General features: G+C 38.5%; 1 protein-coding gene across 1 annotated transcript; it reads right to left on the minus strand.

The window, feature by feature from the left end:
• Window positions 1-12,334: 12,334 nt before the first annotated feature.
• LOC133249641 (sulfotransferase 1E1) lies at window positions 12,335-36,206 on the minus strand. Its single transcript, XM_061420372.1, has 8 exons — window positions 36,063-36,206; window positions 32,225-32,386; window positions 28,257-28,382; window positions 27,355-27,452; window positions 23,481-23,607; window positions 21,328-21,422; window positions 16,622-16,802; window positions 12,335-13,169 (listed from the first exon to the last, which is right to left on the minus strand). The coding sequence occupies exons 2-8, from the start codon at window positions 32,370-32,372 to the stop codon at window positions 13,057-13,059; spliced, it is 888 nt and encodes a 295-aa protein (XP_061276356.1). The 5' UTR covers window positions 32,373-32,386; window positions 36,063-36,206; the 3' UTR covers window positions 12,335-13,056.
• Between the last annotated feature and the right edge of the window lie 35,883 nt (window positions 36,207-72,089).

Raw genomic sequence — 72,089 nt, forward strand, 5'->3', positions numbered from 1 at the left:
ACAGATGTTCTAAAGTTAAATAATATGTTATATTTTATATCTTTTTTATATTTTCTTTTATATATACAGTAATTAACTGTATATAGTCAGGAAGTGCCATTTGCCATTAGCCACTTTTTTATTTTCAGGGACTCTTAACATAAGAATTTTATGGTAAAGAGTTAACAATACTCTTCATCTGGGATCCCTGGGGCCTAATAAAATCCAGGAAACAGCTTTCCAGTGCCATAGCAATGAAGGAATTAATGAGTTCATCATCTCAGCTCTTGAAAGCATAAACAACTCCACATTATAAGGTCTTGCTGGCCAGCCTAAACAAAATATATATTAGAAATAAGATAACAAGCATGAACTTTCACTAAAAATATAACTGCATATAGGTGCATTTGTATATGTGTGTTTTTTTTAAAAGCTTTATTTTGTTTTGTTCTTTAATGACTTGGTTTTCCTTTCACCCTCATGCTGTGTGATTTTACCTGAAGTTTTAAATAGGGAATTGAGAAACAGACAATATCCTGCATTTTCAAGGCCAAAGTGATCCAAGTTTGGCTGAATGAGACCCAGAGAAAATTTAGCTGGGCAATGGCAGGTCACTCATTGCCAAACCTTTCCCAAAGAATAAGTTTCTCTTCTCTCAGAAAGATTAATGTTATCTTTTTCCTCTCTAAAATCTCTCAGGATGTAGTGATATTACATGAATTGAGATGAGATATGTACTCTATAAAGCTTAATAAAGAAGTCCTTAAATTCTTCAAAGAAGTTGATGACTACCTGTTTTAACTCACTTAAGTATCTTAGATTGTAGCATTTTTAGATTCTTCCTGGCTACCAGTCCTTCGTTGCCTGGCTATGGGTCCATGAGAGTATTGAAACAGAGCAGGACCCTATGGTCCTTGTTCCTCCACGTCCTCTATCTGCCTTTTGTCTGTGGAAGACTTTAGCCAAAGAACAAGTTTAATCAGAGAAGTGAGAAAATGTAGAAACTACATTAAATGTAGAAACTGAGGAAAATAATCCAATCAGACTAAATAATAATAGTTTAGACATTAAGCATAGCCAAGAAATTTTAATTACTCCTCAATAACTATAGATAATATTCTGAACCATATCCTGTAAGCTGTTTTGCAGACACAGAAGCCCCCATCACATGGAGGAAGATGATTATATAATGACCAAACTGAAACCATGACATAAGCTGATCCACTTAACATAATTCTGAGAACTTGCTTCATAGAAATGGGAACAAACTCTGAAACTAAAGGTTAACTATACTTAAAATAACCAAGATGAAGCTGATCAGACTGCTACATTAATTATCAAGATGACTGTAAGAGCTGACTGTGTTGTTCTGTTCCCTCCTCCATCTGTACAAACCTGAAGTGAAGTCGCTCAGTTGTGTCTGACTCTTTGTGACCCCATGGACTGTAGCCTACCAGGCTCCTCTGTCCATAGGATTTTCCAGGCAAGAGTACACTGGAATGGGTTGCCATTTAAACTCCCCTTTAAAACCTCCTGCCCCCTGAGTAGCAACCAGGAGTTGATTCTCAGACAGAGGTCCACCTTCTCCCCCTGTTGCTGGCCTCCAGACTAAAGCAACATTTTCTGCCCTACACTTGTCTCTGGAGTATTGCCTTTAAAGAAACAAGAAGTAGTCCCCTGGTTTGGTAACAGTATTCTGAACAATTTTAAAGGCTTTTGAAAACTACTTTCTATCACCTTTTGAAATCACTTTCAAAGTCTCTTTCATGACTATTTGCATCATGTTTCAGACCACAGAGGAAGTTGCTTTAGATGCCATGAATAAAGTTATGAATTTGCTAACATTCCAAGAAGAACAAAGAATCAAATTGATATTGAAGAATATTCTCTTAATGTTCTGGGCCATCATGAAATACTAAGTGAGTCATATGACCCAAAATGAACTGGCTTTTTTTTTCAATCACGTGAAAACTTCCTTAGTATATCTGGAAATCTAGATAACATATGACAGTATACAGCTTCAACAATATTAACCTCATTTTAAGTTGGGTATGTGATAATATTAAAGTCCATTATAGTTTTGTGCACATTGATAGCTAATAAATCTATATGTCATTAAAAATAACACAATTTTGAAACATTTTCAGAACATTGGCCTATAAATTTAAAATATATAAACTTTCCTGTATCTGAGAGAAATGCTTAAATTAGAGAAACAGTAATAGTGAAACATTTATCCATTGGGAGGAAAAAAAAAAAAAACTATTGACTGGTCACAGGCATTAACCTAAATAGATGAACCTGACTTAATAGAATTTTATTTAATTTAAAATATATTAAACAGAAATACAGATCACTGAAACAGTATAGAAAGCTCAGAGATAAACCTAGACACCTATGGTCACCTAATCTATGACTAAGGAGGCAAGAATATACAATGGAGAAAAGACAGATACTTCAATAAGTGGTGCTGAAAAAACTGGAAGGCTCTATGTAAACAAATGAATTAGAACATGCTCTAACACCAAACACAAAAATAAACTCAAAATGGATTAAATACTGGACCCTATAAAACTCAATAAGAGAATATAGGAAGAACATTCTTCAACATAAATTGCTGCAGGATTTTTTTTTGACCCATCTCTTAAAATAAAGAAAATAAAAATAAACAAATAGGACCTAATTAAACTTAAAAGTTTTTGCACAGACAAGGGAACCATAAGGAGAGAAAAGAGACAACCATCAATATTAGGGAAAACCTTTGCAAATGAAGCAGCTGACATGGGATTAATCTCTAAAGTATAGAAATAGCTTAATCAGTGTAATATCAGAAAAACAAACAACCCGATAAAAAAATGGGTATTCTCCAAAGAAGACACTCAGAAGGCCAAGAATCACATGGAAATATGCTGAGCATCATTAACTGTTAGAAAAATGCAAATCAAAACTACAATGAGGTATCACCTCAAGCCAGTCAGAACGGCCATCACCAAAAAAATTTGCAAACAATAAATGCTGGAGAGGATGTAGAGAAAAAAAGGAACCCTCTGACACTGTTGCTGGGAATGTACATTGATACAGACATTATGGAGAACTTAATGGAGGTTTTTGAAAAAAACTAAAGTTAAAACTATGACATAGTGATCCTACTACTGTGTGTATACTCTGAGAAAATTATCATTCAAAAAGACACATCCACCCCAATGTTCACTGCAGCACTATTTATGAAAGACAGGACTTGGGAGCAACCTAAAACTTCATCAATAGATGACTGAATAAAGAATATGTTGCACATATATACAAGGTAATATTTGTTGTTGTTGTTGTTGTTCAGTCACCCAGTAGCGTCTGACAGTTGGCAACCCCATGGACTGCAGCATGCCAGGCCTCTCTGTTCTTCATTATCTTCTGGAGTTTGCCCAAGTTCATGTTCATTGCATCAGTGATTCCATACAGCCATCTCATCCTCTGATGTCCTCTTCTTCTTCTGCCCTCAATCTTTCCCAACATCAGGGACTTTAGCCTATGAGTCATGTGTTATTATCAGATGACCAACATACTGGAGCTTCAGCTTCAGTGAATATTCAGGGTTGATCTCCCTTAAGATTGACTGATTTGATCTCCTTGCAGTTCAGGGGACTTTTAGGAGTCTTCTCCAGCAGCACAGTATGAAGGCATCAATTCTTTAGCATTCTGCCTTCTTTAAGGTCCAACTTTCACAACTGTACATGACCACTGGAAACACCATAGTCTTGACTATACAGACCTTTGTCAGCAGAGTAATGTCTCTGCTTTTCAACATGCTGTCTAGGTTTGTCATCATTTTCTTGCCAAGAAGCAATCGTCTTCTGATTTCATGGCTGCAGTCACCATATGCAGTGACTTTGGAAATCAAGAAGAGGAAATCTTACTGCTTTCACCTTTCCCCTTCTATTTGCCATGCAGTAATAGGACCAGATGCCTAAATCCTAGTTTTTAAAATAGTCTTAGTCAGCTCTTTCATTCTCCTCCTTCACCTTCATCAAGATGCTCTTTAGTTCCTCTTTGCTTTCTGCCTTTAGAATGGTATCATCTGCATATGTGCAGTTGTTGATGTTTCTCCTGCCTATCTTGATTCCAGCTTGTAATTTCCAGCCTGGCATTTCTCATGATGTGCTCAGCATATAGGTTAAACAAACAGGGTGACAGCAGACAGCTCTGTCATATTCCTTTCTTGAGCTTGAACCAATCAGCTGTTCCCTACATGGCTCTTACTGTTGCTTCTTGACCTGCATACAGGTTTCTCAGGAGACAGGTAAGATACTCTGGTATTCCCATCTGTCTAAGAGCTTTCCACAGTTTGTCATGATCCACACATTTAAAGGCTTTAGTATAATCAATGAAACATAGATAGATGTTTTTTTTCTGAAATTCCTTTGCTTTCTGTATAATCCAGTGAATGTTGGCAATTTGATCTCTAGTTCCTCTTTCTTTTCTAAACCCAGCTTGGACATCTGGGAGTTCTTGGTTTGCACAATGTTGAAGCTTAGCATAAAAGATTTTAAGCATGACCTTACTAGCATGGGAGATGAGTGCAACTGTCAGTGGTTAAAATATTCTTTAGTACTACCCTTCTTGGGGATTGGGAGGACAATTTCCAGTCCTGTGGCCACTGCTGGGTCTTTCAGACTTACTGACATAATGAATGTAAAACGTTGATGGCATCCTCCTTTAGAAATGTGAATAGTGCTGCTGGAATTTCATTGCATCCATTGGCTATTAACAGCAGTGTTTCTTAAGGCCCACTTGACTTAGCACTCCAGAATGGCTGGCTCTGGGTGACTACCACACCATTATAGTAATCTGGTTCTTTAAGATCTTTTTTACACAGTTCTTCTATGTATTTTTTCCATCTCTTCTTGGTCTCTTCAGTGTCTACTAGGTCTCTACCATTCGTATCCTTTACTGTACCCATCTTAGGTCCATTTAGTCAAAGCAATGGTTTTTTCTATAGTCGTGTATGGATGTGAGAGTCAAACTATAAAGAAAGCTGAGCACTGAAAAATTGATGCCTTATTTTCACAGCATAATTTCTTTTCTTATTGTCACATGAGACATCTGCTTAACCAATCCAAGAATTGTTTTTTTAATTGAAGTGTATTTGATTCACAATATTGTGTTAGTTACAGGTGTACAGGAAAGTAATTCAATTAAATACACATATTTTTCCAGATTTTTCCATTTTAGATTATTACAAGATATTGAATATAGTTCCCTGTGCTGTAGAGTAAATCCTTGTCACTTATCTAATTTATGTTTTGTAGCTTTTATCTATTAGCCTTATCTTGAAATTGCACTCTTTCTCAGGTGGGACTTGAAACCAGCCAAAATTTATATTGGCACTTGAACTCATGATCCCTGAATTAGAAGAGGACTCATACTCATTGTCTTTTAATTGAAACTACTCACATAGTGTCAGAACTTGCTGAAACTCAGGTTCTTTTGTTTCACCACAGTGGGGGGGGGGGCGGCAAACAGCAAGAAGCAAAGTGGCAGGCAAAGAGTGAATTTATTAGCATCCAGGACACTTGTGAGACAAACTAGCCAGCAGATGAGAAAGCTCTGCCCCTAGGTCTGAGAGTATGCTATTTTTATAAACAAATGAGGAGAGGAGACCATCTCCTTTCTTACTTTTATACAGACACCCAGGCTTACATCATTAACTTCTCATTTGACCCTATATTAAATGAGACTGTCATGGCATTATTTATAATGTATATTAGCAGAAGGGTGGTAATATATACTGAAATATGATAATTCATCTCAAGTTTCAGTGTAATGTCCCCTTTCACCTATATTCCTATCTTATCTACAATCAGAAATGCTATTCTTCAAGGACTATTAATTCCCTGACTTCATGTAACAAGATTCAGACTCTTGTCTATTTTTTTGTGTTTTAACTAACAGGATTTGTGGTTTGAGTGTTTCTGGTGCTTGATTGCACCTGGTCTTCCTTCAAGGTAGACTATATTGCTGCTAGTTTGAAAGTGAAAGTGTTAGTCACTCAGTCATGTCTGACTCTGAGATTCCATGGATGATAGCCTTCCAGTCTCCTCTGTCCATGGGATTCTCCACACTAGAATACTGGAGTGGGTTGCCATTTCCTTCTCCAGAGGATCTTCTTGACCCAGGAAGATCGAACCCACCTCTCCTGCTTTGGCAGGCAAATTTTTTTACCATCTGAGCCATTAGGAAGCCTGTTGCCAGGTTATGGATTCTTTTCTTGAGTGATCATTAGCTACACAACAGTCTTGCCAATGCCCTTAAAATGCCCTTTGTCTTTAATCCACCGGTGGGATTTCTAAACTGACTAATTATCCTACTCTATTCCTATTAATTGGAGAAGGCAATTGCACCCCACTCCAGTACTCTTGCCTGGAATATCCCATGGATGGAGGAGCCTGGTAGGCTGCAGTCCATGGGGTCGCTAAGAGTCGGATACGACTGAGCGACTTCACTTTCCCTTTTCACTTTCATGCATTGGAGAAGGAAATGGCAACCCACTCCAGTATTCTTGCCTGGAGAATCCCAGGGACAGGGGAGCCTGGTGGGCTGCCTTCTATGGGGTCACACAGAGTCGGACATGACTGAAGTGACTTAGCAGCATTCCTATTAATAGGCTTCTCTTGTGGGTCAGATGGTAAAGAATTTCTATTAATACTCTTAATTTATCCTTCCTCCCTTTCCCTGTCTCCTTTGGTATAGATTACACTCCATTTAAAGTTATTACAAAACAATGGCTATATTTTCCAGAACTGTGCAATGTGTAATGAGAACAAACTAGTGGTTAAGTCAGGATAGGGAGAAGGGGAAGGGCAAGAGAGAATTGTGGGTTTAGGATACAAACTTCTAGTATGAAATAGACAAGCAAGAAGAATGATTTATAACATGCTTCCCTTGTGACTCAGCTGGTAAAGAATCAGCCTGCAGTGCAGGAGACCTGGATTCGATCCCTGGATTGGGAAGATCCCCTGGAAAAGGGAAAGGCTACCCACTCCAGTATTCTGGCCTGGAGAATTCCATGGACTGTATAGTCCATGTTGTCACAAAGAGTCGGACACAACTGAATCACTTTCACTTTCACTTTTTTTTTTTTTTTCAGATAAATATATTTTCACCATGGCCCAAGAGTCACAAATGATTCTGACATTTTGGGCTAAACAGTGAGAGACTCAGAGGCCTTAATGCAAGTGCTGTGTGATAAATGCAGCATTTTCTTATTAAGAAAATGAATGAGCACGTTTCAGGGATGGCAAGGGGTTATGAATAAAACTAGATAGTTCTTGAACTCTTGATAATTCAGTTATTCCTGTCAAATATCAAATAGATGCCAATAGTTCTGATTACAAATGACTATAAAGAGGTGAAAGTGAAGTCACTCAGTCATGTCTGACTCTTTGCAACCCCATGGATTAAAGCTTACCAGGCTCCTCCATCCATGAGATTCTCAGGCAAGAATACTGGAGTGGGTTGCCATTTCCTTCTCCAGGGGATCTTCCCAACCCAGGGATTGAACCTGGGTCTCTCGAATTGCAGGCAGATGCTTTACCATCTGAGCCAGAAGGGAAGTTCCCACCAGGGAAGCTCAGCTACAAAAAGGTAGCTGATATTAATCTTGGTAAATATTAATTGACCTTCACTTTGTCAACAAAGGCCCATCTAGTCAAAGCTATGGTTTTTCCAGTAGTCATATACGGATGTGAGAGTTGGACTATAAAGAAAGCTGAGCGCCTAGGAATTGATGCTTTTGAACTGTGGTGTTGGAGAAGACTCTTGAGAGTCCCTTGGACTGCAGGAGATCCAACCGGTCCATCCTACAGGAATATCAGTCCTGAATATTCATTGGAAGAACTGATGCTGAAGTTGAAACTCCAATATTTTGGCCACCTAATGCGAAGAGCTGACTCATTTGAAAAAACCCTGATGGTGGGAAAGATTGAAGGCAGGAGGAGAAGGGGACGACAGATAATGAGATGGTTGGATGGCATCACTGACTCAATGGACACGAGTTTGAGTAACTCTGGGAGTTGGTGATGGACAGGGAGGCCTGGCGTGCTGCAGTCCATGGGGTCACAAAGAATCAGACACAATGTAATGACTAAACTGAACTTGTCTATGAAAGGAATATATGCTTTCCTGCCCATTAAGTTTGGATTTGTATATGATATCTTTGGCCAATTAACTGTGAGTAGAAGTGATAACTTTATATTTTTGGGCTCCAAAATCATGGCAGATGGTGATTGCAGCCATGACATTAAAAGACGCTTACTCCTTGGAAAGAAAGTTATGACCAAACTAGACAGCATATTAAAAAGCAGAGACATTACTTTGTCAACAAAGATCCGTCTAGTCAAGGCTATGGTTTTTCCAGTGGTCATGTATGAATGCGAGAGTTGGACTGTGAAGAAAGCTGAGCGCCAAAGAATTGATGCTTTTGAACTGTGGTGTTGAAGAAGACTCTTGAGAGTCCCTTGGACTGCAAGGAGATACAACCAGTCCATTCTAAAGGAGATCACTCTTGGGTATTCTTTGGAAGGACTGATGCTAAAGCTGAAACTCCAGTACTTTGGCCACCTCATGCGAAGAGTTGACTCACTGGAAAAGACCCTGCTGCTGGGAGGGATTGGGGGCAGAAGGAGAAGGGGACGACAGAGGATGAGATGGCTGGATGGCATCACCAACTCGATGAACGTGAATTAGAGTGAACACTGGGAGTTGGTGATGGACAGGGAGGCCTGGCGTGCTGCGATTCATGGGGGTCACAAAGAGTCGGACACGACTGAGCGACTGAACTGAACTGAACTGAGAAGTTGTAACACACCAATGACACTGTAAGAGCCACTGTATTTTACAGTGGTGCTCTTATTCTTTATTGTGTCTAACTTGAGAATGAACATGTACCCCAAAGGGACAGATTTGTCAGCTTGGGTCTCAGAATAAAAAAAACAAATGTCAGAGTCTCAGCCTGTTTAAAACCTGGAGAAGTGTGGCAGTCCAAAAGTAACATGAACAAGGACTGCTGCTGCTGCTAAGTCGCTTCAGTCGTGTCCGACTCTGTGCGACCCCATAGAGGGCAGCCCACCAGGCTCCCCCATCCCTGGGATTCTCCAGGCAAGAACACTGGAGTGGATTGCCATTTCCTTCTCCAATGCATGAAAGTGAAAAGTGAAAGTGAAGTCAAAAGCTCAGTCGTATCCGACTCCTAGCAACCCCATGGACTGCAGCCCACCAGGCCCCTCCGTCCATGGGATTTTCCAGGCAAGAGTACTGAAGTGGGGTGCCATAGCCCTCCATTATTGTTAAGTAATGAAAGATTTCAAATTGCTTGGTTTGTTTAGTAAAGCTTGCTAATGTAATTGCTTCTTATAGACCTTTTCCTAAAATCGTTGCTAAGTTAAAGACCAGCTTGAAATTTTTCCTATGCATAGTTGTTCTAAAATATGTACAATAAATATTTCCCTTTATGGATAACTTTGGTCTTAATATTTAGAGATTTGGACAAAAGTACTTGATAATTCCCTGGTGGTTCAGTCAGTAAAGAATCTGCCTGCAATGCAGGATATCTGGCTTCAGTCCCTGGATCAGGAAGATCCCCTGGAGAAGAAAATGGTAACCCACTCCAGTATTCTTGCCTGGGAAATCCCATGGACAGAGGAGCCTGGTGGGCTACAGTCCATGGGGTCACAAGAATTGGACATGACTGAGCGAGTAAACCACCACTTGATAATTCAGTTGAAATTAACATTCAATGGTTTCACGAGTTGAAAGAAATGAAAAAAAATAACATTTTCATTAGTAAGAATAAGGGATTTATTTTTTAAACTCTTGCTAATAATAGAGATATACATATGTACTTAGGTAGATATTTATTCATTCATTTATCTAATATTCATGATTATATACTGTACACAAGTGTAAGTTCTATGGACTTTGTATTATTCTATGAATAAAACCAAGTCCCTGCCTTCATGGAGTTTGATTGTATTTGGATTGCAATTGTATTTGTATTGTCCAACTCCTTGCACCCCTTTGGACAAAGCCCACCAGGCTCCTCTTTCCATAGGATTTTTCAGGAAAGAATTCTGGAGAAGATTCTCATTCCCTTCTCCAGAGGATCTTTTCCTGACCCAGAGATCAAACCCCATCTCCTGTGGTTTCCTAATGGAAGGCAGATTCTTTATTTGCTGATCCTTTGGGGAAGCCCAGTGTTGAATTAAATAAGCAGTCATGAGTTCATATTGACATGAATGAATAAATGAGGGGGAAATTACTTTCTTATAATGTAGTGCCATTCAACAAGCTAAGAATGATAGAAATAGAAACTATTGACAGAATTTGCAATTAATTTAGTGGTGAAGGATTAAGGCTAAATGATCAGTGGATGCTAAATGCAAAAGAATGAATTATTAATACCACAAAGTGCTAATCAGTTGCAAAGGCAGAAAAGGTGATGTTATGTTAGAGAAACAGGGCAGACACCAATTTTAAAAAATGATCAAGTTTGATAGCAACAGTGTGGAAGAGGCTGGGCATTACATGCCTTCTGGCGTGATATGCTGAGAGATCCACAATTTTTCCGTATGTCCTGAGTGTTGAGATGGGCAAGATTGGGAGATATTAAAAGTCTATACTCTAAAACGGCAAAGGTCATGAAACACAGAAATATGCATAGCAACTGTTGAGACTGAAGGAAATCTCCAAGTCTGACAATAAAATGGAGCATTTTAACCCAGATTGGATCTAGGACAAGAAGGTAAGAACTAAAAACCCTGTGATGAAAAATTTTGGATGTATGTGAATGTACCATATAAATTGAATAAGAGCACTGTGTCATATTGATTTCCTATTTGGATAGTTGTGGTTATACAAGAAAGTGCCCTTATTTTTAAGAAATAGACACAGGCATATTGAAGGATGATTATGTCTACAACTTGATCTCAGATGGTTCAGAAAAAAAATAATGATAATTAATGAGTATGCAGTACTTTGGCCACCTCATGCAAAGAGTTGACTCATTAGAAAAGACTCTGATGCTGGGAGGGATTGGGGGCAAGAGGAGAAGGGGACGACAGAGGATGAGATGGCTGGATGGCATCACTTACTCGATGGACGTGAGTCTGAGTGAACTCCGGGAGTTGGTGCTGGACAGGGAGGCCTGGCGTGCTGCGATTCACGGGGTCGCAAAGAGTCGGACACGACTGAGCGACTGATCTGATCTGATCTGAATGAGTATGCATGTGTGTGTATGTATTAATGTGTGTTTTTGTTCAGTTGCTAAGTCATGTCCAACTCTTTGCAACCCATGGACTGCAGTATTCCAGGCTTCCCTGTCCTTTGACTACCTCCTGGAGTTGGCTCAAACTCATGTCCATTGAGTTAGTGATGCCAATCCAACCATTTCAACTCTGTCCTCCCCTTCTCCTCCTGCCCTCAAGCTTTCCCAGCATCAGGGGCATTTCCAGTGAGTCAGCTCTTCACATCAGGTATCCAAAGTATTGGAGCTTCAGCTTCAGCATCAGTCCTTCCAATGAATATTCAGGGCTTATTCCTATAGTATTTGATCTCCTTACAGTCCAAGGGACTCTCAAGAGTCTTCTCCAACACCACAGTTCAAAACCATCAATTCTTTGGCGCTCAGCCTTCTTTATGGTTTAACTCTAACATCTGTACATGACTACTGGAAAAAGCATAGCTTTGACTATCTGGACTTTTGTTGGCAAAGTGATGTCTCTCCTTTTTAATATGCTATCTAGGTTTATCATAGCTTTCCTTCCTAGGAGTAAGTTTCTTTTAATTTCATGGCTGAAGTCACCATCTGCAGTGATTTTGGAGCCCAAGAAAAGAAAATGTCACTGTTTCCACTTTTTCCCCTTTTATTTGCCATGATACACACATACCTGTGTGTAAGTATGCATTAACGATTGTTCCCTCCAGAAACTGAGATTCTAATTGCCACCCCAACCCAACAAATTCTTAAAAAGTTTCAAGATTCTTCAATTTTTGTATAATTTATATAAATGTTACACTAAATATGGCTTTGATTCCGAAAAATCAAAATTATTAAACAAGGGGTAGGAAACTCCTAGTCTTTTCTGCAAATAAGAAAACATATATCAATTGACTATGATGTTGTATTCTACTGGAGACCCATAGTGATTTTTTCATAATTTTGTGTGTCTTCTGATTCAGAGAAAGGACGCATTGACTGTTAAAATAAAAACACTATAGGAAAAAGATGATCAATACAATATAGAAAAATAGGAGACGTAAGTTAAAACAACATTGTTTAAATAAAAAACAATTTTTTTTTGCTTTTGCTTTTGTTTTATTTTACTGGTATATGTCACATTCATTAAAACTTTAGTTTACAGATCTTACTTTCATTACATTGTGTATAGGATAGAAGGAACCCTAAAGCATAACGATTTTAAATTAGCTAAAGATATTAAAATGTAAATTGTACTCATTGGAATTATTTATAGACATCTGGAAATCAGTTCTGAAAATGCTGAAAATTTACACTAAACTAAGGTAAATTCCAAGTTAAGTCATTTTGCATTAATGAAAGATAATATCAGCCAAGAAATAATACATCTAGTTATACACTCATGTTTATTCTTTTCAGTTCTATTTGTCAAGGTTTTCAAATTCCATGTACAGTTATTAATATGTATTTAAAGGTATATGTATATACCAAATATACTAATAAATGGGAAAAAAGTAGACACAAAGTTATATAATTTGGAATGTCTGGTTATTTTTACTGAGGCTCTAACAACTTGAACAATTTGTGTGTACCTACATCATTCTCATAGGTTATAGCTCTGTGTAATATTTATAATTAAAGAAGAAAGGAAAGAAAATATTAAAGAGATAATCACAGGAAAAAAATCTCTCTTACTCTTTCATACTAAGATCTCAATAATCATGTGAACCTGATCATGATTTTTTGTATAATTCATTATCTACTAGCTTAAAATGAAGAAGGTGAGGAAGGGTGAAAGAACAATTTAATCTCTGATGTTAAGAAAACCCTTCCTAGATCTTAGTTCGGAACTTCAGGGTAGACCCCTTCATTTGCTGCTCATAGTGCATGTCAAATTTCTCATTCAGGGCTACTGTAAAGTGATTCTTCCAGTCTCCTACATCTCCTATAAGAGAAAAGAAAAGAAAGCAGTGAACAATATGTCTTCCAGTCAGAATAGAGAAATTTTCTAATATCTATCACTTTCATTAACACCTAATCAAATTTTACTTTGCAACCCTTAATTATAAGTATATACCATAAATACTATATATTTAAGAATGCAAACAAGGATTTGTCCTGATTGTTTAAAAATAATAAAACAAATAAACATACAAAAAAAAAACCCAGCACATTTATTTCTCTGACCTTCCTTTCTTATGCTACTTAATTTTCTTCTCCAATTTCCTTTGAAATATTTGTGATCCATGTTTTACCTCTCCTGTGGTATTAAATATCATCTTCATGTTGAGAACATTAAAATCCAGAAATGTCTTCATACCCAAGTGCCTACCTGATGTGGTCACCTGTATTTCATAGAAACATCTCAAATTCACCCAGCTAAAAAATAAATTCATTTTCTTCCCCACCAGACTGTATTTTCTTTGAGTCATTTTCCATAACCTGGTTAATTGAATGCAGATATCCAATGCATAAGCTTGGCTGTTGTCTTTAGGCCAGAATATCTAATTCTTTATTTATATCCAGACTTTCTTCATAGCCATTGCCTCCTCCCCATTTTTACTGCCACCAACAGTTAGAGAAACTCCTCAATATTTACCACCTGTGCTGTTACAAAAGTCTAAAAGGTTCTTCTTTGCTTTTCATCACATCCAACTCTCCTCTGAAAGGAAGAAGTCTCTAGTACTTTAATCAGTAGTTCACTTGTCTTCTTAATCCAAGAAGCTCTAAACGTTCCCAGTGAAATAATCCAAAAAGCATAAGATAGAAAATGTGTCTTGAAAATCAGATTCTGTCAGAGGACTCAGTAGTATGAAACATTTTACAAGCATGAAAATTATTTTTAGTTTATTGTTTTATGTTTAAAATATATGAAGACATTCTGGGGAAAGAAACTGAGATAATATAAGTAACCTAAATTTAGTCTGCATGTTATTCTTTTTTCAGGGGTACCCTGTTTTAACCCAGTTGCAAGTTTGTTAATACAATTGTTTAAAAAATCCTTAACCCTATCATTGACAATTTGGTTCCAAGAGGAAGATCATTCTTTTATTTTATTTTATTATTTTTTTCTTCCAGGAGGAAGATATTCCAAGTAACACTGGATGTCCCAATACTTTGCATATCCTATCAGTTCAGTTCAGTTCAGTCACTCAGTCATGTCTGACTCTTTGAAATCCCATGAACTGCAGCACGCCAGGCCTCCCTGTCCACCTCCATCTCCTGGAGTTCACTCAAACTCATGTCCATCGAGTCGGTGATGCAATCCAGCCATCTCATCCTCTGTTGTCCCCTTCTCCTCCTGCCCCCAATCCCTCTCAGCATCAGAGTCTTTTCCAATGAGTCAACTCTTCGCATGAGGTGGCCAAAGTACTGGAGTTTCAGCCAAAGTACTGGAGTTTCAGCTTTTAGCATCGTTCCATCCAAAGAACACTCAGGACTGATCTCCTTTAGAATGGACTGGTTGGATTTCCTTGCAGTCCAAGGGACTCTCAAGAGTCTTCTCCAACACCACAGTTCAAAAGCATCAATTCTTCGGCGCTCAGCCTTCTTCACAGTCCAACTCTCACATCCATACATGACCACAGGAAAAACCATAGCCTTGACTAGATGGACCTTTGTTGGCAAAGTAATGTCTCTGCTTTTTAATATGCTGTCTAGGTTGGTCATAACTCCTTCCAAGGAGTAAGCGTCTTTTAATTTCATGGCTGGAATCACCATCTGCAGTGATTTTGGAGCCCAAAGAAATAAAGTCTGACACTGTTTCCCCATCTATTTGCCATGAAGTGATGGGACTGGATGCCATGATATTCGTTTTCTGAATATTGAGCTTTAAAGCCAACTTTTTCACTCTCCTCTTTCACTTTCATCAAGAGGCTTTTTAGTTCCTGTTCACTTTCTTCCATAAGGGTGGTGTCATCTGCATATCTGAGGTTATTGATATTTCTCCTGGCAATCTTCATTCCAGCTTGTGGTAGTTTGAGAATTCTTTGGCATTGCCTTCTTTGGGATTGGAATGAAAACTGACCTTGTCCAGTCCTGTGGCCACTGCTGTTTTCCAAATTCGCTGGCATATTGAATGCAGCACTTTCACAGCATCATATTTCAGGATTTGAAAGAGCTCCACTGGAATTCCATCACCTCCACTAGCTTTGTTCATAGTGATGCTTTCTAAGGCCCACTTGACTTCACATTCCAGGATGTCTGGCTCTAGGTCAGTGATCACACCATTGTGATTATCTTGGTCATGAAGCTCTTTTTTGTACAGTTCTGTGTATTCTTGCCACCTCTTCTTAATATCTTCTGCTTCTGTTAGGTCCATATCCTATATGCCTATGTATTTATGAACTGACTGTGTCTCATCAAGAACATGCCTCCTCTCAGTAGATGTCACCTCATTGTATTTTGATATTTTTACCAAGTTGAGCAGTATTTTCTGCTTAGTGCTTTGAAACTTTAGTGCTCTTTTAGCATCTTTGTAGAAGTATAATTAATACACAGAAAACTGTACATATTCAATGTGTACCATTTGATGTTTGGACATTTGACATTTAGTCTTGAAAAATGTCTGCCACTTAGCTAGGGAAGAGCTGACTAACTGTTCTAAGGTTGTTTCCTCATCTCAAAATGAGATAATAGAAGTTTTTTCCTAACTCTTGTATTAGAATTTTTAAAAAAATAGAATTTACAATTTGTATAACATAAGCGTGTAGCACCAAGGCATAAAGACTTAACAAATAATAGTTAGTAGGGTGTGGTATCGGAGAAGGTGATGGCACCCCACTCCAGTACTCTTGCCTGGAAAATCCCATGGACAGAGGAGCCTGGAAGGCTGCAGTCCATGGGGTCGGGAAGAGTCGGACATGACTGAGGGACTTCCCTTTCACTTTTCACTTTCATGCTTTGGAGAAGGGAATAGCAACCCACTCTAGTGTTCTTGCCTGGAAAATCCCAGGGACAGGGGAGCCTGGTGGGCTGCTGTCTATGGGGTCACACAGAGTCGGACACGACTGAAGTGACTTAGTAGTAGTAGTAGTAGTAGTAGGGTGTGGTATTAGTGCTAGTACTGAGGCTGGGGTGACTATTTGTGGTTCTTAATATAATTTGTTGTATGTACCAAATAATCAACATGTAATAGTAATTTATTAGTAGTAGTACTAGTATTTTATGTTTCTGCAAAACCAGTCAATTACAAATAGTAAATTTCTAATAGTAATTTCTTAGTAGTAGTATTAATATTTTATACTTCTGCAGAACTGATCACTCAAATATGGAAACAGCTCTGAAGAAAACAAGTGGGGTCCACAGGCATGAATAGACTTTAATAGATGTTTGCCTGTACCTGTTTAAACTTAGGCCTTCCTGTAGCAATGGAGGCAAATAACATGAGCATCTCACCTTTTCTCATGAAGGGAGATACTTTTTGGTTCATGACTTCATCCGGCAATGTTGTATAATTGGTAGATGGATTGTTCTTCATCTCCTGGAATGAAGTGTGTTTTATAATCTTGTCCACAAGCTCATCTGATGCCTTCCTTCCCAGAAATTCTAACAATTTCATCACCTCTTTCCTGATATTCTAAGAAGAAAAACATATTTTGTTTTTGGAAAAAAAGGACACAATAAGAAAACCATTCTTCCCCTCTCCTCCCCACACTGATATTGGAAAGTAGGTTTCTAATGAGCAGTTTACCTGTCAAACTTCAGCTTAAGTATCACCTTCTTTGGGATTATTTCCTTGACTATTCCAATTTAAGTTAGATAACTCTATTTTTGCTCCATAAATTCCATATAAATCTATTGTATCATATATGTATTCTCACGCATTTTTTATTTACTTGTTTCCATAAAAAAGATAGTATCTCTACATATATGGTAAATGTCTTTTACTCTTACTTGATGTATTGCAGAAACAAGAGAAAACATTTACTCTTTTGCTCCTCATTTATGCAAATACAGAAGAAACATAAACCTGGCCATTATTGATCAAAATAGGGAGTAAATGGATAGAGCCGATTTGGGAGGGTGAAAGGGATGGATTAACTAATAAATTTTGTTCGAATGCCTTTTAAATTTACTGTCTTCAATATTCTAGCTATAGAACACAAATTTAAGTAACATAATAGCAAACTACAAATCATGGTTGCTTCTCATTCAAATCTGTTCTGCATTAAATTCTATAAAGAAATAATTCTGCCTCTAAAATAATATCCATAATTTTATTTTAAATATGTCCTCATCAAAACAACTCTAGAATTACTGTGAAATGAATTTCAATAATTGCTCAAAGATGTGAACAAGACATGGATATCAATTGCTTTCTTGGTGCTAATAAAGAATGAGAGAAGAGGGCTTCCCTGGTGGCTCAGTGGTAAAGAATCCATCTGCGAAAGCAGGAGACAGGGGTTCAATCTCTGATCCAGAAGATCCCACTTGCCGTGGAGCAACTAAACCCATGTGGCACAGCTATCAAGTATGTGCCCTAGAGCCCGGGAAATGCACCTACTGAGCCTACATGCCCTAGAGCCTCAACAAGAGAAGCCACTGCTATGAGAAGCCTGGCCACCTCAATGTAGTGTAGCCCCTGGTCGCCACAACTAGAGAAAAGCCTGAGCAGCAGTGAAGACCCAGCACAGCCAAAAAATAAATAAATAAGTATATATATATATATATATATATATATATATATAAAATAATTTAGAGAAGATATTTGTTATCCCTTAATAAAAAGATCTAGTATTTTGTCTTTCATTTATAAATTATTTGATATGTGTACATATATACTTTAAAGAATAAATATGAATGCAGCACCCTTACCTACTACCCAATGCATGTAAGAAAACATTCACAATTGGCTAAGGTCTTCCATTTGCAAGTTCCCAACTTCATTTTTCACTCTCCATTCCAATTTTCACAAACAACAGCAACAAACAAACTTGCTGTCCTGAAACTGACCTACTCAATCCTGTGCCTTTACTCTGCAGATTTGAAACTCATGTATGTATCCCTAGACAAAATATAGCTTGATTTTACTCAACTGATAAGCACATTTGAAATATATTCCTTTTCACTACAATATAATATTTAATTGTAGAATAATAGTACATACAATGCATTTATTCCTGAGTACATGTGTATTGGGGTTGTTTTTATGGTCGTGTGGAATGCTGTTATGGAGGTTGCTGTGCATATAAACTAATATACACATCAGCCCTGGGATTTCTTTGGAAGGAATGATGCTAAAGCTGAAACTCCAGTATTTCGGTCACCTCATGTGAAGAGTTGACTCATTGGAAAAGACTCTGATGCTGGGAGGGATTGGGGGCAAGAGGAGAAGGGGACGACAGAGGATGAGATGGCTGGATGGCATCACTGACTTGATGGGCGTGAGTCTGGGTGAACTCCGGGAGTTGGTGATGGACAGGGAGGCCTGGCGTGCTGCGATTCATGGGGTCGCAAAGAGTCGGTTCATGGGGTCACAAAGGGGTCGCAAAGAGTTGGTTCATGGGGTTGCAAAGGAGTCGCAAAGAGTCAGTGTCTTTGCGACCCCATGAATCGCAGCACGCCAAGCCTCCCTGCCGGGAGCCGGCATATTGCATATTGAGTGCATATTGCATATTGCATATTGAGTGCAGCACTTTCCACAGCATCATCTTTCAGGATCTGGAATAGCTCAACTAGAATTCTATCACTGCCGGGAGCCAGCGTGAGGAACTTCGCCCATGGCAAAGGTCATGAGGAAGGAGGCTCGGCATACGCAAAGGCAGGATAGAGCCTCAGGAGTCCCCCTGGAAATTCTCAAGCATCTACCCCCAAAACCAGAGTCTGCCTACTTTCTGCTTTGTGCTTTCACCTACACCTCTGACTTTACCGGGGGCTGTCCCCCACTACCTCTCTCTGAAAAAGAGTTAGCTTACAGCTCCAGTTAATAATTCCTGGGTGTGACAGTGTTTCAACCTACAAACTCCTTTGGAAATCCTCTAGCCTGCCTGAATAGGTTTTTCCGGCCACATGTGATTGTTCAGAGCCTCCCAACTGTGAGAGGCGGGAGATGTTCTAAACTGTCTAAACACAGATTCCTTTGAGTAGTTAAAAGATTGATTAGAAATTGTATTGGTGAAGGGTTTTTCACTTATTGGGCCAATGTTTGCTGCTAAGTCTCCATACCCCTTACCTATTGTGTCCTTGGCAGTGTATTGATTGATATAATGGGTGTATAGAAATGTAAGTAGTAGCCTCAACGTTTGTAAACTTGGACCCTTGAGTTAATTCTTTTCTTGATTGAGCCCACCTCACCTTTGCCCTATAGGAATGCAGCTTTGTCCAATGCTTTTTGGAGGCTGGAGCTTGATTTTAGAATAATCACCTTTAGAGAAAAATAAGTTTCTTAAAATGTTAACAGGCCTCCTGGCCAGAAGATGATGTAAATCACCTGAACTTTTGCATATGATAAGTTTGAAAGCCTGGCTTCGATTAGGACCAGGAACTGCTGTCCTTGCATGACTCCACCCCTTCCCCCATTATCCTCTATGCATAACTTAAGGTATAAAAACTACTTTGGAAAATAAAGTGTGGGCCTTGTTCACCAAAACTTGGTCTCCCCATGTTGTTCTTTCTCTTACCTTCTGGCTGAATTATTCAGCCTCTTTTTTCACTGAATTTCCTCACTGAGCTATCCTCATTCTATTACTCTTTATATCTTTGATAAATATTTAAATAAATAGGTCGCCTATGCCATCTCTCCTTCGAATACCCTGGATCAGCTGGGGCTGCACCCCGGCACCTCCCTGTCCATCACCAACTCCCGGAGTTCACCCAGACTCACGTCCATCGAGTCAGTGATGCCATCCAGCCATCTCATCCTCTGTCGTCCCCTTCTCCTCCTGCCCCCAATCCCTCCCAGCATCAGAGTCTTTTCCAATGAGTCAACTCTTCTCATGAGGTGGCCAAAGTACTGGAGTTTCAGCTTTAGCATCATTCCTTCCAAAGAAATCCCAGGGCTGATCTCCTTCAGAATGGACTGGGTGGATCACCTGGGTTCAATCCCTGGGTTGTGTTGGGAAGATCCCTCGAAAGTGAGTATGGCAACCCACTCCAATATTCTTGCCTGGAGAATCCCCATGGAGAGAGGAGCCTGGCGGTCTACAGTCCATGGGGTTGCAATGAGTCAGATATGACTAAGCAACTAAGCACAGCCCAGTCAGACTACAGCTCATTGTTGTGACTCTGCTGGGTGTGAAATAACACCTCATAGACATTTTTATTTTGAATTACCCTGATTATTAATGAAGCTAGAAAAAAAAACTAGATTTTTAAGACATTGTGATGTCATCATACTTTTGTATTTTGCTATTCTGGGGTTCTGTTTACTCTCTTCTGGAAGTTTGACTTGATACATGTAAGATGTTATTACTCTATCCTACATATCCAGTACTCTTTCTAAAGTATTCTATTTATCTCACTGAGGTACATCCTGTGGACCTTCCTCAGCATCATCTACCACATTACTAATTCACTATGTAGCCATGCCTTATCTGTTATTTAAGCCATCTTTTTGCTTTTCAAATTTTAATTTTTAGAAGTTATTTTAGAAATTCTGGTTTGCTGCTCTTTTTTCCCCCAAATCTGCTTTGTCAATTTTAGTAACCTCTTGTTTCTTTGTAAGATTTTAAATTTCTTCTTTTATTTTTTTAAATATGTGAAGTATAGCTATTTTATGGTCTTTTTTTTTTTAATAATTCCATTATCTATGGATTTAGAAACCAGTTAACTCTTCTTGCCCATTGTGATTCCTTTTGTGCATCTGCATCTGTGTGTGTGTGTGTGTGTGTGTGTGTGTGTTGTGTGTGGCTGTTGCTTTGATTTAAGAACTCAAACTCTTTCCACTTTTATGTTTGGTAATTTTTTTGAAACTTGAGTTTAAATGTGTTCATTTACAGAAGGTTTTTATTCACTAGCTTCAATCTATAGTGGAGTATCTGGATTATTGTAACTTTTGGAGTTGGCTGCATTATTTATTTGAAGGCAAAATTTTGTATCTACATTATTATCAAATGCTAACATTTTGATAATTATAAAGTTGCCATATCTTTTGAGTTTCTCACCTCCTTCATGTCTTCATAGAAAAGAAATAGCACTTGCGGATTCTTGCTCTTTTCCCACCAAGATTTTGTATGTTCAAACCAGGAACCATAAGGAACTAAGATCAGAGATAAAAACAATGTGAGCTCAGGGCTGGTGCATTGGGATGACCCAGAGGGATGGTACAGGGAGGGAGGAGGGAGGGGGCTTCAGGATGGGGAACACATGTATACCTCCGGTGGATTCATGTTGATGTATGGCAAAACTAATACAATATTGTAAAGTAATTAACCCTCAATTAAAATAAATAAGTTTATATTAAAAAAAAACAATGTGAGGACATAGCATCAACTCTACACTCAGACTCAGCTTGAAAATGAGGCTTCAGAGAAAAAAAATATAAATAAATGATCATGGAATGAAAACCAGAGATCAGCTGCCCATCTGAGGCAAATTTCTCTGCAGGAAGTATGTTGAAAAATCTACATACAGAAATATAATCTCAACTTTCATTATTATGACATAGTTTATGACTCAGAGGAAAAGTGATGGAAGTCTTTCCATTTGATTTAGAACTTATGAGAGTATTTTTGAAAATGGTGTGTGTGTCTGTGTGTGTGTGTTGTTAATGAAAGGAGGTGAGTAGTAGAGCTATCAATATTTTTATGATTAGAATGCAGTCCAGATCTCAAATTTACCATTTAAAAAGTAGCTTTGGTAACTGAATAATTTATAATTATAATAATTATATAATTTCATTACACTGTTTCAGTTTAAACGGTAAGGGATGCTTTCTTAGGGATCCTTAGTTTCATTCTCACTTTAAAAAGTTAGAAGATTTTGGACGTGATATGATATGACCAAATATGGATTCCTCTTTTCTCTCCCTCATCTTTTCTCACATGTATCCAAGTGTTTCACCCAGTAAAAAGCTGACAAGTTAATATAATGATGTGTGAGTCAAGGTATTCTGCTTTGCATTAAGTTATTGGATATTTCTTTTGTTCTTTGACCCTACTGACAATTATTTATTTATTTATAGTTAACCTAAAATAATATCAAAGGTGTGAACATAGTGATTCAATATTTGAATACATTACACACCAAAAGTTAGTATAAAATAATGACTATATTCCCTGTATTGTTCATTACTTCCCTGTGATGTATTTATTTTATAGCTAGCAGTTTGGACTCTTAATCCCCTTCATCATTCTGCCCCTCCCCTATCCTTCTCCATTATGGTAACTGCTAATCTTTTCTCTGTATCTGTGGGTAGGTCTTCTGTTTTGTCCCATTTGTTTCTTTGCAGAAAAGTCATAAATGACTTTTATAGTGATCTTATTCATCTATTTTGCAGAGGTACAGCATTATCTTTATCTGTTTTACAATGCATGTTTTGATGATCTTGAGGCATGTAATTTATTTGTGCTTTAGCATAAAGTTTTCCAAAGGTAGCAACAAACATAAAGCACATATATCACACTTTTATTGAGTCAATATTAATTTTGGATGATATAAATGACATTATTATCCTTTTCCTTACACTTATTATTAAGGAGTCAGAATGGCCTTCTTTAGTTAATACTAGATACTAAACACTTTCTTTCTTGAACCTGAATACTCTGTTGCTTTAGTCTGGAGTTAAATAAAAAGACAAAATTTCCCAGAATTTTTGCTCAAGTTAACTCTTGTACTATTCTAAGAAATCTAGTTGAATTATTCAGACTGTACAGAGGGTAGAATGAGTAAGAATTTTGTAGATATTCAGACTTCTTTGTGAATTCTGGCCTCATTTAGTATCTGAAATTTTTCTTAAATATAAATGAACAAGTTCTGTCCTCTATCTTTTTCCTTCTTGTTCAATGAAGTTATAATAATGCACTGTGAAGTACTTCTGTAATAAAAAGACATGAGAGAGAATCGGACACACACATATACATCTATATACCTACTTGCAGGCACTGTACTCGAATGTCCAGATTCTGAATTTTGCCATTCTCATCTGGAAAAATTATGCTTGTTCTAAGTTCAAGGGCTTCTAGAACTTCTGTGTTTTAATCAAGGACCAGGAAGGATAACAGACCAGAACAGAAAGCAAAAATTATCCCTAAAGATGTCATTTGTCTTGTATCATTTACCTTGAAAGAATTCAGAAAAGGAAAGAAACTCTTCATACCTTCTCCATCCATGAATTTCTCCACAAAATCTTGAAAAGAGTCAGGATCTGGAATAGCAGTCACCATTAAAATGAAAAAATAATAAGAAACAACCACATCCTTGGCATTCCGGGAAAGATAGATGATCTAAGGAAGATGAAATTAGTTATTAAATCACCTGCTATTTTTCAAATATAGTCACATCAAGATTTAAAAAGAAAAAGTTTATGTTTTTAACTGTAAACATAACATATATTTGCTTTAGAAAATTTATGAAATATTAAAATTATAAAAAAGGAAATTCCTTCAATAAACTGAAATGACAACATCTTTTGTATTGCTGTTCAATGTTAGTTTTCACTTTTCATTTTTATGCCATTTTCACATGTTTAATTTGAGAGCCTCAAATTCCACTGATATAAATTGGGTGAGGCAGATTATTATCTCCAAATTATAAGTGAAGAAACTAAACTAAATATGAGTCAGAATACATGGTTGAGAATTAATCAATGAGACTAAGCGATTTGATAAATCATTCAGTCAAAAAGTCTTCTGGCCTTTATACTACACAACTATGCTGCATAACAATTTTAAAAAGGTCCTGCTATGTTCTTATAGTCTTGAAGAAAAGCTAATTTTTATGGGATGCTTAGACCCCTAATACTCCATGCTTCCTTGGTGGCTCAGTGGTAAAGAACCTGCCTGCCAATGCAGGAGTCAGGGGTTGGATCCTTGGGTCAGGAAGATCCCCTGGAGTAAGGAAATGGCAACCCACTCCAGGATGCTTGCCTGAGAAACCTCATGGACAGAGGAGCCTGGCAGGCTACAGTCCGTGGGGTCGCAGAAGAATCAGACATGAACCAGCGACTAAACAACAACTCTGCATTGCAGGAAAAGAGCTGCACCAGTAAATTCTCTCTATGGTCTTCCACTTCCTCCTTCAGGCACCTGAGCCACACCATGGTCTATGGCAGCTCTTGATTCTCCACTCTTTAGTGGATTTGATAAGGCTCACTAATCTGTCTTACTCAAGTTTCTACACTTTCAAACAATTTAAAGAAATCTGTTTGAATATTCTAAGAAGTATGGTTTTCATTTTTAAGGCCCCACTATAAAAAGCTCCAAATACTACAGAAAGTCAACTTTCTTTCTCAACAAAGCTATCATTGGCCGTATGAAACTTTTCCACATTTATTTAAAATTTCCCCTAGCCTTTTTGCTTATGAGCTGAATGGAATTCTTTGCCACTATATATATATATATATATATATCCACAAATTTGCTTTATCATTTTTATTCCTTTTTTTGTTCATATTGTTTCCTCTGTCTTGAATATTCTCTGCATCTCAAAATACAATCTATATTAAAGTTTTGCTCCAGGTCATCCACGAAGCTTTTTTTTTTCCTAATGTACTCTTTTTTTATTGAGTTATAGTTGATGTACAATATTATATAAGTTTTAAGTGTACAACATTGTGATTAATAATTTTTAAAGGTTACCTCCACTTATAGTTTTTATAAAATATTGACTATATTCCTTGTGTTGTACGATATATCCTTGTAGCTTATTTATTTTATACATAGTAGTTTTTACCTCTTAGTTCCCTATTCTTCAAGGTGGGGGAAGGCAGAATGTAAAAGCAACCCCTCTTTCCTTAAACTTCCAGTAGTTTATCTTCTCTGCATTTTGGAAGATTTGATTCTATACACTAACTTTTCACTGTGCATGCTCTTCCTGCCTTTGAGGAAAATCTAAGTCTTTCCCCTCAGCTCTCTCAAGTCAAAGTTTCTAGTTTGCCCACAGTTCACTTGGGATGTAATCTGTCTTAAAAATCCTACACTTGAAAAATCCCTGTAATAATTCATTCTTCTCCTAACTGAAGCCATTTTTAAACTTACGGTCACTCCCTTGCTTAACTGAAGATTTGAACATCAGACTCATAATATTACTCTCTATTCCAAAGCTTTTCATCATGCTGTGTAATTTTAGTGTTTGTATACATGATCCATCAGATTCTTTAGGTTCTTGGGGTCTTTGATCATTACCTCTATTTTACTTCAGTTAGCAACATTTGCAGCCAATTCTTGAAACTAGTCCAGTACCTTAAAGGTTCTGAAGACTTGTCCTTGAGCACCATTTCTTCCAAGACAGTTCTGTTTCTTTATCCTTTCTCTCTTATCAAGGATATATCTCTTCTGCAACAACTCCAAAGCCTCAAGTTTACTGACTTCAATTGCTTCTTGTAGCTTTTAGCTTGTTCCTTTTTTTCACTCTCTTTTTTTTTAACCACTTAAAGTTTTTAGTTCAAAACTCCAAACACACTTTTACCAATAGTTTCAATCCACCTGTCTTCTTGTCCACCAGTGAATCACCCTAGAAGTACTCAAGTTGTGATTCATCCAATGGTCTCCTACTCTTGATAATCCCTGAGATAATAAGCAGGCTTTTGAAGACTGTAGCTATTGTAAAGGTACAGTATCTTTTCATGTCCAAGTAAAGGGATAACACCAAGACTTCATTCCATTCTTCAAAGAAAAAAAGTAACTTGGCCAAATATCTTGAAAAAATAGTAGTCACACATTTCCCAGAAGATACATATAAATAGTATTTATTAAAGAGAGAACTCTTATGTATGACTTCAGAAGGATGTATGTGATCTTTCTAGGATTGCTTATGATAAAAGCAAACAAACAAAAAAACACTGAAATCTTCAAAAGTTTGCACTATGTAGCTCCAAAAAATGTCATCTATACCATGTTATATCACAGTACAAAATAGAAATACTTCATGACTCTGATAGATCCCTTTTTGGTCAATAATGACTACATATAGTACTTTAATATCTCATATGTTTAGTATGGATCATAGTGTGTCCTAATAAAGCTAGTAAAGTCTTGAGGAACAACATCAGTGGTCTAAGACAATGTTTGGCCTGTACTTTAGGATTCCTTGTTATTATTCTTTCTAAACAGCAAAACTGATCATCTCAATCAGCAGCTTAATATGGCTGTAACTCCTCATTATCATCAAAGTAGAGCCCAAACTTCATAAGTTGGCCTCCATATCTGTTGCAAACAAACCCAGCTCATCTCCCATCCCTCATCCAACCAGTACAGGCACTCAGTCTTCCAGTTAAATTGAACTGGTTTCACATCCCACCTTGGGTTGCCTCAGAGATTATATAGACTAATTCTTATGCATCCTTCACATATCAGATGAGATGTTACTTGCTTTAAGGTTCCTTCTCTGCCCTCAATATCTAGGCCAGAACTCTTCCTTTGCTTGATCTATATCACCTTCTGTAGTGTCTGTTATTTATCCCTTTCCCCTGTGAACCATGTGTCCATAAAGACAAAGATTACATGTGTATTTGTTATATTGCTGGCTCATGATAGGCACTCACTAAATAATTATTCTATCATTTTTGTCTGGTTTATCCTTGCCTAGCTCATTTGCATGCCTCACAAGGCCAAGCACAATAGTTTGCAAAAAGAGTACATTGACTACAATTACTAATAATAACAAATAAAAGTAGCCATTGTAAATTGTTTATAACATGCTAGGTACTATGTTAAGCACTTCACAAGCATTAATTTAGCTAATCCTTATAACAACTCTATGTGAAATGCAATTATTATCCCTCTTTTAAGATGAGGAAACTTCAGCTTCCTGAAAGCTCAGAGAGTTTATCTGTTTTTCTGAGAATCAGCTCTGGAGTTAGAATTGAAGTCTAGACCTTCTAACTATATTATGATCCACATTTTTAAAATGTCTATAGATTCAGTGAAGAAATAAATAAACAAGTGTATATAAGACGCAGGATATTACCTAACTTTATTCATTGTAACATTCTTTGAGTTGGGTGAAGTTCTAAGAACACTTGACTCTGTTACCTTACAGTTCTTTTCCCAAAATGAGACTGGAAGAAGCTTCACAGGCAGGTGAGACTTCACTATTCTAGGAGATGCCATCTCATTTAATTGTTCCACTCCTAATTTAAAAAAAAAAAAAAAGTTGGACAACTTCAAAAATTACAAATATTTGTATGGATTTTTACAGATTTTAAAAATAGAAATATCTATACATTCTATATTATGTTCCTAATAATGATATGTATTCACTATGACAGAAGTTTAGATAGATAAAATCATACAGAAAAAAAATAGATTAAATAAATTTTCACCACTTTGAAAAAAATCATTATTAACATTTTGGTAAGCATCCTTCCATACAACTATATCAATATGCCCAGACTTATAGCCATATAAATACCAGACACACAGATGAAATTTTTTAATATTTTATAATTGCATTTTTCTTAATATTTTGTACCAACACTTCAGTGACAACAAACATATGATATCATAATATGTTTAATGACTTCATGTCACTTTTACCTTCTGTTGATTAACATTTATATTGTCTCTAATTTTTTACAATAATAAAAGAATCTGTGATGAACATATTTTTGCACATCCTTGAAAATTTATGGATATGTCCCTAGTGTTTAAAGTATCACTGCATATATCCCAAGTAGAGATATAATTCTCATATATTACTAGGCTCTGATGAAAGCATGTCAGAGCTTTCCTCACTCACTCAATTCCAGGAATATGCTATACTATAAACTGTCAAGATTTAAATTTACATACCTCCCTATGTAGACAACATAATACTAATTGCCATTTAATACTATTGCCAAAAAATGCTATTTTGCATACAGTCTTTCTTGTACCATTTACACCCACACATTAAAATATATGTGTATAGCTTTTAAAATTAACTTATGTATTACCATTCATCACGTGTTCAGTGCTACATTCCAGGTAAGGAACTCTATTAAAAATGACGTCTTCTTTGCACTTTTCCACATCACCGTTATTATAAATCATGCATATAATTTCACTAAGCCATGTTGTACCTGAAAAAATTAAACACACCTGAGTCTCCCATTGACAATGCATAATGATAATGCAGGGATCAATGTATTTATAGTTGGATAAAGTAAGACGCTACCAATGAAATAGCATTTGAAAGTTGTCAGAATCGCCACAGGACACAAAAACTATTTCCCCTAATATTTACTCTTATACATAGCATCAAAAATAAGGATGAACATAGTTGTAATAAAATACACCTATGATAGAAATTTGACTTTGTCAAAAATGAATTGTGATATTGTACAAGCTGATAACTTATTTGAATCTAAATTTTCACATCTAAAAAGTAAGCACACTTTTAACCACAGTGTTTCTCAATAGCTTTTATGCCTCAGGTTGAGTCCTAGTACAGAGAATATAGAAAAGAAAAAGTCTGGTCCTTGTCCTGTGATATTCAAGGGCCCTCAGAAGAGTCAGAAACAGTGCTCAATAATTACACTTCATTTTTCTTAAGTGGCTGTAATATAGATGGGCACAGGGATTTAAAGAACTGTAAAGGAGGACTTGATGTGCTTCTGCTGTTGCCATGATGTTTCCACAAGAAAGAAATGACTTTAAGAGAACATGGTAATTGAGCTTAGCCTTAACAAATTATTGGCATAAATTCACTAATTGTGTAAGATAGGAGAGAGCTCTATCAGACAGAAGAACTCTCTCTCCTTTTTTTAAAATCAAAAGCCAGATATTTACAAATAGTAAAGTGGTGAGGAAATGAATTGGATGTAGATTGCTTCTGTTGTGACTCTTCTGCGACCCCATGGACTGTAGTCTGCTAGGCTCCTCTGTCCAAGGGATTCTCCAGGCAAGAATACTGGAGTGTGTTGCCATTTCCATCTCCATGGATCTACATCCATGGATGTAGATTATAAAACCTAAATCAGAGGCTACTTGAAGGGATGAATGGAGATGAGGATCCAGTGTCAAGCAGACACCAAGCCTACAAAGCCTTGTAATTCATACTAGAGTTCAGGTCATTTCTAAAGGATTTTAAAGGTCACTGCCATACATCAAGAAAGAAAGCAAGGTTATAAGGGTCATGTTTTGGAAGACTTCCTCTAGTGGCAGAGTAAATACAATAATGGAGTAAAGCGTCATAAGAAGGTGACAACAAAACTAGAAGCTGACTCTGAGGCATATCTATGAGACTAAACAGGCAAAACAGATTGATTGATTGAATACGGAAGATGAAGAAGTTAAGAGAAACTGATTCTGAAATAGCTCTCATATGTCCTCAACAGGTGACTGGTTTTGTGCTGACATTGATCCAGACAGGAAAGAGAATGGAAGACCACTTTAGAGTCAGAATAGCCTAAGGTATATTTAACGTTTGACATATTTAAGTACTAATTGGAGCAACCAGATAGAGAAGAAGTCTGGATTGGACTTTCTAATTTCTAAAGTTCTAAGATTGTAAGACTATGACAAACAAGGTAAGTTCAGGAAAATATATAATAGATATTCAGAGATGGACTTCAGAAAGAGGAACTGATTAACTAAAAAGTGCTAATTTTTTAAAAAATCCATGAAAATTACTTATACTTTGTCTATACAGCAATGACAACAATGACATAAAGACAGGTAATTTTAAATTTTACTAATGGTTCTATAGTCATCCATCTATATTATGTGAATTTCTTATATGGCAAAAACCCATTTATCAGTGTGCTGCTTAAATTATATGTACAGATTGTAGTTTTAGAATAGAGCTATCAGTTCAGTTCAGTTCAGTTGCTCAGTTGTGTCCAATTCTTTGCAACCCCGTGAATCGCAACACACCAGGCCTCCCTGTCCATCACAAACTCCCAGAGTCGGTGATGCCATACAGCCATCTCATCCTCCATCGTCCCCTTCTCTTCCTGCCCCCAATCCCTCCAAGCATCAGGATCTTTTCCGGATGAGTCAACTCTTCACATGAGGTGGCCAAACTATTGGAGTTTCAGCTTTACATCAGTCCTTCCAATGAACACCCAGGACTGATCTCCTTTAGGATGGACTGGTTGGTCCTCCTTGCTGTCCAAGGGACTCTCAAGAGTCTTCTCCAACACCACAGTTCAAAAGCATCAATTCTTTGGTGCTCAGCTTTCTTCACAGTCCAATTCTCACATCCATACATGACTACTGGAAAAACCATAGCCTTGACTAGATGGACCTATGTTGGCAAAGTAATGTCTCTGTTTTTTAATATGCTATCTAGGTTGGTCATAACTTTCCTTCCAAGGAGTAAGTGTCTTTTAATTTCGTGGCTGCAATCACCATCTGCAGTGATTTTGGAGCCCAAAAAGATAATGTCTGACACTGTTTCCACTGTTTCCTCGTCTATTTCCCATGAAGTGATGGGACCAGATGCCATGATCTCAGTTTTCTGAATGTTGAGCTTTAAGCCAACTTTTTCACTCTCCACTTTCACTTTCATCAAGAGGCTTTTTAGTTCCTCTTCATTCTGCCATAAGGGTGGTGTCACCTGCATATCTGAGGTTATTGATATTTCTCCCGGCAATCTTGATTCCAGCTTGTGCTTATTCCAGCCCAGCATTTCTCATGAGGTTCGTGACATTGTACAGGAGACAGGAATCAAGATCATCTCCATGGAAAAGAAATGCAAAAAAGCAAAATGGCTGTCTGAGGAGGCCTTACAAATAGCTGTGAAAAGAAGAGAAGCGAAAAACAAAGGAGAAAAGGAAAGATCTAAGCATCTGAATGCAGAGTTCCAAAGAGGAGCAAGGAGAGATAAGAAAGCCTTCCTCAGTGATCAATGCAAAGAAATAGAGGAAAACAACAGAATGGGAAAGACTAGAGATCTCTTCAAGAAAATGAGAGATACCAAGGGAACATTTCATGCAAAGATAGGCTCGATAAAGAACAAAAATGGTATGGAACTAACAGAAGCAGATGCTATCAAAAAGAGGTAGCAAGAATACACAGAAGAACTGTATAAAACACAGCTTCATGACCCAGATAATTACGATGGTGTGATCACTCACCTAGAGCCAGACATCCTGGAATGTGAAGTCAAGTGGGCCTTAGCATCACTATGAACAAAGCTAGTGTAGGTGATGGAATTGCAGTTGAGCTATTTCAAATCCTGAAAGATGATGCTGTGAAAGTGCTACACTCAATATGCCAGCAAATTTGGAAAACTCAGCAGTGGCCACAGGACTGGAGAAGGTCAGTTTTCATTCCAATCCCAAAGAAAGGCAATGCCAAAGAATGCTCAAACTACTGCACAATTGCACTCATCTCACACGCTAGTAAAGTAATGCTCAAAATTTTCCAAGCCAGGCTACAGCAATACGTGAACCGTGAACTTCCAGATGTTCAAGATGGTTTTAGAAAAGGCAGAGGAACCAGAGATCAAATTGCCAACATCCGCTGGATCATCGATAAAGCAAGAGAGTTCCAGAAAAACATCTGTTTCTGCTTTATTGACTATGCCAAAGCCTTTGACTATGTGGATCACAATAAACTTGGGAAAATTCTGAAAGAGATGGGAATACCAGACCACCTGACCTGCCTCTTGAGAAACCTGTATGCAGGTCAGGAAGCAACAGTTAGAACTGGACATGGAGCAACAGACTGGTTCCAAATAGGAAAAGGAGTACGTCAAGGCTGTATATTGTCACCCTGCTTATTTAACTTATACCAAGAGAATAGAGTTATAATATGCCACTATTTTCTGTGTATATAGCAGAACTTGTATAATATGTCCTTATTTAATACAGAGAATGAATGTGGGAGAAATGAATGGCTTAATATTTAACAGAAAAGGTGCATTTGTCCTTTCTAGGTGAAAAGGGAACAACTTTGACATAACAAAGAGACTTACCAGATTTGGGATAGGTGACAATGACAAGGTCATCTGGTCTTGCCTCAAATTCCTCCACGTTATGAAACTGCTCGATAAATTTTTTATACATTGGTATTCCACCAAGTTTGCCAAAGTAATCTGAAAAGGATGGTTTGGAAGAACTCATCGTGGAGTGGTACACTGAAAGAAAAAAAGATACGTTTTCCACTTCACATGCACTTTAAGTTGTTTTAATATTAATAGTAGTCCTGTACATCAAATTTCTCTTGGCTGTCTAACATTTCTTATATGTTGAGCATATAGGGTAAGGAATATTAAAGAAATGTATAACATAGCCTTGGTGCTTTAAGAGTTTCTATTTCTATTACTAAGTCTAACATATAAAAGAATAAGTAGTACAAAGCACAAATAAGTTACATGTTTTAAGACTATGTACAAAATGTGTGATACATTCAATAGAGCCTTGATTTCTCTGTCAAAACTGATAAAACATATAAAAAGACTAAGAGATTGTGAAAATGCAACAATATTTTGGCAAAGAATCCCTTTAATTAATTTTGTATACATTAAATAACAATAAATTTTGATGGCCACATTTGATAGCTATTGCCAGATGTCAAAGTCAAAGCTTTCTTTGATACTGAATATGTTTCATTCAATGAAAAAAAAAAATCAAATGCTTGGTGAGAGTATTAAAAAGATGAAAATAATGACACTGTAATGTATATGTCTAAGACACAGATTCTTGAAGGTATAGAAGAGTATGACCCCCTAGCATTACTTATACTTTTCTCTCTCACTTCATCAGTAAAGTTGACACTCTCATTGAGTGACTTGTGTGAAATTTATAAGGTTAAACAACACAGTTATCATTGACAGTGCCTGATCCCATGATATCTCATTTCATGTTCAGAGTAAGCCTTAGACTTTTTAATTAGGCAAACTTTCCTTTATTGGCTTTCAACTCCTCTCATTACCTTTTTCCTCTGCAAACTTACTCCATTCTGTGTTTGTGATATAGCATTTCAACAAATGTTATCCTTCTTTGATATTGCCCTCACAGGATCTCCTTTATTTTTCTTTTAAGATGAGGTATTAGGTGACTGCAGCCATGAAATTAAAAGACGCTTACTTCTTGGAAGGAAAGTTATGTCCAACCTAGATAGCATATTCAAAAGCAGAGACATTACTTTGCCAACAAAAGTTCGTCTAGTCAAGGCTATGGTTTTTCCTGTGGTCATGTATGGATGTGAGAGTTGGACTGTGAAGAAGGCTGAGCGCCGAAGAATTGATGTTTTTGAACTGTGGTGTTGGAGAAGACTCTTGAGAGTCCCTTGGACTGCAAGGAGATCCAACCAGTCCATTCTGAAGGAGATCAGCCCTGGCATTTCTTTGGAAGGAATGATGCTAAAGCTGAAACTCCAGTACTTTGGCCACCTCATGTGAAGAGTTGACTCATTGGAAAAGACTCTGATGCTGGGAGGGATTGGGGGCAGGAGGAGAAGGGGACAACAGAGGATGAGATGGCTGGAAGGCATCACTGACTCGATGGACGTGAGTCTGAGTGAACTCCGGGAGTTGGTGATGGACAGGGAGGCCTGGCGTGCTGCGATTCATGGGGTCGCAAAGAGTCCGACATGACTGAGCGACTGATCTGATCTGATTACTGAGTAAAATGAGGCTCATCATGCCAGAGAACTGGGCAATATTCAGTTACAAGACTGCCTCAGGATTGTTGTTATTGTTTAGTAGCTAAACCATGTCCAACTCTTTGCAACTCCATGGGCTGTAGCCCTCCAGGCCCTCTGTCCATGAGATTTCCCAGGAAAGAATACTGGAGTAGGTTGCCATTTCCTTCTCCAGGGGATCTTTGGGATCTTCCCAATCTTCCTGACCCAGGGATCAAACCCACATCTCTTGCACTGGCAGGCAGATTCCTTCCCACTGAGCCACCAGGAAAGCCCATAGTTTCTGCAGTACAACAAAGTGAATCAGCTATATGTACACATACATTCCTTTCCTCTTGAACCTCCCTCCTGTCCCCCATCTCACCCCTCTAGGTCATCCCAGAGCACTGAGCTAAGCTCCCTCTGCTATACAGCAGCTTCCCACTAGCGAACTATTTTACACATGGTAGGATCTCCCTTTTATCCACCCCTGTCAAAAAAAAAACCAACAACCCTGTAGGATAAGTTGTTAGACGCTCATACATGTGATTGAACCCAGGTCTCCTGTGTCTCCTGCATTGCGGGATGATTCTTTACCTGCTGAGCCATCAGGGAAACTCCTAAAAATCTGTATATCGAAGATATTTTATAGCTTTTCATGTTTTTATGTTTCATAAGTTTATTGGTTATTTTAATCATTTTGGTCGTTTGTCCATCAGAAGTGGTTTTTTTTTTTTCCTAAATGATATATAGCAGGTAATTTATCATTGATTTATAAATTGAAGATATCTGAAGTGTTCCCATCTTATATTGCCAGTTGTTTTTAATTTTTTAATGGTTTATATAGAAATTTATTGCTCATATAATCACTAGGGGGAAAAAAATGTGTACAAAAGGCATTCCTTGTCCTGCCTATTGATTTGTTTATTCATATGAACAACTTGCTTGGTGTTCTGCCAAGTTTGTAAGAATTGGCTTATAGTCAAGTGGGAGTAGCTGATTTATTATCAAAAGCAGTTGGCTGACTTCTGACTGACCCTTCATGGTCAAATTTTAATCTCAGGGTTAAACTAGGTGGCATATAATAAAATCCCTTGCTTTGTTTAGCTTCTTTTGGTAAGTTCTCTCATCTTGTAATGTACAGATTCACCTCCAGCTGATTTTTTCTTTCTCAAAAGACATAGTTCAGTTCGAAATTGTCAACTGCATTCCCTAACTGAGTGTGGAGGGTGCTATTGTCTAGAAACACTGACCAAAAATTATTAGAACTGTGATTCATGAATTCAGTTGAGGGAAGAAATATGTTTCTTCTTTTCTTTGTATTTCCTCTTCCCTTCTTCTTTCTTTCTCTCTTTCTCCATCTTCCCCTCCTCTACTCCCCAGTCTGCCTTTCATTCAGCGGTATATGTGAACTCCTCTGCTCTTACCAGACACAGAGATAAGTGCTGACTATCAGGATGAGTATAGATGCAAAGGGCTTGCTTCAGCCTCACCTTCTACAACTTAATTTGGATTTGAGCAAAGTGGCTGAAAGCAGAGAATATCCTTTTGGACATATTTCTATCCAGAACCATAGCACTATGTCACAAAATAGATGCTAAAAAATCCTCATTAAATTCAATTGTTTTATTGTTAGATCAAATCTGCTTGGGCTTTCTAGTATCCACTAGCAATTCCTAGATGAAACAGCCACTGTCCTGCCAATGGTGTACCTTGTCAACTACTTACCAAGGACTTGGATTTCTGCTCTTGAAGGTCAAATGTCTCTCACTTAAAAGTAAAGTGATATTTGCAAGTTCCCTGTTAGTAATAGATTGCTTCTGACATATTTCACAGAAGTAAACATAGAATTCAGTCTCCACTTTAACTTTTCTACTCTGCTTGCTTTGTTCTTACTTCAGTAAAATAGAGAACATGTTTAACATGCAGGGTTTACAAGGCAACTATGATACTAAGTTTTATGTTAAAACGCTTTAATTTAAACAGCAAAACATTATATAAATATATTATTTTTAATAAGTGATCTTTTATCACAAAGTGATTATTTGCTTTACGCTAAGTAAGTAAAATATTGATAAAAACTTTATTCTCTGTATTTCCTTTTTAATATAGTTTTGTAATAAATAATTCTGTATTTTCTATATCTAAAATCTAAATATTAATATCAGCAATAATAATAGAGATAAAACCTGTCCAGATGATCCTGTGAAAGCAACTGGGTAATCCAATTCAGTTTTCTTCAATCCCCACTCAGGTTTCAAGCTGCAAAAAAAGATGAGCACTACTGTGTGTTTGGAATGTTTCTGGTGGATTTTTATTCTGAATACCAGAGAAGGAGGCGGAGATTAACTTGTGAGTCTAGGCTTTCTGGATTTCCTGATGCAATGGGGTAAAACAAATATGGAATCATACCTGCAGGTGCAGTGAGCCACACAGTCATGTTTATTCACACAGATATTAGAGGTTCTCCAGTTATTTTTCATCCTTGGCTCTTAGGCAAATTTCTAAATTTGCCAGTAGCCATCACTGGGTTAAGGAGGAGGAAAAGGAAATAAAGGTAAAGATGAGGGAGAAAAATGTAAACAAGATGGAGCAAAATATAAGAGAATTTGTAAGAGAGTGTCACTTACTGAATCAAAGGATGAGGTTGACTTTTGAAAGATTAAATTCCCTAGAGGAATAAGAAGAGAGAAGAAAATGACCCTGCATCAGGAGACCTAGATTAGCTTAGGGAGACTTTTCAAAGAGGGATTTATAGTACTTGCTTGTGTATTAACAGGTCACTTGGAAAACACCTTTTGTTTAAAAATCTTTGCCTTTAACTCTTGAGTAACCCTGAAAATCAAAAACAGATGACAGCTAAAGGAATAATGTAACAGAAATCACCTTTGGATTACTATTTTTAAAATTTCACTTATCTCTGCTCCCAATCACATGCTCAATGATATAGTGTGGAATTTCCAGGTAAAGTTAGTCATTGACAGCATTGAAATTTAGATAAGAGAATGAGAAAAATGGACTTGGAGGGCACTATGCTAAATAAAATAAGTCAGACAGAAAGGCAAATCCTGTATGACATCACTTGTATGTGAAATCTATAAAATACAACAAACCAGTGACTATAACAACAAAAAAAGCAGTCACACAGATATAGAGAACAAACTGGCTGTTACCTGTGGGGAGAGGGAAAGAGGGAGAGGAAAGATAGGCATAGAGGATTAAGTGGTACAAACTATCAGCTATAAAATAAGCTTCAAGGATACACTGTACAACACCAGGAATATTGCTAATATTTTATAATATATAGAGTATATATATATATACAATATTTTGACTACTCCAAAGCCTTTGTGCATCACAACAAACTGTGGCAAGTTCTTCAAGAGATGGTAATACCAGACCACCTTACCTGCTTCCTGAGAATCTGTATGCAGGTCAAGAAGCAACTGTTAGACTGGACATGGAACAATGGACCAGTTCCGAATTGGGAAAGGAGTAAGTCGAGGCTGTATATTATCACCCTGCCTATTTAATGTATATGCAGAGTACATTGTGTGAAATTCTGGGCTGGATGAAGCCCAAATCAAGATTATGGGGAGAAATAATAACCTCAGATATGCAGATGACACCACTCTTTTGGCAGAAAGTGAAGAAGAACTGAAGAGCCTCTTGATGAAGATGAAAGATGAGAGTGAAAATGCTGGCTTAAAACTCAACATTCAGAAAACTAAGATCATGGCATCTGGAGCCATCACTTCATGGCAAATGAATGGGCAAACAATGGAAAGAGTGAGAGAGTTTATTTTTCTGGGCTCCAAAATCACTGCAGATGGTGACTGCAGCCATGAAATTAAAAGATGCTTGCTCCTTGGAAGAAAAGCTATGACCAACCTAGACAGCATATTAAAAAGCAGAGACATTACTTTGCTGACATAAGTCCATTTAGTCAAAGCTATGGTTTTTCCAGTAGTCATGTTTGGATGTGAGAGTTGGTCTATAAAGAAATCTGAGCACCAAAGAACTGATGCTTTTGAACTGCAGTAAGAATTGACGTTTTTGAATTGCAGTGTTGGAAAAGACTCTTACAAATCCCTTGGACTACAAGGAAATCAAACCAGTCCATCCTAAAGGAAATCAGTCCTGAATATTCACTGGAAGGACTGATGCCGAAGCTAAAACTCCAATACTTTGGTCACCTGATGAGAAGAACTGACTCACTGGGAAAGACCCTGATACTGGGAAAGATTGAAGGTAGGAGGAGAAGGCGACAACAGAGGATGAGATGGTTGGATGGCATCACCAACTCAATGGACATGAGTTTGGTCAAGCTCCAGGAGTTGGTGATGGACAGGGAGGCCATGTCCATCCATGGGGTCACAAAGTACGGCATAACTGAGAGACTGTACTGACTGAACTATAATAATTGCAAATGGAGCATAACCCCTAAAGATGGTGACTCACTATATTGTACACTTGTAACATAGAATATTGTACAGCTATACTTCAAATCAAGAAAAGGCCAAGGTTTCTTTGTGTGTGTGTTTTTTTTTTTTTTTCATGTCTCTGCACTTACTCTTTTCAGTGGAGGATATTCTCCTTTGCTCCACCTCATACCCTCATCAATACCTCCAACTCAGTTAGTTCACAACCTGACTAGTTCTCATTTGTCTCTTGTCTTTAGTCTGATTGCACTTACTTTGAAAGACCTTTCCTAACTTTTGCAAGACTGAATATCCCTTCAAATGGCCTTTGAAACTCTGCACTGCATCCTATTTAGCATTTATTTCATTATGCCAGAATTAAAATTTACTTGTCCAATTTCCTTATTAGTCTGTCTATACATTTAAAACAGGGTGATATTTGGTAACTAGCTCATAGGCTGGGCATTGAATACATAAACAGAGTGAAAGTGGCTGATGTGTTAAAAAAAAAAAAACAAACAAAGTTAAGAGAACTGCCGTTGTTAATTACAAAAGACATTAATATCCAGCCCTACCCAAAATAAAATAAATGAGTGGTTTTTGAGAAATGGCAATTTTTTATGATAGAAAATCAAAATAGAGCAGGGTTAACCAGAGGCTTATTTTTAAATCGCATATCATTTGACTTTATGTACTTTGTCATTTTACTTTTTTAATTTTTATTTGTATTAAATAAGTGTTAAAACATTTAATTGTTAAATATACAAGTTTAATATAAATTGTAATATTTAATACTATTGCAAAGCTTAATTTTAAAATTATCATCATTTAATAATAAGGATCTGTAAGATTTCTATCATTGTTCACCAAGATATTCTTTGATCCAAAAAGTCAGGATATAAACATAGGCTAATTGGAACAGATTTAGCTTTCAGGCCATCTCTCTTATCTTTCAGTTGTAAGCAATTGGCTGCAAAGATATTACAAATGTGTCTAAACCATGTGATGTTGGCAGCCACTGAAGTCCAAAACACATTTATCCTTAAAAAAATCTTTCAAATGATGAGGATTCATTTACTAATAAAAAAATAAGTGTGAAAGTACATTGTTGTTTAGTCGCCAAGTTGTGTCCAACTCTTTGCAACCTCACAGACTGTAGCCTGCTAGGCTCCTCTGTCCACGGAATTCTCCAGGCAAGAATACTGGAGTGGGTTGCCATTTCCTTCCCCAGGGTATCTTCCCAACCTAAGAATCAAACCCGTATCCTGCATTGGCAGGCGGATTCCTTACCACTAGCTCAATATGGGGCATTGAGTTCACCCAAAGTGTGTTAGCGGAGAAGGCAATGGCACCCCACTCCAGTACTCTTGCCTAGAAAATCCCATGGACGGAGGAGCCTGGTGGGCTGCAGTCCATGGGGTCACTAGGAGTCAGACACGACTGAGCGATTTCACTTTCACTTTTCACTTTCATGCATTGGAGGAGGAAATGGCAACCCACTCCAGTGTTCTTGCCTGGAGAATCCCAGGGACGGGGAGCCTGGTGGGCTGCCGTCTATGGGGTCACACAGAGTCGGACACGACTGAAGCGACTTAGCAGCAGCAGCAGCAAAGTGTGTTAGATAGCTACTATAAATAGCATATAGTAAAATGAAGCCTCCTGAAGGGTGCAAAAGAAAAGTTTTGCCCTAAAGAACTTTCTGTATAATCTTCTAAAGTATGAATCACATAGGTTAAAATAAGAATGGGCCTGTAATGCAGAAGATACTGATTTGATCCCTGAGTCAGGAAGATCCCCTGGAGCAGAAGAATGGTTACCCACTCCAGTATTCTTGCCTGGAGAATTCCATGGACAGAGGACCTTGGTGGGCTACAGCCCACGGGATCACAAAGAGTCAGACACGACTGAACGACAACACACACAAACACACACACACACACACACAGAGTTTAATTAAGGTTCATTTTTTTTGAGTTGCACATTTCTATGAATGTTGATAAATGCTTAATGCCAAGCATCTGACATTATGCTATTATACAAAATAGTTTTGCCCCCACCCCTCACAACAATATCTTATGCTCCACCTCTTCCTTCTGCCTCCCCTCCTGTGAACTTCTGACATTCACTGATAATTTATCCTATCTGTAGTTCTGACTTCAGAATGCCATATAGTTGAAGTCAAAGAGCATGCATAGCCTTTTTAGATTGGCTTCTTGACTTAAAGCGATGTACATTCAAAGTTCCTCCATGTCTTTTGATCATTTAATACCTTATTTATCGTAAATGCTGAATGATATCCTATTATCTGAAGGTACCAGAATTTGTTTATTTACTCACCTATTAAGGGACATCTTGGCTGCTTTCAGTTTTCAAAATTATCAGTAATGCTTCTATTAACATTCATGTGCAGACTTTTGTCAGAGAAGGCAATGGCACCCCACTCCGGTACTCTTGCCTAGAAAATCCCATGGATGGAGGAGCCTGGAAGGCTGCAGTCCATGGGGTCACTGAGGGTCAGACACGACTGAGCGACTTCACTTTCACTTTTCACTTTTCACTTTCATGCATTGGAGAAGGAAATGGCAACCCACTCCAGTGTTATTGTCTGGAGAATCCTAGGGACGGGAGAGCCTGGTGGGCTGCCGTCTATGGGGTCGCACAGAGTTGGACACAACTGAAGCGACTTGGCAGCAGCAGTAGCAGCAGGCTTTTGTGTGGAAATAAGTTTGCTCCTCATTTGTGCAAATATGTAGGCGTGTGAGTGCTAGACCAAATGGTTAAGACTATATTTAGCTTTGTAAGAAACTGTCACTGTTGCTGTACCTTTTTGCACTCCCATCAGCAATGAATTAGACTTCCTTTTGCTCCACATCTTCACCAGTATTTAGAATTGTAAGAATGTTGGATATTATCTGATTAAAAGATAGGCTGTGTTTAATGTTTGCTGTTGTGTTATGGACTTTAGTTTCCTCTAGTGTCCTTGCTTTGATCTCCATTATCTTTTACCTCCCCTCTATGAGACAGGAATGCCAAAAGGGCTGTAGTTGAGTATTTCCCTTCCCCTATATCAGATAAATTGCTGGTAAGATCTTTTTCCTTAGCCAGAAGTCCCTTATTATGGAGAACACTCTAGGTTTATTTTAAAATGGTTATTTTCCCCCTCCCTCTGCCTGAACCCAGGCGGTTTTCCTCCATTGGTTCTTCACCATGATAATCTGATTGAAACTTGGAAGAAAAATTCACAGAAGCCTGGAGATTTTCTCTAACTGAGCCCTCCAGGGTTTTTAACTCTTAAAGCAAACTGTTCTTGCTGTTCAGTCGCTAAGTTACGTCCAACTCTTTATGACCCAATGAACTGCCGCACACCAGGCTTCCCTACTCTTTACTATCTCCTGAAGTTTGCTCAAATTCATGTCCATTGAAATTGGTGATACTATCTAACCACCTTATCAGCCTCTGCCACCCTCTTCTCCTCTTGCCCTCAATCATTCCCAGCATTAGGGTCTTTTCCAATAAGTCAGCTCTTACATGTCCAGCCTCCTCCATCCAGCATTTCATCAGTTCCTACCAGTTACTGGCTCCAAAGTCTTCCTCTTTCATCAGATCTCATTCTATGGATTCTGTCTTTCTAGGTTTGGGAACTGCAGTTTTCCCTGTGACCTCATTTCTTTGATAGATCTAAGAAGTCTTATTGATTTCCAGTTCAGTTTTTTTTTTTTTTTTCTTCTTGTGAGGATGTGATTCGTTATTTGTGCGCATGGGAAGTCACTTCATTTATGTGCGACTCATTGCGACCTTATGGACTACATAGCCCGCCAGACTCCTCTCTGTCCATAGGATTCTCCAGGCAAGAATACTGGAGTGAGTTGCCATGACCTCTTTCAGGGCATCTTCTCAACCCATGGATTGAACTTCATCTGCCGCCCTTGCATGGCAGGCGGATTCTTTACCGCTGAATCACGGTGGGGGCGGGGTGGGGGAGGGAGCCTGTTTGACTATGTACATGCTCTTTATATATTACACCTGAATCCAGGGGTCTGACAGCTCTTTAACACATCCATGTGGCTTCACTTTTTGATATTCCATGAGCCTGAAAAAGTAAAGTGACTGCAGTCTTCTCCCACTCCTGGGAAGTCCCAGAGAGTCTTATCAGGAAAGAAAGACATAATCATTAACTTTTTAGTAGTGCTCATTTGAGCACATAGGTTCTTTGAAATGCCCAATAATTTGAATGCCAGAGACTTACAAAACTCAACATCTTTGTTTATCTTAATGAAAGAAAGTTTTTTGGAATTCAGGTTTTCTCAATGTCAAATTTAGTAGTTTACTTTTCATTTCTATCAGATACATACTTACTACCCAATTGATAGAATTAGCTTTAAAGTGGTTGTTGGCCTATAAATTGTACTGTTAATTTCAACTTAGCCTTATCGAATAATTTGAACAATGTTGCACATTTGAAAGTAATACAATAATATAAAATAGACTCTAATTCATAGCATTTTGCCACATGGGTCATGACATAGTGTAATATTGTTATACTTTAAAAATGGCACTGATAATTTTGTGAATACTTTAAAATTCTTTCACATTATGGTCTGGTTTTCCACGGCTTTCTTTATTTTGGGAGGTGGTTACCCTTGAGTTCAAGGAAGCATCAGTTTCCAGAAAGATTGTGAAATCCTATGTCCCTCTTGTTGTTTTGATTCCTTTCCTCCTTGATGGTCTAATTCTCAGAGATGATACCAATTCACAAGTTTAAGTTTCTCCAGTTTACCACTTCCTGAACATTCTATTCCCAATTTTTGGCAAATGAAAAATTATTTTGTAAAAGTATTAATAATATACTTTTATAGTGAGTCTTGTTACTGGTCCAATGTTAGTCTGTATCTAGTAATCAGGCTCTTTCTTTACTCATGGGTCTACAGCAGCAGCAATGCAATGAAAAATAAGAACTTAGTGAAATATACAGAATGCCTTCTATATGCCACCCCGTTTGTGTTCAGTTATGTGATCTTCACATATATCCTATACAAGTGCATCCTACAACCCTGTCCTGAAATATGCAGGTGTAAGTACAGCTGTGATTTGGAAACCAACTATGTCAAGAAGCTTCATGATAAAGAGAGAGTGAAGTCAGTCTTCATCTTTAAAATTATGCAAATTTGAATTACATTTCATGATAAGAATGAAAAAATATACATAATCACAGAGCAGGCAGAAAGTGCTAGGACAATGAAATTCAGGGAACATGGGGTAGAAGGTGATAGAAAGGTGGGTGTTAGGAGTCAGAAATTGGAGCACGTGGTAATTTATGAGTTAGATATCTGGCAGTCACGCAAGAGCAGAAAGACGGAACAGATGATAGAGATGCTGCTACAAACCTAGAGCTAAGAAGCAGGACTAATTCTCAGAGAGACATAAAAAAGTCTGATTTGTATAAGAGAGGAATTTAACATATCCAGATAATGATTCAGGTGTGGGGGAAAAAAGTGAGAAACCTGGGATATAATGCAGGTTTTGTCGTAGGACAGTCCCTGATCTGATTTGTAAAACTACTAAAATTATCTAATGTTTCATGAGGGTTTATTATGTCTCAGGAACTACACTGAGTACTTTTCATAAGATTATTTCTTTTCATCCTTACTTCAACCCTTTGAATTAGTATTTTATAATCATTTTAAGACGAAAGAATTGAAGCTTAGTTAAGGTGCTGTTGTTAGTCACTCCGTCATATCCAACTCTCTGTGACTGCATGGACTGTGGCCCACCAGGCTCCTCATCCATGGGATTTCCCAGGCAAGAATACTGTAGTGGGTTGCCATTTCCTTCTCCAAGGGGTCTTCCTGACCCAGGGATCAAACATGCATCTCCTAATTGCAGGAGGATTCTTTTACCACTGAGCCAGTGGGGAAGCCCTCAGTTAGGTTAGGTAAGTGGCAAAAATTTATAACCACTGAGTGGCTGACTTGGGATGTGAACCCTAGCCAACTGATCCAAGAGCCCATTCAAAGACTTAGCCCAATAGCAGCTAAGTCTCTTCACTTCCCTGCACCATTTCTCCAGCTTCTTCTCAATTCCTCCTCTTTCCTACCAAGATTGGCCTCAGGGCATGAGGAGATGCCACAGCTGTGGAAACCAGGAATATTTTTGGGAAGTGAGAAGAGACTCTTTTAGATATTGCCCAATTGCTTAATCAAGCCCAGTAATTCTCTAATCTCTAATCAGTTTACTGAATTCTTGCTAGCTCCCAATATTTCTGTTCTTTGATAAGATCACCTAGTTACACTGAATCTGAAAGGGACAGGACATCATCACAATCATTCTAACCTACCTAAGGCCTTCTGCCTCTGTGCATAGAGTGTGTGTGTTTGCTCTGTCACTCAGTCATGTCTGACTCTTTGCGATCCTTGGACTGTAGCCCAGCAGACTCCTCTGTCCATGGGATTTCCCAAGCAAGAATACTGGAGTGCATTGCCATTTCTTTCTCCAGGTGATCTTCCCAATACAGGGATCAAACTCGTGTCTCCTGCATCTCCTGTGTCTCCTGCAATGCAGTCTGATTCTTTATCACTGAAATATTGGGGACGCCCTGGGCATAGAGACTAAAGTGTAATTTGCATGTTCCCATTGCTCGTAGGAATATCATAGTCAACTACACCAAGGGACTGGTGAACTGGAGCAATACCTGAATATCTGAAGCCATGGAAATAGTTTTCATCTATGATGGTCCACTGCAACTGTGGGTTTCTTCTCTGATCTCTAGAATCAGTTCACTTTCTGTTTTTTTGGCCATCTTCTAAGAAAGAATTCTACCCTGAATCTTGATCCATTCCTCTACTCTCTCAATTTCTGAGGTAACTTTTACAGTCTATATTCTTGAAAGGTTACAGACAGGGAGAAAGGAAGAAAATGGTGGCAGATTTATAATTTGTTTATAAGAATGTGTTCCCTATCTGTTTGTTATGTGTCCCCTCAAAATATATGTTAAAGTCTTGACCCTGGTACCTCAGAACATGACCTGGTTTGGAAATAGAGCCACTATGGATATAACTAGTTAAGATCTTACTGTGGTAGAAGTGAAAGTGAAGCGAAGTCGCTCAGTCGTGTCTGACTCTTAGTGACCCCATGGACTGCAGCCTACCAGGCTCCTTCATCCATGGGATTTTCCAGGCAAGAGTACTGGAGTGGGGTGCTGTTGCCTTCTCCATAGAGGACCCTTAATTCAATATAATGATGTCGTTGCGAATTTGTTAACCACTTAGACATCACTAAGTCATGTCTGACTCTTTGTGACCCCATGGACTGTAGCCTGCCAGGTTCCTCTGTCCATGGAATTCTCCAGGCAAGAATACTGTAGTGGGTTGTCATTCTCTTCTCCAGGGTATCTTTCAGATCCAAGGATCGAACCCAGGTCTCCGCATTACAGGCAGATTCTTTACCATCTGAACTACCAGGGAAGCCTAATGATGTCTTTATAAGCTAACAATGTAAAGATATAAGGAAAAAACTCCATATGAAGATGGAGGTACAGACTGGAATTATGTGTCTATAATTCAAGGAACACCAAGAACTGACAGAAGCCATCAAAGCCAAAAAGAAAAAAAAGAAAAAAACAAGGAATGATTCTATCCACAATCTCAAGGGAAACATGGCTTTGCTTACATCATGATTTTGGACTTCAAACCTCCAGAACTCTGAGAGAATAAATTTCTGTTGCTTTAAGCCTCCTAGTTTGTGGTGTTATGGCAGCTCTAGGAAACAGTGCACTACCCTTCCTACCTGAAAGTGAAGTGTAGTTCTCTACTGCAATAATCTTACAATTAACTATGTAATTTGCTTTTTGCAATAGAATATGAGAAGACATGACAGAGGCCATATCTGAGCAAAAGTTTGGAAAGCCTTTGTGTGTTTTGGCTGCCACTCATGTTGTTATCCTCCACCAAGAGAACATAATGCACCAAATAATACTTCCTCCTTCATCTTCAGTGTTTGAACAAGGAGACAAATGAGAGTCACAGAGCCCAGTTACATCATAACTGAGTTGTAGCCTTCAAGTGGAATGAGCAAGAAATTCATTTTTCTCATTTTAGGTCACTGATGTTTTGCAGTTGTCTGTTCTAAATGCTAACTAATGAATAAATCCTGGAAAATAAAACTGTATCTTTCCAAATGACCTATGCTGTGATATATATGATACAGTTAATATAAGGGAGGTACACCCAGGTGGCTCTAGTGGTAAAGAACTCACCTGCCAATGCAGGAGACATAAGAGATGCAGATTGCATCCCTGGGTCAGGAAGATCCTCTGGAAGAGGGCATGGCAACCAGTATTCTTGCTTGAAGAATCCCACAGACAGAGGAGCCTGGCAGGCTACAGTCCATAGGGTCGCACAGAGTCAGACATGACTGAAGCAACTTAGCACACACACTGTACTTTAGAAAAATATTACAGAGGACTCTAAAGTAATCTAGGAGTTATGGGCCTCTGCACAGATTTAATAAAAAAGATACAGTTTTATAATACAACAAAAGTGTCTTGTTTTAACTAGGACAAAGTGAAGGTGAAAGTCACTCGGTGGTGTCTGACTCTTTGAGACTCCATGGACTATACAGTCCATGGAATTCTCCAGGCCAGAATACTGGAGTGGGTAGCCTTTCCCTTCTCCAGGGGATCTTCCCAATCCAGGGATTGAACCCAGATCTCCTCCACTGCTAGTGGATTCTTTACCAGTTGAGCCACAAGGGAAGCCCAAGAATACTGGACTGGGTAGCCAATCCCTTCTCCAGCAGATCTTCCCAACCCAGGGATCAAACCAGGGTCTCCTGCATTGCAGGTGGATTCTTTACTAACTGAGCTATCAGGGAAGCCCTCAACTAGGACATAAGGCATATGTAATTAGAAGTGAAGAATTATAAAAGACTTTAAAATTAGGGTTGGTATTGTGAAGGGGATTGGACAAAATCTAGAGCCAAGATCATGGGAATATCTGATCTTGAATAAGGTTAGATTACTGTTTCAAAAGAACATTTACTCTGACAGTGATGTGGAGAATGTCCGTTCTAGACTGTGAGATTATATTATAAAAGAACAAATAAATATTGACTTAGTGGAAAGAAATTTTGTTTAAAAGGCTTATTGCAAAATGGCAGGGGGCTGGGACAAGGTAGAAGAAGAACCGTTGTGATATATAGAACATTCTGATAGATCAGCAAGCATCTTAAGAGTTAGGCAAGGTATATATTATATGATCTTACTTACACGTGAACTCCCAAAATTCAAACTCATAGAAGCATGGTTACAAGGAAATGAGTGGGTGGGAGCATGGGGAGATGTTGGTTAAAAGGTACAAACTTCCAGCTATAAGATAAATAAGTTCTGGGAATCTAATGTACAGCATGGTAACTATAGTTAGTAATACTGTACTGTATACTCAAAATTTGCTGAGAGTAGACTTTTGGTGTCCTCCTCACAGAGACAAAGCTAACTATAAAAGATGATTGACATGTTATTTAGTTTGATCAGGATAATCACTTCACAATATATACTTATATAAAATCATCACACTGTACAATTTATACAATTTTTATTTGTCAATTTTATGCCACGATGGGCTTTCCCAGTGGTAAAGAATCCACCTGCAATGCAGGAGATGCAGGTGACACGGGTTTGATCCCTGGGTTAGAAAGATCCCCTAAAGGAGGGCATGGGAATCCACCCTAGTATTCTTGCACGCGCACGCACACACACACACACACACACACACACACGGAAAGCTGGGGATGGGAACGCTAGGCAAAAGGGTTTTTCTTTCATACAGAGAAGTCAGCAGACAAGAAGGAACCCTGAATGGAGAAATGGGATGAAGAGCCGTGTGATGGAAAAGAAGGTCAGAAAATGTCTCACCCTGAGGCCAGCCTGTTTTCAGGATGGACTATTAAAAAATGATTGTTACTACTCAGTCGTTAAAAAAAAAAGATGAAGTATTGTCACTTGCAACAATATATTAATAGATGGACCTCAGTCAGACAGAGAAAAACAAGTACTGCATGATTTCATTCATATGTGGAAACTAAAAAGCAAACAAACAAAAGGACAAAGTAAAGAACAAATCAAATGAAAGTGAACACAGATAGAAAACAGAGTAATGGTTACTGAAGGGAAATGGAAAACTGGTAAACAGAGTCACTGTATGGAGATGGATGGAAACTAAATTTTTGGTACTGAGCACCATATAGTCTCTACACAACTAGAAATACAATCCTGTACACATGAAACATATAAAGTTATAAACCAATGTTATCTCAATGAAAAAATGAATTTAAAATTGAATTGTTTATCAATTCAGGCAGATAGCAAGATAAAGTTCAGGACCCTGGGGGAAGAAAAGAATCAAAAGTTTAGTCAAGAAGAATCTTATTCGGTTAATCATTGACAAGGCAAAACATTGATATGTGGAGGGTGTCAGTGTCACCAATAAACAGGCATCTGTGATTCTTAGCAAAGCCATATGAGAAAGAGTATTTCTTTGGAGAACAACAGAGAAAGTTTAACATTGTCAGCATATAACTGTAAATACATTGAGATGAGAAATCAAATATAGTTGTTTCCCTTGAAGTCCAGGGCACCCTCCATAGACTATCAAACAACACAAAGTAGTGAATGAAAATAGATTTGATAGTGAGGCTACCTGGTCTGCTTGTGATAAATTGTACAATGCAGGGGAATTATTTTAACTACTATTTCTTCATATAAAAGAGAATAACACATCTCTGCTTACTATAAGAAATGGGGCAAATATGAACATCTTTGGAAACACCCTTTGTAAACTGCAAAACATCGGACATGAGTTTAATATCTATGAAGTGAACACTGGCTGACCAAGTGAGCAAGTACAGAGGTGTCAGGGTACAGGAAGAGCCCCATGTTCCCTCTGCTACTTTGTTAGAATATACCGCTTCCTCTGCCGCATGCTTGCCTTCACATCTTGCTTAAGAAGGAAAGAATAAATTAGGTTTAGCTTGCCAGAGATAGAAACTTTGAATTCTGTGCTGCCTGGTACTTATCAAAAGCCAGGTTATGAATAGCAATATTTATAGAGAGTTGTCTAAGGATGTGAATTCTATCGATTTCTCTGGGTATTTTAAAATGCTACTTTTCTATTAAAGTGAACTGAAAGGAACAGTTACTCAGTCTTTATGACCCCATGGACTGACTATACAGGCCAGAGTACTAGACTGCCTTTCCCTTCTCCAGGGGATCTTCCTGACCCAGGAATCACACCAGGGTCTTCTGAATTGCAGGCAGATTCTTTACCAACTGAGCTATCAAGGAAGCAATTAAACCAGGCCATCAAAGAGCTAGCACTTACACTAACTTATTTTGACTTCTCATAGAACAGGTTCATTGAGCCAAGACTCCATAAGGAGTTTGATGAAGTGGCTGACAGCTCCAACTCTAAACCTGGGGCAGACCTGAATTTAAGTACCAGTTCTGTCACTTAATCATTGGGACCTTGAGCAACTGATTGAAGTTTCTTGTGGTTTATCTATACATGATGTTCATATAGTAACTTCCTTATAGAATTTCTGGACCATCACATGAAATTATATATTTGAAAAGATTATCACAATTTCTGGAAATCATAAACATTTTTAGGTTATGTTTGTAGCTAAAAAGGATGTTCTGAACTCTACAAGCTTAGAACCTTGAAAGTCAATTTTGTTAAAGGTGATCCATTTGGTTATAGATGATCAAGAAGGAATTAGATATTCCGAGTGGGCTAGTCAGATTATGACTGGGTATCTAAACCTAGAGTCCCTGCATTACTTGGAGTTAATCTCTCAAACAATTCAGTGATGGCACCAAGGCAGTAAAATTTTATTTGCAGTGCTAATTGAAGAGTAGATGAGGCCACACAGTGAGTGAAGAAAAGAGCAGATGTGAGAAAAAGATAAATCCTTGGCATCTTTTCTCTTTGGTCTCAAATGTCTTTCTAAAGGCTACATGCCTGTTCTTAGAATTAAGATTACTCTCATGGAAAAACCGTATGTCTAGTTTTAGAAGCTGTATGTTTCTGGAACATAAATTTCTTTAATTATTTAGTCTCCTCTTACTTTCAGAAGGGAAAATTAAAAATTAGAACAAAATAAGATTCAATAATGGAGAATGAAATGGCAGCCCACTCCAGTATTCTTGCCTGGGAAATCCCATGGACAGAAGAGCCTGGCAGGCTACAGTCTATGGGGTCACGTAAAAGGTGGACTTGACTTTGTGACTAAACAATAAAGATTAAATGAAAAAGAGAGGTTATATGTATGATCCATGCAGCCATATAGGAAGGATATTTTATTGATGAAAACAGCATGTTACAACCTATATACGGCTTTAGTATTTAACTTAGATGGAAATCAAGACATACTCAATTATTACTAAATTTAACTTTTCTATCAATAGTTTGATTGTTCTTATCGGGCATAAACTCATCAACACAATTCAACTTTCATTTGATAAAATCTCTAATTGCAAAACTCAGTATATAGGTATTGGGGAAAGAAAAAAATTCCCTCTGTACTTCTAGGTTCTTCTGACTCAGCTAAGACTTAAATTGACATTAGCAGAAGAAAAACTAAATTTAATTACATATGTCTGGAGGTTCCATAGGACTGAGGTCCAAGGACAAGTTTAAATTAACTTGAGAACCTTCTTCTCAGAGAAGAGGGTAGGGATCTGGGGCTTTAAAGGGGAGAAAGGCAATTCATCTGGAGATGGAAAAACAAATATTTGATAAAGGAATGTTTGTTTTGCCATAGACATAGTGGGACACAGAGTAGACTTTGGTCTCCAGGCCCTGATAAGCTTCCTACCACAGTAGCCCCTCTTCTCTGTAGATCTCTCTGGTGAGAGGGCTCATCCTGGACCAGGCCGTTTAGCTAAAATCTTTTAGGCAGCTAACAGGGAGGTAATAAGAAAGACTTCCTGAGCCTTTTGGTTCTTAAAAACAATCAGCCAAAACTAACTGTCAAGCTGAAGAGATACATTTTGGGGTGGTAAATTTTGTTTTATCACCTAACTTTGCTTTATCAAAAAAGCTGGATGGTAGTCAAGCAAAAATATAATTCACTCAAGAGGATTTGCCTAAAGTGATTTTCATGAGATTGTTTCCAAAGATGCAGCCAATTAAGGAACCTAAGGCATGATGAGGTACCCAGAGACTGACTTCAGTAGAAAGTGATCACCATTCTTAGCCTGAAGGAGTGAGGGAAAGGATATTACTAGATTCCAATGAGAACTGGGGACTTCCCTGGTGGCTCAGTTGGTAAAGAATCCACCTGCAATGTGGGTTCCATCCCTTGGTAGGGTTCCATCCCTTGGTTGGGAAGATGCCCTGGTTAAAGGCATGGCAACCCACTCCAATATTCTTGCCTAGAGAATCCCTATGTACAGAGGAGCCTGGCAGGCTGCAGTCCATAGAGTCGCAAAGAGCTGGACATGACTGAACGACTAAGCACAGCACAGTGAGAACTGGAGAAGAGGCCACCTCACAGGAGTTGACTTTTCTATATGACTTGCTTTAGAATCAGAATGTCCAATTAAAATGTAAAGCAAACCCTGTATCTTTACAACTTTTGTTTCATTAGCTAACTTAGGAAGAATTGTTAAATGTGTGAATTTGTGTCTATGTAAAAATCATCTAATCTTTCAATTACCTAAGTCTTAGTTTGCATCCTTCGGTCATTTTCATGATTTTTTTTTTTCATATAAAACTTACATAAATGCAACTTTATAGGAAGGGGTGTTTTATCTTTGTTGCTGTTATTGTCATTTTTGTGAATAGCTGGTTTGCTTTCTTATCTCTTCTACCAAGTGATTCTGTGACTAATTGCAAGCTCTTGGAGTTGCATTTCAGAGTGAAACTTTCAACTTCAGACAGTAGAACTTGGATGGAGGTTACTAAGTGGTCACCAGTAAGTACTCTTCCTGCCCTTCTTCTTTTTACTTCTTCACTATCAGATTTAACCAAACTCAATTCAAGCAAACAAGCTGACACCACTTTCCATAGTTCCATGAAAGTGAAAGTGAAAGTCACTCAGTCAAGTCCAACTCTTGTGACCCCATGGACTATACAGTCGTTGGAATTCTCCAGGCCAGAATACTGGAGTGGGTAGCCTTTCCCTTCTCCAGGGAATCTTCCCAAGCCAGGAATCAAACCCAGGTCTCCTGCATTGCAGGCGGATTCTTTACCAGCTGAGTCACAAGAGAAGCCCTCCATAGTCCTATAGTTGGATATGAATTCTATACTGAACTTCAGACAAATGGAAAGAGATATGATATGTGCCTCAATTCTATCTTCTTTAGAATCAGATGCTTTCCTTGTTCACTCTAGTTAATAGAGAAAATCCTATTTCAAAAAAGGAAAAAGATCTAGGATCCAAGCACAAAAGCTTCCCCCTAATACCCACTGTTTATAAATATTACCACTAAAACCCCTTTCCCCCACAGACACGAATACTGCTCACTGCTCAAAATTATACTCCAGTTCATCCCACTCCAGTGGGCCTTGTGCTTCGATTTATGAACACCCCTCAGAGGGATTAACCTTACACATGGATCAGGTCCCGTTTCTTCCTCTTCTCCACCCGGTCTTTCAGCCCATTTTAACATAGCCTGAAAGATGAGGAAAGGTTTCATGCAAGAGATAATATTTGAGCCAGGTTTAAAAGGACAACTCAGATTTCTATAAGGAATGAAATGAAAGAGAAGAAATAACATTCTAATTAGAAGAATAGATGTAAGACATCTAAACACTTAGTATTTAAAAATAATGATTTCTATATACTGATAAAATATTATCTCTAAGACATTCATGAATGGGAAAAACTGGGAGAAAAGTAATTCATAAGGTGTTGTCTCCTTAATTTAAAATGAACGAGCAAAAATATATATATTTTAATAAATGTATACATGTAAGCAAAATGCTTTTGCAAATTGATTTGGAAGAACCTCTGAGAAAGGAGTTCATGATCTGAGCCACAGTCAGCTCCTGGGCTTGTTTTTGCTAACTGTCTAGATCTTCTCCATCTTTGGCTTCAAAGAATATAATCAATCTGATTTCATTATTGACCATCTGGTGATGGCCATGTGTAGAGTCTTCTCTTCTTTTGTTGGAAGAGGGTGTTTCCTATGACTAGTACATTCTCTTGGCAAAATTCTATTAGCCTTTGCCCTGCTTCATTCTGTACTCCAAGGCCAAATTTTCCTATTACTCCAGGTATTTCTTGACTCCCTACTTTTGCATTCCAGTCCCCTATAATGAAAAGGACATCTATTTTGGTGTTAGTTCTAGAAGGTCTTGTAGGTCTTCATAGAACTGTTCAACTTCAGCTTCTTCAGCATTACTGGTCAGGACATAGACTTGGATTATCATGCTATAGAATGGTTTGCCTTGGAAATGAGCAGAGATCATTCTGTCGTTTTTAAGATTGCATCCAAGTACTGCATTTAAGACTCTTGTTGACTATGATGGCTACTCCATTTCTTCTAAGAGATTCTTGCCCACAGTAGTACGTATAATGGTCATCTGAGTTAAATTCACCCAGTCCAGTCCATTTAAGTTCACTGATTCCTAAAATGTCAATGTTCACTCTTGCCATCTCCTGTTTGACCATTTGCAATTTCCCTTGATTCATGGACCTAGCATTCCAGGTTCTTATGCAATATTTCTCTTTACAGCATTGGACTTTACTTCCATCACCAGTCACATCCACAACTGGGTGTTGTTTTTGCTTTGGCTCTGTCTCTTCATTCTTTCTGGAGTTATTTCTCCACTGATCTCCAGTAGCTTATTGGGCATCTACTGACCTGGAGAGTTCATCTTTCAGTGTCCTATCTTTTTGCCTTTTCATACTGTTCATGGGGTTCTCAAGGCAAGAAAACTGAAGTGGTTTGCCATTCCCTTCTCCAGTGGACCACGCTTTGTCAGATCTCTCCACCATGACCCGTCCATCTTGGGTGGCCCTACATGGCATGGCTCATAGTTTCATTGAGTTAGACAAGGCTGTGGTCCGTGTGATCAGATTGGTTAGTTTCCTGTGATTGTGGTTTTCAGTCTGTCTGCTCTCTGACAAGAGCCTTATGGAAGCTTCCTGATGGGAAGGACTACTGAGAGGGGAATTGGGTCTTGTTCTGATGAGCGGGTCATGTTCAGCAAATCTTTAATCCAATTTTCTGTTGATGTTTGGGGCTGTGTTCCTTCCCTGTTATTTACCTGGAGCCAAACTATGGTGCAGGTAATGAAGATAATGGCGACCTCCTTTAAAAGGTCACATGCAAGCACTGCTACATTCACTGCCCCCAACCCTGCAGCAGGCCACCACCAACCCACGCCTCCACCAGAGACTCCTGGACACTCCTGGGCAAGTCTGGGTCAGTCTCTCGTGGGGTCACTGCTCCTTTCTTCTGGGTCCTGGTGCACACAAGGTTCTGTTTGTGCCTGCCAAGAGTTTCTTTCCCAGTCTTGTGTAAGTTCTGGCAGCTCTATGGGTTAATGACAATTTCCTCCAAAAGGGCTTATGCCATACCCACATCTACTGCAGCCAGAGCCCGAGCCCCTGCCCCTGTGGCAGTCCACTGCTGACGTGTACCTCCTCAGGAGACACTCAAAAACAATTCTATCTCAGTCTTGTGGGATCTCTGGATCCTGGTGAGCACAGGTTTGTTTGAGCCCTCTGAATTGTTCTGGCAGATAGGGGGTTTGATTCTAAATGTGATTTTGCCCCTCTTACCATCTTGCTCCAGAGGTTGGTGATGGACAGGGAAGCCTGGCATGCTGCAGTCCATGGGGTTGCAAAGAGTCAGACATGACTGAGCGACTGAACTGACTGACTGACTGACCATCTTGCTGGGGCTTATCCTTTGTTCTTGGACATGGGGTATCTCCTCACAGTCACTCCTGCCATGCAGCCACCACTCCTTATTGATAAATTCAGACTTAAATTGAAGAAAGTAGGGAAAACCTATAAACCATTCAGATATGACCTAAATCAAATCCCTTATGATTATACAGAGGAAGTGACAAATAGATTCAAGGGATTAGATATGATAGACAGAGTGCCAGAAAAACTATGGACAGAGGTTCATGACATTGTACAGGAGGCAGGTATCAAGACCATCCCCAAGAAATGCAAAAAAACAAAACAGTTGTCTGAGGAGGCCTTACAAATAACTGTGAATAGAAGAGAAGCAAAAGGCAAAGGAGAAAAGGAAAGATAAACCCATTTAAATGCAGGGTTCCAAAGAATAGCAAGAAGAGATAAGAAAGCCTTCCTCAGTGATCAATGTAAAGAAATAGAAAACAATAGAATGGGAAAGTCTAGAGATCTCTTCAAGAAAATTAGAGATACCAAGGGAACATTTTATGCAAAGATGAGCACAATAAAGGACAGAAATGATATGGACCTAAGAGAAGCAGAAGACATTAAGAAGAGGTGGCAAGAATACACAGAAGAACTATACAAAAAAGATCTTCATGACCCAGATAACCACAATGGTGTGATCCCCAGCCTAGAGCCAGACATTCTGGAATGCAAAGTCAAATGGGCCTTGGGAAGCATCACTATGAACAAAGCTAGTGTGAGTGATGGAATTCCAGTTGAGTTATTTCAAATCCTAAAAGATGATGCTGTGAAAATGCTATACTCAATATGCCAGCAAATCTGGAAAACTTTACTCTCAATATGCCAGCAAATCTGGAAAACTCCAAACCGATCTGGAAAAGATCGGTTTTCATTCCAGTCCCAAAGAAAGGCAATGCCAAAGAATGTTCAAACTACCACACAGTCGCACTCATCTCACATGCTAGAAAAGCAATGTTCAAAATTCTCCAAGCCAGGCTTCAGCAGTACATGAACCATGAAATTCCAGCTGTTCAAACTGGATTTACAAAAGGCAGAGGAACCAGAGATCAAATTGCCAACATCCATTCAATCCTTGAAAAACCAAAAGAGTTCCAGAAAAATATCTACTTCTGCTTTATTGATTATGCCAAAGCCTTTGATTGAATGGATCACAACAAACTGTGAAAAATTCTGAAAGAGATGGGAATGCCAGACCACCTGACCTGCCTCTTGAGAAATCTGTATGCAGGTCAGGAAGCAACAGTTAGAACTGGACATGGAACAAGAGACTGGTTCCAAATTAGGAAAGGAGTATGTCAAGGCTCTATATTGTCACTCTGCTTATTTAACTTATATGCAGAGTATATCATGAGAAACACTGGGCTGGATGAAGTGCAAGCTGGAATCAAGATTGCCAGGAGAAATATCAATAACCTCAGATATGCAGATGACATCACCCTTATGGCAGAAAGCATCTTGATGAAAGTAAAAGAAGAGAGTGAAAAAGTTGGCTTAAAATTCAACCTTCCAAAAACTAAGATCATGGCATCCAGTCCCATCATCTCATGGCAAATAGATGGGGAAACAATGGAAACAGTGAGAGAGTTTATTTTGAGGAGGCTTCAAAATCACTGCAGATGGTGACCGCAGCCATGAAACCAAAAGCTCCTTGCTCCTTGAAAGGAAAGCTATGACAAAACTAGACAGTGTATTAAGAAGCAGAGACATCACTTTCCCGATAAAGGTCATCTAGTCAAAGCTATGGTTTTTCCAGTAGTCATGTACGGAAGAGTTGGACCATAAAGAAGGCTGAGCACTGAAGAACTGATGGTTTTGAATTGTAGTGCTAGAGAAGACTCTCTGGAGTCCCTTGGCCCTCAAGGAGATCAAATCAGTAAATCCTAAGGGAAACCAACCTTGAATATCCTTTGGAGGGACTGTTGCTGAAGCTGAACCTCCAATACTTAGGTCTCCTGCTGCAAAGAGCCAACTCACTAGAAAAAGACCCTGATGCTGGGAAAGACTGAAGGCAAAAGGAGAAGGTGCAGCAGACAATGAAATGGGTTAGATATCATCTCTGACTCATAATCATGAATTTGGTCAAACTCCAGGGGATAGTGAAGGTCAGAGGAGCCTGTTCCCAAGGCAGTCCATGGGGTTGCAAAGAATCAGACACAATGTAGAGACTGAACAACAACAATTGGCTGGATTTATAAAATGTGATGATGTAGGATTGTGTGTGTGTATATATATATTAGTATGTTAGTTGGGAAATTAGGAACAGCTTGTTGAGAGGAAAGAATAAAAATGCTCAGTAGGAAAAAAAAAATTAAAACATGACTGGATGAGAGGACTATAGAGAAAATACCTTTACATTTTTATACAGGCAAGACTTTATGAAATGTGGGGTCTAAGTTAACAAACAGAGAAGCCAATGGCACCCCACTCCAGTACTCTGGCCTGGAAAATCCCATGGATGGAGGAGCCTGGTGGGCTGCAGTCCATAGGGTCACTAAGAGTCGGACACGACTGAGCGACTTCACTTTCACTTTTCACTTTCATGCATTGGAGAAGGAAATGGCAACCCACTCCAGTGTTCTTGCCTTGAGAATCCCAGGGACGGGGGAGCCTGGTGGGCTGCTGTCTATGGGGTCGCACAGAGTAGGACACGACTGAAGCGACTTAGCAAGTTAACAAACAAGACTTGGTAGTTAAAAGATCCTGAGATCTACTCTCTGACAGGTATGTCTTTATATCATTTGGAATCCAGGAAACATCACCTGGACTTTCAAAATTAGAAGCACTCGACATATTTCCATCTCTGGAGATACTTATTTACATTCCAAGGGATAAGAACCTTGAAACCTTTTCATTCATTTGCCAATTATAATTTGTTTAAATTAGGGAAATTAAGTTTCCCTTTCTCTTTCTGGACCAGAGGAAGTCAACATGTTTATAGAACTCCTATTTCTATTTTGGGGGTTCCATTCCTGTAATGTAAAAGCAGCCTTTGTACTTGTAGATGCGTCCATATGGCTATCACTCTACTTCACAAGGAGAAAGAACTAGGGCAAAAGGGAATTAGCAAAGTAATTATTGTGAGGAATAATACCTCTGATCACTTCTCCAGAAATTCTATGTTCACTTTCAGATAGTATGAGAAAATATAAATATTAAAAACTTATCATAGCACTGATATTCAATTTCACTGAGAATCATACTTTTGTGGCAGAGTTGAAGGTGGCTATATTCCTAGTGTTTTGCTTTTTTTTTTTTTTTGATCCCATCATTTTCAGAATATAAATTGAAAGATATTATTTTGTCTTTTTTGTTTCACAGGCTTCTATTAACAGCCTAGTAGGTGTCAAGTACAAGTTACATTTGCCATCCACCTCTACAAGGATTAAATCATGTGTTACTGCAGCTGCTGATTTTCAACAGCCCCTGAAAGGAATTCAGAGTGGAGAGTAGAAGTAAGGCCCTCTGTACTCTGGGGAAAACTGCAGGATAGGTCTTTAGATAGATAGATATTTTTAGGAAGTAATTTTATGAGCTCAATTCTTGTATCTCCTCATATCTAGAAAAGCACTAAAATCCTTCATGGTGACATCTGTTCCTCATGACTAGCAGTATCCTTCATGAGACTAGCAGCAACTTTAGCAAAAAATATGTGCTTTGCTGCATGTATTCCCCCTTCAACAAAATCACACATATACTGACCACCCTGTTCACCTTTTTGGAGCAGTTCCTCAGCACTATCTGGGGTGCTATCTTCTCGTATATAGTCCTCATTTTGCCCTTAAATAAAACTTGATTTGTAACCCTGACATTGTGTGTGTGTGTGTGTATATTTTAAGTCAACAGGGGGCAACAGAGAATGAGATGGTTGGATGGCATCACTGACTCAATGGACATGGGTTTGAACAAAATCTGGAAGATAGTGAAGGATAGGGAAGCCTGGCATGCTGCAGTTCATGGGGTTGCAAAGAGTCAAACACAACTTAGCTACTGAACTACAAGGTTCCAAAGTACAATACTGGATAAAAGCATACCTAAATTCCCACAATCTGCTGAGATGAAGCAGGCAATAGACAAAACAAGTGAGACATTTAGAATGCCAAGTATTGGCTGATATTAATTTCCTAAAAGTAAAGCAGGATGATAGGGTAAGGAGTAGTTTATCTTAAATATAGTGACCAAGAAATTTCATTCTGAGTAGGTATTTGATTCCTTGATAGCTCAGTTGACAGATAATCTGCCTGTAATGCAGGAAACCCCGGTTCAATCCCTGTATCAGGAAGATCTCCTGGAGAAGGAGTTGACTACTCACTCCAGTATTCTTGAAATTCCCTTATGGCTCAGCTGGTAAAAAAAATATGCCTGTAATGCAGAGGACCTGGGTTTGATCCCTGGTTTGGGAAGAACCTCTGGAGAAGGGAAAGGCTACCCACTCCAGTAGGTCACAAAGAGTTGGACACGACTGAGCGACTCACTTTCACTCTCAGGTGGTATTTGAATAGGAATATAAGAAAAATGAGTGATCTGTAAAGCTGTTTTGGGGAACAGCATTCCAGAAAAATGGCACAGCAGGTGCAAATGTGCCAAATCAAGGGCATGCTCACTATAAAGGGAGGTTTCTGCTTTACTGACTATGCCAAAGCCTTTGACTGTGTGGATCACAATAAACTGTGGAAAATTCTGAAAGAGATGGGAATACCAGACCACCTGACCTACCTCTTGAGAAACCTATATCCAGGTCAGTAGGCAACAGTTAGAATTGGACATGGAACAACAGACTGGTTCCAAATAGGAAAAGGAGTACGTCAAGGCTGTATATTGTCACCCTGCTTATTTAACTTCTATGCAGAGTACATCGTGAGAAATGCTGGGCTGGAAGAAGCACAAGCTGGAATCAAGATTGCTGGGAGAAATATCAATAACCTCAGATATGCAGATGGCACCACCCTTATGCCAAAAAGTGAAGAAGAACTAAAAAGCCTCTTGATGAAAGTGAAAGAGGAGAGTGAAAAAGGTGGCTTAAAGCTCAACATTCAGAAAACTAAGATCATGGCATCCGGTTCCATCACTTCATGGCAAATAGATGGGAAACAGTGGAAACAGTGTCAGACTTTATTTTTCTGGGCTCCAAAATCACTGCAGATGGTGATTGCAGCCATGAAATTAAAAGACACTTACTCCTTGGAAGGAAAGTTATGACCAACCTAGATAGCATATTCAAAAGCAGAGACATTACTTTGCCAACAAAGGTCCATCTAGTCAAGGTTATGGTTTTTCCAGTGGTCATGTATGGATGTGAGAGTTGGACTGTGAAGAAAGCTGAGTGCCGAACAATTGATGCTTTTGAACTGTGGTGTTGGAGAAGACTCTTGAGAGTCCCTTGGACTGCAAAGAGATCCAACCAGTCCATCCTTAAGGAGATCAGTCCTGGGTGTTCATTGGAAGGACTGATGTTGAAGCTGAAACTCCAATGCTTTGGCCACCTCATGCAAAGAGCTGACTCATTGGAAAAGACCCTGATGCTGGGAATGATTGAGGGCAGGAGGAGAAGGGGACAACAGAGGATATGATGGTTGGATGGCATAACCAACTCAATGGACATGGGTTTGGATGGACTCTGGGAGTTGGTGATGGACAGGGAGGCCTGGCATGCTTTGGTTCATGGGGTCGAAAAGAGTCGGACACAACTGAGCAACTGAACTAAACTGAACTGAAAGGGGGTTAGTATGGATAGAGGAGAAAAAGGAACAAGGAGGAAGAGGACAGGTAAAAGGTTTGGGAGCCAAATTGCAAAGGGGTTTGGTGTGCACTCTAACACCTTTGGTTGTTTTTGAAAAATTCAACACGGAGATGTAAGCAGAGAACTGAGATATCTAATCTCTATTTTAAAAGATTTACGTTAGTGACTGTGCTGAAAATAAATGTGAGATTGGAGGTGTGGGCAAGAGTAGAATCTGAAATAATAGTCAGGATATTAACTAAAAAAAAACATGAATACACAACAATGTAAGAACTATAAATTCAGCTTTTGGGGGGATTACTGAGGACTATAGCCTGGGAGACACCCTCTCAGCTAGTTCTAAAGAACTGCTCTGCAAAGGTATGGGGAAGTCTATATCTCCCTATAATATGATTTTGGTGAAGTGGGTACATGCAACCAGGCACACAAATCTGTAGAAGGTTTCTGCTAGTCTCAAGGAATAGATGTCTCTGTTAATGATTTTAGGACCCCTTTAGGTATGAGAAGATGCAAGAATTTGAGTTCAAAAGTTTCTCATGAAAATATCTAACTATCTGAAATTCTATTCTGTCAGTTTTCCCAAAGCACAGTGTGCCTCTTTCCTAATCTCCATCCTTTACTCCTTTCAGGGTTTGTTAAAGGTCAGCAATCACAGTGGCTAATGACCTAATACTTACAGTGCTGTATGGTGGTTGGCAAGAGTGTTTTTTTAGTTGGCAAGAATTTTTTCAGCTATTCAAGCAATGGACCATGCTGACTTGAAGAAAAATGAAAGTGATGGATTTGTAAGAAATAGCCATAGAACTGACAGGATTTGGGAATGGTAAGTGAGAGAGTGGAGTAAAGGATGATTCCACAGTTTTGGGGCTGAGCAAGTCAATGAATGTTTTCTTCGGAATTTACTCACTTGGAATGCAAATTACAAGAAAGGGAGGATAAGAGTTCAATTTTGAGAAGTTGTATAGACATCTACATGGAGATAAGTAGCAAATGTTGAGTTTTAGGGGAGCATTTCAATGTAGAGATAACACTCTGTACCCTATAAATGGTTTATTCTGTTCTCCATGAAGTATAACTTTCATTCAGTTTTTTGCTTAAGCATCACTTTCATAGGCATTTCTAGATTGATTTATACCAAATATCCATGTTCCCCCAAATTTTAGTCCTCTACTCTTCATTATGATAATTCACAGGAATTATCTCCACATGGCATATTACACATATGTTTTTGTTTGTTTGTTTTCTCTCTCCTTCCATCAGAATAAAATATAAGCTTCATAAAAGAAAAAAGATTTATTAGTCATAGCATTGTCCCTCGTAATTGCCTAGCACATAAAATAGTTAATCTGTAAGTACTTTTGAATCAAAGCATAAATAATGTTTATTGAAATACTTATATGCTTCACATATTATTTTTTGAGTAAAATAATTGTAATTATTCATATATTTTTTTCCCAAAACACCTAGCCAAGCATCTAGCATTGTTATTTTTATTAAACACATTTAATACACAAATAAAGAACTGAATGGTTTGTCATTGACTTTTACTTAATGCAAATTTATTTTAGTAATTTATTTTTCACATTTGTAGGTAAGGATAATAAAAGCCCTGGGGGGCTGTTAAATAGAGGGAGCCTTCTGAGTATTCCAAATGAGAGCTTATATAGTCTACACAGGTACTTCCTTATATCTGGTGCTTCTTTCCTTCCTGGACATTTAGAAGACTGTATTTCTTTGAAGGAGGAAACAGAACAGGCTCCATCTTGAGAGCAGGACTCCATCTTGGGCCAGACTGTGGACTTTGAGCTATATGCCCAGTATCTATGGAAATGACATACCAACTGGAAAACCAGACCCCCTCTCCCCTGGATGGAAGAGCCCCAGGGCTTGTACCTAGACTCTCCATCACCTAAAAGAATACCTTAATTATCTGTGTAACCAAATAGAATCATAAATTCTATTATGCTTATTGGGGTATGACCACAGGCCTATTGATAATTGTCCATTGTTAACTACCTAGGCTTAAGGCATACTAATCACGGGTTTAAGACATACGAATCACAGGTTGATTTTTTTTTCTTTTTTTTAAATTAAAAAAAATTATTATTATTATTATTTTTTTTTTTTACTTTACAATATTGTATTGGTTTTGCCATACATCAACATGCATCCTCCCCGGGTGTACATGTGTTCCCCATCCTATTAACGCATATATATGGAATTTAGAAAGATGATAACGACAACCCTGTATGCGAGACAGCAAAAGAGACACAGATATATAGAACAGTCTTTTGGACTCTGTGGCACAGGTTAAATTTTATTGCATCTTTCTTTTCCTTTGTTCAGACTAGTTTCAGAGAATCTGGGGAGGTGGGTTTGAGCACGTACACTTAGGGTATATAAGGTTTTCACAAAAACTGGTCAGGGTCCTTGGCTAAGAGGAGACTCTGCCTTGGGCCCGCCAGTATAATAAACTGCACTCCACTATCTGCATCGTCCTTTTGAGTGAGTTTTTCTCCCGGAACGCATGGCTACAACATGTTAACCACTTTGTCTGTGTCCTTGTCAGAAAAAGGATAGAGGACAGTCCTCTTGATGATTGCCCATTCAGACAAAACATGTGTTCCTGGAAAGGGAGCCCAGAGTATGGTCTCTGACCCAATACTGCAACCTAACCTACACATTGAAAGAAAACTAGAGCAGCCAGAACAATGGAAACTGAGTGGAGTAAAATATCTGTGGTGATAGAAGGCTCTTGTGGCCTTCTATCTAAAAAGGAACATTCTTTCAGTATTACCTAGAGGTCTCATTTTGATTTTGTACACTAAAACGTTTTTGCAAGTGACTAGAGATGAGGGGGAAATGTGTATGAATTCATCAGTTGAGATGGCAGACTACACATCTTTAAGTTATTTAGGTAAATCTCTAGGACCATGACTGCTGGATCATACAATACATCTATGTTTAGTTTTGAAAGAAGTTGCCAGACTGTTTACCAAAATGCCCATATCATTTTGCATTCTCACTAGCAATGAATGAAAGTTCTTGTAACTTTGGATCTTACAGAAAAAGAGACACAAGCCTGAATTTTCAGGGAGTCAATAAACTAAAAACTAAATTGTGCCTTTCAGTAAATCACTTTTACAAGAATAATTACTGAATTACTCAGTAGGTAAGACAGTGGATCAATAGCTATTTTTCACATGTATTGCCTCACTCTTCATCATCTACCAAAGAAGCATTTCCAGTATAAATTCTGCCTGTACCGGACTCCATCCAGCCACAAAAATTATGGAAATCTTTGCTCTGCCTAAGGAATCTTAAAAGAAGACAATCTTGGAGTCAGTTTCTTGGGAAGAGGCTTATTGGTTACAGAATCTTTTGAATACATGATGAAGAAGCATAATGAAGCTGGTTCCAGTTTCCATTGGGAGACTTGGTCTGTAGAATTTTGAGTCCCTTAAGTATCTCATTAAACCTTAATGCACAACCTATGTTTCATTCTTAAAATATTTTTCTTCTTGCTGTGCATTTGATTACTTTTAACTACTGACTTTGGCCACTTGATGCAAAGAGTCGAATCATTGGAAAAGACTCTGATGCTGGGAAAGATTGAGGGCAAGAGGAGAAGGAGGTGACAAAGGATGAGATGGTTGGATGGCATCACCAACTCAATGGACATGAGTCTGAGCAAACTTCAGGAGATAGTGAAGGACAGGGAAGTCTGCCATGCTGCAGATCATGGGGTCTCAAAGAGTCGGATATGATTTAGCAACTGAACAACATTGACTTTATAAGTTGAAGAGCTGCTGCTTCCTTGATAATTCCCCATTAACTCCAGCTTCTGACCCCACTACCACAAAGTAGTATAAATTAAATTCAGTTCCTATCATTACTTTTGGAAAATCATCCTCCCATTTTCCTATCATTTTAATCTCATTTTAAGGGTTATCATCATCTCTTTGATATCTTCACAGAGCAGGAAAAATATGCCATGATCATTTTCCCTGCAACCTTTTTCATGGTCATGTCAGGTACCCTAAAACACTAAAAGAAAAACAAAACAACTGTGATAATGGTTCCTAGCCTGACTGCCTATGTCTGTGTCGGAGTTTTGAAAAAAAAAAAAAAAAACAGTTTATAAATCATTCAGTATTCAACGAAGTATCCATAATACATTCAACTTAACTTCCCCAGCAGTATAATTTATTCTATAATTGAAAAATGAATGAATAGATCCATGAATTATATAAAGAGCTTGCTGTATGAAAGAATACAAAACAAGAAGAGAAATATAGAACAGACCTCTGGGAATTACAGGTATAAGACATGTAAAAGTAATTTTGAAAAAATAAACTTGAAATGGTCTTGAACATTGAGTAGAACTTTGGCAGGACATGAAGAAGGGAGAAAGAATTATATCCAAAGACAACAGTATGAACATTCCAGTTTTCTGGCCTGGAGAAGATTCTAATAGAATCTGGCCTGGGAAGACTCTAATAGAATATTCCCATATAGTTTTAACCATTTTGTCCTTCTCAAAATGTGATATGCCTGAACTGTTAACATCTATATATTCTACAAATTTCAAAAATTCATATTCTCAGACCTCACCTCAAATCTCCTGAATCATAATCTCTGAAAGGAGGTCCATATTCTGTGTTTTGATTAGCGCTGTATACAATTCCAAAGTACATTACGTTTGAGATTCATTGATGTAACTCATTCAAAAGATCGTAACAAAAGATAAATTAAGTAGAACTAATTGAGATCTAATATCTATCCAGTCAAAACATTATAATAATATGTATTTCAGAAATGTCACAATTGGAGGTATTAATGAATGTCTATATCATATATAAAGTTTAATTTTATAACATTACACAACTTTATAGGGCTTCCCTTGTGGTTCAGCAGTAAAGAATCCACTTGCAATGCAGCAGATGTGAGTTCGATCCCTGGGTCAGGAAGATTTGCTGGAAAAGGAAATGGCAGTCCACTCTAGTATATTTGCCTGAGAAATCCCATGGACACATGAGCCTGGCAGGATACAGTCCATGGGGTCACAAAGAGTCAGACATGACTTAGCGACTAAACAACAACACATAGTTCTATAAAGAACAAGCTTAAGTAAAACCATTTGCAAGTTCAGGCATAATCATGTATAATCCCATAAATACAACTCAGTTATAAATAGAAACTCATTTATATTTTTCCACATCACATTCTGTTAACAATAGAATCACTGTTAATAATCTGGCATGTCATTTCACTAACCCCAGTTGTCCTCGGGAAAAAAAAGAAATCCAATTTACTCTTTTTGGGATGCCTACTAAGAAATCATACTCACCTAATAGTTTTTCCTTTTAATAAAAGAATACCACTGTGTTACATTCATGTTTAGCATGAATCAAATGTTACCATTTGTCAAATTGTAATTTTCAGAAAACTCTATGAAATCAACAGCATTATCACCTACATTTTGCATATAAGGACACAGAGACACAGCAGTGGTAAGGAAAGCGCCCAACATTCTTCACCTAAGAGGTGAGAGAACCAGAATGAGTGTTCCAGAACCCATGCTAATTCTTTTTCTTTGTAATATGTTAAAATCCTCTTTGTTTTAAGTCAGACCTATTAAGGCATACTGTACATACAGTAAAAGTCACCATCTTCCATAGGCCAGTCACTATTCACAGGTTACATTTTCTTCTTTAACAACAGTGTTTGTCAAACTGTGGTTCCCAGATCAGTAGCATCAGCATCACCTGGAAGTTTGTTAGTCCACCCCAGTCTTACTATCAGAAACTCAGTGGGGGTGAGAACCACAGCACATGTCATATTTATCAGAATTAACATCAACATCGTCTTAATATGTTGAAGTGAAACTGGCACCTCACCTTTGTATTCTTCCTCCCCCACACTCATGACTCCAGTATAATACTGAGAAAAGCTATCAGGCAGATGCCAATTCAGAGACATTCTACAGAATAGCTGACAATTGTTTCTCAAAATTATCTAGATCATCAAAAATCAGAAAAACTGTCACAGTTGAGAGAAGCCTAGGAGACATAAGAACTAACTGGAACAGAAAAAGATATTAAGTAAAAAACTAAGGGAATAGGGCTTCCCTGGTGGCTCAGTGGTAAGGAATCCACCCGCAATGCAGGAGACATTAATTTGATCCCTGAATCAGAAAGATCCCCTGGAAAAGGAAATGACAACTCACTCCAGTATTCTTGCCTGGAAAAATCGATGGACAGAGGGCTAGAGTCCTTTGGGTTGCAAAAGAGTCAGACATGACTTAGCAACTAAACCACTACCATCAAGGGAGTAAAAATCAATATATTAATGTTAACTAAAAGAAGAGATAAGAAAGCCTTCCTCATGATCAGTGCAAAGAAATAGAGGAAAACAACAGAATGGGAAAGACTAGAGATCTCTTCAAGAAAATTAGAGATACCAAGGGAACATTTCATGCAAAGATGGGCTCGATAAAGGACAGAAATGGTATGGACTTAACAGAAGCAGAAGATATTAAGAAGAGATGGCAAGAATACACAGAAGAACTGTACAAAAAAGATCTTCATGACCCAGATAATCACGATGGTGTGATCACTGACCTAGAGCCAGACATCCTGGAATATGAAGTCAAGTGGGCCTTAGAAATCATCACTATGAACAAAGCTAATGGAGGTGATGGAATTCCAGTTGAGCTATTTCAAATCCTGAAAGATGATGCTGTGAAAGTGCTACACTCAATATGCCAGCAAATTTGGAAAATTCAGCAGTGGCCACAGGACTGGAAAAGGTCAGTTTTCATTCCAATCCCAAAGAAAGGCAATGCCAAAGAATGCTCAAACTACCACACAATTGCACACATCTCACATGCTAGTAAAGTAATGCTCAAAATTCTCCAAGCCAGGCTTCAGTAATATGTGAACCGTGAACTTCCTGATGTTCAAGCTGGTTTTAGAAAAGGCAGAGGAACCAGAGATCAAATTGCCAACATCTGCTGGATCATCAAAAAAGCAAGAGAGTTCCCCCAAAGACATCTATTTCTGCTTTATTGACTATGCCAAAGCCTTTGACTGTGTGGAAAATTCTGAAAGAGATGGGAATACCAGACCATCTGACCTGTCTCTTGAGAAATCTGTACATGGAACATGGAACTGGACATGGAACAACAGACTGGTTCCAAATAGGAAAAGGAGTACGTCAAGGCTGTATATTGTCACCCTGCTTATTTAACTTCTATGCAGAGTACATTATAAGAAACGCTGGACTGGAAGAAACACAAGCTGGAATCAAGATTGCTGGGAGAAATGTCAATAACCTCAGATATGCAGATGACACCACCCTTATGGAAGAAAGTGAAGAGGAACTCAAAAGCCTCTTGATGAAAGTGAAAGAGGAGAGTGAAAAAGTTGGCTTAAAACTCAACATTCAGAAAATGAAGATCATGGCATCCGGTCCCATCACTTCATGGCAAATAGATGGGGAAACAGTGGAAACAGTGTCAGACTTTATTTTTTTGAGCTCCAAAATCACTGCAGATGGTGACTGCAGCCATGAAATTAAAAGACGCTTACTTCTTGGAAGGAAAGTTATGACCCAACCTAGATAGCATATTCAAAAGCAGAGACATTACTTTGCCAACAAAGGTCCATCTAGTCAAGGCTATGGTTTTTCCTGTGGTCATGTATGGATGTGAGAGTTGGACTGTGAAGAAGGCTGAGCGCCAAAGAATTGATGCTTTTGAACTGTAGTGTTGGAGAAGACTCTTGAGAGCCCCTTGGACTGCAAGGAGATCCAACCAGTCATTCTGAAGGAGATCAGCCATGGGATTTCTTTGGAGGGAATGATGGTGAAGCTGAAACTCCAGTACTTTGGCCACCTCATGCGAAGAGCTGACTCATTGGAAAAGAGTGATGGTGGGAGGGATTGGGGGCAGGAGGAGAAGGGGACAACAGAGGATGAGATGGTTGGATGGCATCACTGACTTGATGGACGTGAGTCTCAGTGAACTCCGGGAGTTGGTGATGGACAGGGAGGCCTGGCATGCTGCGATTCATGGGATCGCGAAGAGTCAGACACGACTGAATGACTGAATATATCAGCAGCTGAATGGACATGAGTTTGAGCAAACTCTGGGAAACAGTGAAGGACAGGGAAGCCTGTGTTGCTGCAGTTTATGAGGTCACAAAGAGTCGGATACGACTTAGTGACCTAATGACAACAATGTGTTAATACTGGTTCATTCGCTGTAGCAAATGCACTCTGGTAATATAAGATTGTTTTGCCAAAAGTTTCACTTTTGTTTTAAGTTCAAAGGATTCGCTAACCAGCTAAACTGCCTGTTAAACACTATAAAAATTTTCAATATGTCATAGAGGATTATTTAACTTAATTTCAATATACAATCATTAGAAGAAAGGAAAAATAGAAATAGAGAAAAGTAGAAGTACATACATCACCAAATTGGGCTGACCAATATCGAGACTCAAACGGTGCTGAGAAGTCCCTTGTTAATAGCAGTCTGGAGTTCCAATCAGGAAAGAGTCCCAAACAGTGCTTCCCCTCCACAGGTGAGGCTTCAAACTGCAGTGTCAGGAGCTTGTGCTTTTAAGTCCAGGCCACAAACTGATATCATCATCAGTTTGAGTGCAAAAATACAGCTCTGGCTTTACTTTAACATTTTTATGTTTCATCTTGTGAGTTAAGAGAACTTCCAGACCCAACCCTCAGGGGCTGAAGAAAATTCCAAGAGTCATTCTCTATCTTATCTAAAATGACACTCAGCTCCCTGGTAAAAATCTATGCACTCACAAGCCGGCAAGAAGCTAGCAAGTCATCAGGAACATGTTCAGACAGATCAGAATCAGATCAGAGGCCTATTTTGCTTTCTTGCCTCTGAAGACTGAACAAGACTGACTCCATTTTAGTTTCCCTAACAAAGATATCAGAAAAAATTAGGTGTGGGTTATATGGGAACTGTCTTCACAATCTTTCTGTAAATATAAAACTGTTCTAGGGCTTCCTTGGTGGCCCAAAGGTAAAGAAACCACCTGTCAATGCAGGTTCAATTCCCGGTCCAGGAAGATCCCACATGCCTCAGAGCAGCTAAGCCTGTATGCCACAACTATTGAGCCTGTGATCTGGAGCCCAGGAGCCACAACTATTGAGCCCATGTGCTGCAACTACAGAAACCCATGTGCCCTGGAACCTGTGCTCCACAGCAAAAGCCAACGCAATGAGAAGCCTGCACACCTCGACTCGAGAGTAGCCCCCCTTCTCCTCAACTAGAGAAAAGCCTGTGCAGCAACAAGGACCCAGCACAGCCAAAAACAAACAAATAAATAATACATTTTAAAATGTTCTAAAATTAAAAGACTAGTGAAGTAAGCAATAAAATAAGAATTTAACTTAAAAGTTAGGGGAAAAAAAAGAATAATATGTCAGAATAAGCTCAAAGTGTATAAAATTCAATATTACAAACAAAAGAAAATGGAAGAATTCTTAGAGAAAAGAAAAAGCCTTTTAATTTTGTCTTTGAGATACAGATTAAAATTGAGGAAGACAAGCAAAATAAATTAAGAAAAATATCACACATACAAACAGTACTGAAAATGAGAACAAGTGATTTATGAAGAGATGAGACATCTATGAATATCTTCTTTGCCAATAGGTTTTAAAATAGATTAAATTGAGACAGTTTTGAAAATATAATTTTCAAATATAATTTTAATCAATAAGTACAAAGAAAAATACTGAAGCATTAGGTTTTAATTAAATTTCTTTAATGATTATTAAATACTATGCTATTACAATGTAAAAAAATTTAATAAGCATTTACATAATGCTATAGCCATTAAATAAGTTTAATAAACAATTTAAGACTTTACAAAAAACAAATATCAGATTTAATTATTTTACAGGGAATATCTATTAAACATTCAAAGAAAAAATATTTGTTGATATTGTTTAAAATTTATAATGATGTTAAAAGTTATGTTCTCTTTGATTCCAGTTAGCAGAGCTAAAACCTATAAGGATTTTTAAAGCAAGCAGCAGAGCAGCAGAGAAGTAACATTGAAAACTAAAAGGAAAACTAGACTTCAAGATTTATTATAACTCTGAACACCTTTGTGAAACATATTCAAAGTGTTAAGGAAATTCAAAGTTTTCTTTCTAGGTTAAGTATTTGAATTTTGTGTGTAGGAAAAAGTCCTCATATGGACTGGGGGCAACCTCAGAGGATCATTCTACCTCCTCCTCTCCTCTTGTCTTTCTCCTCCACCCCTCCTCCCCACATCCTCCTCGTCCTTCTTCTTTTCTCTCTCTCTCACACACAGTCACTTACTCACACACATATACATATACTCACTCGCACACACGTAACCAAGAGAGATTCAATCCCCTCTCTACCTTATAGATTTAAAAAGGGACAATCAGTTTGAATCAGTTCAATTTAGTTCAGTCGCTCAGTCGTGTCCAGCTCTTTGCAACCCCATGAATTGCAGCACGCGAGGCCTCCCTGTCCGGAGAAGGCAATGGCACCCCACTCCAGTATTTTGGCTGGAAAATCCTATGGACGGAGGAGCCTGGTAGACTGCAGTCCATGGGGTCACTAAGAGCCAGACACAACTGAGCGACTTCACTTTCACTCTTCACTTTCATGCATTGGAGAAGGAAATGGCAACCCACTCCAGTGTTCTTGCCTGGAGAATCCCGGGGCGGGGGAGCCTGGCGGGCTGCCGTCTATGGGATCGCACAGAGTCGAACACGACTGAAGCGACTTAGCAGCAGCAGCAGGCCTCCCTGTCCATCACCAACTCCCGGAGTTCACTCGAACTCATGTTCATCGAGTCGGTGATGCCATCCAACCATCTCATCCTCTGTCGTCCCCTTCTCCTCTTGCCCCCAATCCCTCCCACCATCAGAGTCTTTTCCAATGAGTCAACTCTTCACATGAGGTGGCCAAAGTATTGGAGTTTCAGCTTTAGCATCATTCCTTCAAAAGAACACCCAGGGCTGATCTTCAGAATGGACTGGTTGGATCTCCTTGCAGTCCAAGGGACTCTCAAGAGTCTTCTCCAACACCACAGTTCAAAAGCATCAATTCTTCAGCGCTCAGCTTT

Source organism: Bos javanicus, chromosome 6 (genome assembly GCF_032452875.1).
Source record: "Bos javanicus breed banteng chromosome 6, ARS-OSU_banteng_1.0, whole genome shotgun sequence".
Classification (NCBI taxonomy): Eukaryota; Metazoa; Chordata; class Mammalia; order Artiodactyla; family Bovidae; genus Bos; species Bos javanicus.

What these genes read in the sequence shown, in the direction of transcription:
- LOC133249641 (XM_061420372.1), bottom strand. Translation starts at nt 32,372, where the DNA reads ATGAGTTCTTCCAAACCATCCTTTTCAGATTACTTTGGCAAACTTGGT. An exon ending in TTTGGGAAAAGAACTGTAAG is followed by an intron (nt 23,608 to 27,354) that starts GTAACAGAGTCA and finishes CATCTTCCTTAG; the next exon opens with ATCATCTATCTTTCCCGGAA. An exon ending in TCTATGAAGACATGAAGGAG is followed by an intron (nt 16,803 to 21,327) that starts GTGAGAAACTCA and finishes TTTTCTTCTTAG; the next exon opens with AATATCAGGAAAGAGGTGAT.